Raw genomic sequence first — 72089 nt, 5'->3', positions numbered from 1 at the left:
GCCTGGTTTTCATAGCTGATTTTGACAAGGCTTTTGATAAAGTACGAATGGAGTTTATATATAAATGCCTAGAATAATTTAATTTTTTATTATATTATAATATGGGTTAAAATTATGTATAGTAACCCTAGGTGTAAAATAGTAAATAATTGCTACATCTCAGAAAGTTTTAAACTATCTAGAGGAGTAAAACAAGGTTGTCCATAATCGGCATATCTATTTATTATTGCCATCGAAATGTTAGCTGTTAAAATTAGATCAAACAATAATATTAAGGGATTAGAAATCCGTGGCTTAAAAACTAAGGTGTCTTTGTACACCGATGATTCATGTTTTCTTTTAAATCCACAATTAGAGTCTCTCCACGGCCTCTTAGAGGATCTAGATACCTTTGCTATCCTCTCTGGATTAAAACCAAATTATGAGATATGTACCATAGTACGTATTGGATCACAAAAAAAATGCACATTTTACATTACCATGTAGTTTACCAATTAAATGGTCTGACGGGGATGTGGACATACTCGGTATACAAATCCCGAAAGAAAGAAATGATCTCACTCCTCCAATAAATGTTTTAGAATGTTAGCAAAAATAGATAAGATCTTGTTACCATGGAAAGGAGAATACCTGTCTATTTGTGGAGAAATCACCCTGATTAACTCTTTAGTCATATCACAGTTTACCTATTTGCTTATGGTTTTGCCTACACCTGGTGACCTGCTTTTAAATTATATGAACAAAAAATATTCAATTTTATTTGGAACGGCAAGCCAGACAAAATTAAAAGGGCCTATTTATATAACGAATATGAATTCAGAGGGCAGAAATGATTAAATATTAAAGCATTAGACCACTCACTAAAGGCATGAGTCATACAAAAGTTATACTTAAATCCAAACTGGTTCTCTAGTAAATTGATAAGAATGTCTCATCCTATGTTCAAGAAGGGCTGTTTCCCTTTATTCAGATTACACCTGCTCTGTCACGCCCTGGACTTAGTTATCTTTGTTTTTTTTATTATTTTAGCTAGGCCAGGGTGTGACATGGGGGATGTACAGTGGGGCAAAAAAGTATTTAGTCAGCCACCAATTGTGCAAGTTCTCCCACTTAAAAAGATGAGAGAGGCCTGTAATTTTCATCATAGGTACACTTCAACTATGACAGACAAAATGAGAAAAGAAATCCAGATAATCACATTGTCAGGATTTTTTATGAATTTATTTGCAAATTATGGTGGAAAATAAGTATTTGGTCAATAACAAAAGTTTATCTCAATACTTTGTTATATACCCTTTTGTTGGCAATGACAGAGATCAAATGTTTTTTGTAAGTCTTCACAAGGTTTTCACACACTGTTGCTGGTATTTTGGCCCATTCCTCCATGCAGATCTCCTCTAGAGCAGTGATGTTTTGGGGCTGTTGCTGGGCAACACGGACTTTCAACTCCCTCCAAAGATTTTCTATGGGGTTGAGATCTGGAGACTGGCTAGGCCACTCCAGGACCTTGAAATGCTTCTTATCATTTGTCATGCTGAAAGACCCAGCCACGTTTCATCTTCAATCTTCAACTCAAAATCTCATGATACATGGCCCATTCATTCTTCCTTTACACGGATCAGTCGTCCTGGTCCCTTTGCAGAAAAACAGCCCAAAGCATGATGTTTCCACCCCATGCTCACAGTAGGTATGGTGTTCTTTGGATGCAACTCAGCATTCTTTGTCCTCCAAATACGACGAGTTGAGTTTTTTACCAAAGGTTCTATTTTGGTTTCATCTGACATTCTCCCAATCTTCTTCTGGATCATCCAAATGCTCTCTAGCAAACTTCAGACGGGCCTGGACATGTACTGGCTTAAGCAGGGGGACACATCTGGCACTGCAGGATTTGAGTCCCTGGCGGCGTAGTGTGTTACTGATGGTAGGCTTTGTTACTTTGGTCCCGCTCTCTGCAGGTCATTCACTAGGTCCCCCCGTGTGGTTCTGGGATTTTTGCTCACCGTTCTTGTGATCATTTTGACCCCACGGGGTGAGATCTTGCGTGGAGCCCCAGATTGAGGGAGATTATCAGTGGTCTTGTATGTCTTCCATTTCCTAATAATTGCTCCCACAGTTGATTTCTTCAAACCAAGCTGCTTACCTATTGCAGATTCAGTCTTCCCAGACTAGTGCAGGTCTACAATTTTGTTTCTGGTGTCCTTTGACAGCTCTTTGGTCTTGGCCATAGTGGAGTTTGGAGTGTGACCGTTTGAGGTTGTGGACAGGTGTCTTTTATACTGATAACAAGTTCAAACAGGTGAAATTAATACAGGTAATGAGTGGAGGACAGAGGAGCCTCTTAAAGAAGAAGTTACAGGTCTGTGAGAGACAGAAATCTTGCTTGTTTGTAGGTGACCAAATACTTATTTTCCACCATAATTTGCAAATAAATTCATTAAAAATGCTACAATGTGATTTTCTGGATTTTTTTTTCTCATTTTGTCTGTCATAGTTGAAGTGTACGTATGATGAAAATTACAGGCCTCTCTCATCTTTTTAAGTGGGAGAACTTGCGAAATTGCTGGCTGACTAAATACTTTTTTGCCCAACTCTATGTGTTTTGTATTGTCTAGGGGTTTTGTATGTTCATGGGGCAGTGTCTAGTCTAGGTGTATGTATGTCTATGGTTGCCTAGATTGGTTCTCAATTAGAGACAGCTGTCTATCGTTGTCTCTGATTGGGAACCATATTTAGGCAGCCATATTCATTAGGTAGTTCGTGGGTGATTGTCTATGTGTAGTGTTTGTGTCAGCACTATTTGTTTATAGCGTCACGTTCGTTCGTTTGTTGTTTTGTTAGTTTGTCAAGTGTTCTTCGTTTCGTTTCATTAAAAGAAGAATCCATTGTTATCACGCTGCGCCTTCTCTTCAATGTTACGACGATCGTGACATGCTCACTTTCGGTTGTTTGAAAAAGAAATAATCTCCAAAATATCATAATTTTTTTAACAAGCCTTAGAAAGTTGGTTGCAATTTCAGGTTAATCCACCTGAAAAGACAGAACAAATAATACAACAAATATTGTGGTTAAACTCAAATATACTAATTGATAAAAAAAACAGTATTTTTCTATGAAATGTTGAAGAAATGTATAATTTTACTGAATGATATCATAAATTTCACTTGTGGAGTTATGTCACACATACAGCTAACACAGACGTATGGAAATGTCTGCTCTACCCAAAATTACAACCAATTAATTGCAGCATTATCACAAAAATGGAAGAGGCAAGTAGAAGGGGGGAAAAAGTAAGGAACTTGTATGTCGGCCCTGTATTAAAGAACATAAATGGTTAAAGAAAAGTGTGATAAATAAAAACATATACCAATTTAATTTAAGGACCAAAAAACTGACAGCTGTGCCATATAAATTGCAAAATAGTTGGGAAGAGATTTTCGATGTACCCATTCCATGAATATGTTTCCTATTAATTTTGAACTCATTTCATGTATGTTTTCATGGAAAACAAGGGCATTTCTAAGTGACACCAAACTTTTGAACGGTAGTGTATTTATTAAGACATTTATCTATTTTAGCAGTCCCACTGAGACCAAGGACTCTTTTGTAACTCACAATTACACAAAAATCCCAATCACGGCAGCATAGATAATACTCCAAGAAAATACAAAAAAACTATCATGAAGAACAACCACATTCCTCAGTAAAGAGGTCCCCAACCAACAGTCTGAGTTGCTGATGATGTTGCCATAGTCTAGGACTTGAAGAAATCTAGGAGGCTAGGTGAGGAGAGGAAACATGGCAACAAATGCACTGAAATGACACATTCCTTCTCCACTAGCATGTCATCAGGCAAATTACATTTCCCTGGATGGGTTCAGAAAGTGAGGGGTCAGAGGTCAACGTCAGGAGACCAGGCTGCTCCCAAGGGAGGTAGTGGCAGCCTTTTCCCTCTCCTACGGGAGAGAGCGAGACCGAGAGAAAGAGGCAGGGGTGATGTATGATTTCAGAAAGCATAGCAGTCGTCATCTGAGCTCTCAGCAATAGGATCTATATCTATCTTCATCTGAGTTCACATCTACATCAGAGTCATCAAAAATATACCCTTCTCCCAGAATCAGCTTGTGATAGTTATTCGTGGTGTTGACTTGGTCTTGTGTCAGTTCACTCAATCTTCCCTTCAGGTGGCAGAGAAGTCCATTCCTTCCTCCCTCTGACAACTCCACTGCATTGCCTAAAAGTCACATGTAAAGCAATATATTATTTACAAATCCATTACACAAAATAGTGTGTACGGTATTTGTAAAGCAAGACAAAAAGTTAAATCCAAAAATAGTAAAAACCTCAACTTCCTCTGATCTTGCAGCTGTAGGGACAGTGCCTCCAGAGTTCTCGCTGCTCTTTGTGGGCTCCCCAAGTGCCTCTTCATCTCCTGCACCAGGATCCTCTCTTACTCCTGCAGTCTGTTCACCAACATGTCTGTTGAAAATCGCCTTCTTTTGGCAAGATGGCTGTTGCCTGTGAGATGTAAACTCACAGAGGTATATAACAGAACAACAGCAATGATTGCAGCGATGGTGAAGGCTAATCTTCAATCACAATAGATACCTTGTGTAATCATATACTTACTGTTGCCAAGTCTCTCCCATGGCCACACAAAGTTGTCAATATTGAGCACCTCATCCACCGTGGGGAGCCTAAACTCTGCCTGATGCTCATAAAGTTGAACAATGGCAGCTGTAAAGGCTGCTTTGACCTCAACAATTTCTCATAATCAATAACTCTTGTTATTGTCAGAATAAAAAGGGGTGATTAGACAGATATACAGTATTACAGGACTATACGTTATAGAGGTACTCATTTATAAAGCACTTGTTGTCATGTAGTTATAACATTATACAAGGCATGCAGAGTTGTGGCTCACGAGATGCTCTGTTGATGGTCAAGAAATTCTGAGTTTAATTAAATGTTTGCATTATATCAATTAAAAACATAGGTGATGACCACATAAACATGTAGTGATTTTACTCGTTTTACTGCTTGATTAATAATGTGTTTGAGGTCATATTGTTGTTGGGGCTTACCTGTCAAACGGTAGAGGTAGTGTTTCCTCTGTTTCACACTGAGGTAAAGACCCTCAATCTTCTTCTGGAGATTCCCCGTCTGCCCTGTCTGACTATCCTGAAGTGTGGCTGTCAAACATAGGGCAAGTTACAAACATGACTCCACTGACATCAATGAAATTATGAAGTTGAGAGACAGAGAAACATTCACTTTTCCACCTGTTGGATTCTGGCTTGAAATATACATATTCCTGTCATCATATTAGAACGTATTGATTACTTTACACGTATAAGAAATGTACATGTTAAGGGTCAATGAAGGGTGAGTAGGAACTTTGGGTATGGAAAAGTACTGAGTGAGACAAGGGGAAGTGCCAAAAGTTGATATTCTGGTCAAACATGTTATTGCTCAACATTTCTAAGGAAGGAGGCAAAGGGTAGCTGTTTGGTTTCAGTTCCTGGTAAGGCAGGCCAGTTGCTGAGGAACTAAGACAATGAGGAATGAGGAACTCAACTCCATATAAGGTCAGCAGTTGAAGAGAGAAGACACTGCTGGGAGGGGGGCCATAGAGGCCCACCCCGAAAACCATCTGACTACAGTCCTATCCCATACACACACACTTCCACACCCATGAGGGTCGTGACAATACCAGTGAGAGGAACCTATTGTGTTTCTGCCTAACAACAGAGAAGGAGTGTTTATCGTAGACATGCAAGGTGTCAACTCTGCCTAGTCAGAAAGTATAAATATATGCTTGTGGGGCAATTTAAACTTGGTTTGAGCTTTTTCTGGTTGTACGTTTCAGTTTTTGCTCTATTTGTTCAGAACCTAAAATACCTTCAGGCCACTGATGGACCTCATCAACTTCCTCTTATTCCAGTCCATTGCCAGTAGTGTGATAATGTCTGTCTGTACTGTTGGGAAAATGTCTTCAGTCAGTGTTATGAATTTTATGAATAATGACTAAATGATGTGTACATTTAACGTAGATCTATAACTAAAATAATTCTACCCTGTCTCTGTATAATGATAAATAATGTTTGTCCATAAGAAAGAGGGGATGTTAGCAGGCAAGGAACTGTGGCAGACAACTTATGACCACTGTGGAACTGATAACAGGGAAGGAAATCTCCCCACCCAGGGAGGGGAGAAACCTTGGGCTTGTAGTAGATTGTATAACAGGTGGCAGGCAATGTATAAGATGGAGAAGACTTCTGAACTATATTGTCATTGTCTTAGAGGAGGAGGGACAGTTATGATGAAATGAGAGGTATATAAACCAATGTACATGTAAGGATGGGGAGAGCTCTCGTAAATAAACATGCTGACTATGGTAGACTGGCCTCTGTCTGTTTCATTTTAATAAGAACCTTACAAATMCTTAGTAACAGAGAGTATTTTAATTGAAGTTCAGTTTATGAAAAACAAAATTCTCTTAACCGTCAGCTATTCTAATTATTTACTACTGTGTGCCTAACCAATCAACGTAAAGATTGCAATTACAGGAACATTACGTAACATCATCGTAGCATCATCAGTTAAGCCCAAAAAGTAAATGTCCTTCACTATCAGCTTCTCCCTTTAGCAGTAACATGTGTCCAAAAAAATGTCCTGCTATGGGGCAATTTATTTTCCATTCACAAATGTTTCTGTTTCTTTCCGGGGTGTGGTAGTTAGCCCCACGCCCAACCCCCAACAAGGAGGACCATGGACTGCTTTGTCTGCCTCCTACCCTTCAACCTGGCCGGCTTGGTTGCACCTGCCGGGAGTATTAACCCCCTCCGGCTTAGTGCTCAGAGTCATTGGAGTACGCAAGCCTCTCCAACGTGGCAAGGTGACAGTCCAGGAGAGGGGCAATTAGGTTTATCATATTAATTGAAGTGTGCTGGAGCTGAAATATAAAGGACAATTTAGTAGTTCAACATTTTTAAGGGAATTATGTTTCAATCCTAAACCTTCTTCAGCATTAGTTATGTTATTATAATACACTTACCAGCCTTGGACATGTACTTTGTCATGACAGCAGCTCTGGACATAAAACTGTTCACCTGTTCGACTTCCTCTCTGGTTGTGTTTATTTTGTATTTTATTTAACCTTTATTTAAATAGACAAGCGCATAACGGAAAGGAGAGGGTGTATTTTTAGAAGCTCTTCCAACTCTGGACACGCCTGCACAACTTTCTGCAAATATGGCTAGTATTTGCATGCAACACAGCAGCATAAAAAGCCCGCCGTTCCAGCAGAAGACAGCTCTTTCTGCAAGTACATTGCAGATGCATACAGTATATCTTGCCTCTGTCCATGTCCAGGGCCTTGAGGAGCACGTCGTGTCGGCAAACTGCTATCTCAAGGCCCTCCTCAACTTTGGCAGATTCATTTCCTGACGTCTTTTTGGCCGCTGTCCACTCTGACGTGAGACACACTCCTTTGCCTGGCGTCTACAACATGAAAATCACGGTGATGTTCAGAGATTAACTTAAAAGAAACAAGTTCTAAACTGGGTGACATTAAGCTATGTTATAGAAACTGTGAGAATGGATAAATGATTGGTCTTGTATGGACATGTTTGACGAACGATCACATCATCGACTTTCGCTCGGAAGACACCATCATAGAAGCCCTTCTGTGAAGGATGGTTTTGTTCTCTTTTTAACAAAAATATATGCCTTATAGAAATAGGACATGTAATCACAAAACATAGTGTGTTGCTAACCCAGCTATTATAGTGTTGCACAAACATAGCGGGAATGCAGTAAAGCTGTTGCTAATCTAGGGTGTCGACTGTGCTAACCACAAGGTTGAGACAAGATGGAAAATGACTGAATAACAAGAAAACAGGAACTGAGCAATGTAGCAACCGACAATTCAGCTCAATCTTCACAACAAACACTTCCGGATATCTGGATCCTGTGTGCTGTGAGGCTGGGACCAGCCTGGGCACCACCGATAGGCTAGCAAGTTTAAACCACGCTAAGCCTCTACTGTGACAGGCCAACTCTAAAGTTGGAACTACTTCTGTCACAGTATAAAAGAAGATGTCTGTACTATTTCAGTCAGTTCTCTGCTTTACCCTGCGTGGTGATACAGTGAACCCGTATATACGAAAATTGCATTTACCATTTATCGCTTGTGTTAAATAAAAATACTTAAAGTATATTCGGTGACTCTGAATCACATTTTATCCTGATACCAGATTTGATTGACGCAACCCTTTACATGGTGACCCCGACGTGATCTGGTTGCAGGACTTCGCTGGAAAACTGTCCGGCAGATTGACCATTGCTGTCGTCGGACGGTGTGTCTCACAAACTAGACCGGTCAACTAAAAAGGTAAGCAGACACCTATTGTGAATAACTAAAGTTGTGCACATTGGCATTTTCCACATTTATTTTGTGAGGCACCTGTTTGATGTAAGTGACCAAATTATATGATTGATAAAATTTTAAATACACTGCTCAAAAAAATAAAGGGAACACTAAAATAACACATCCTAGATCTGAATGAATGAAATATTCTTATTAAATACTTTTTTCTTTACATAGTTGAATGTGCTGACAACAAAATCACACAAAAATGATCAATGTAAATCAAATTTATTAACCCATGGAGGTCTGGATTTGGAGTCACACTCAAAATTAAAGTGGAAAACCACACTACACGCTGATCCAACTTTGATATAATGTCCTTAAAACAAGTCAAAATGAGGCTCAGTAGTGTGTGTGGCCTCCACGTGCCTGTATGACCTCCCTACAATGCCTGGGCATGCTCCTGATGAGGTGGCGGATGGACAGTCTGTGGTGCAACGTGGCGTTGGTGGATGGAGCGAGACATGATGTCCCAGATGTGCTCAATTGGATTCAGGTCTGGGGAACGGGCGGGCCAGTCCATAGCATCAATGCCTTCCTCTTGCAGGAACTGCTGAACACTCCAGCCACATGAGGTTAGGGCTTGTCTGCATTAGGAGGAACCCAGGGCAACCGCACCAGCATAATGGTCTCAACATAGGGGTCTGAAGATCTCATTTGGTAACCTAATGGCAAGTCAGAAGGAGGGATGTGCGGGAGGGCTGTGGGGTGTGCGGCCCCCAAAGAAATGCCACCCACACCATGACTTGACCCAGGTCCGCCAAACCGGTCCATGCTGGAGGATGTTGGCAGCAGCAGACACGCTTCTCCCACGGCGTTCCAGACTCATGTCACGTCTGTCACATGTGCTCATGTGTCATGTGACTTGCTTTCATCTGTGAAGAGCACAGGGCGCAAGTGCGAATTTGGCCAATCCTTGGTGTTCTCGTGGCTAAATGCCAAACGTCCTGACACGGTGTTGGGGCTGTTAGCACAACGCCATGTGGACGTCGGGCCCTCATACCACTCATGGAGTCTGTTTGACTGTTTGAGCGGCACACATGACTTTGGTGGCCTGCTGGAGGTCATTTGCAGGGCCTCTGGCAGTGCCTGCCACCTGCTCCTCCTTGCACAAGGCGGAGTCAGGTCCCTCTTGCTGGGTTGTTGCACTCTCCGGCCTCCTGAATGTTCCGCTGATGTACTGGCTTGTCTCTGGTAGCGCCTCCATGCCTGGACACTACGCTGACAGACACAGCAACAACCTTATGCACCGCTTCGCCATTGGACATCCTGGATGAGCCTGCACTACCTGAGTCACTTGTGTGGGTTCGTAGACTCCGTCTCATGCTAACCACTAGAGTGAAAGCCGCCAGCATTCAAAAGTGACCAAACATCAGCCAGGAGCATAGGAACTGAGAAGTGGTCCTGTGGTCACCACCTGCAGAATCACTCCTTTATTGGGGGTGTCTTGCTAATTGCTATAATTTCCAACCTTTTGTCTATTCATTTGCACAACAGCATGTGAAATTTATTGTCAATCAGTGTTGCTTCCTAAGTGGACAGTTGGATTTCACAGAAGTGTGATTGACTTGGAGTACATGTGTTGTTTAAGTGTTCCCTTTATTTTTTTGAGGCATGTATATGTTTAATATAGTAAGGAACACTTCTTTGAAGTGGTAGTATGACTTATGCTTCTATCATAACTTTCCATTGTGGTCTGATCAGCCTCATTGGAAAGCCATTTGGATGGAGAATCTAAGGTCATTGGTAATACTGAGTTTAAGGTAATTTAATACAACAAGGTGGTGAAATTAATATTATAGTGTATTATATTTTCTTAGATGAATAATTTGAGAAAATTAGTTAGGATACATTTAAAAAAAAGGTAGACTCATGTTAAGTATATAGGACATATTTTAAACCAACAGGGCAGAGAAAAAGATGAAGGTAGGAACATAGTGATTTTATAAGCATTAAATTTAATTATGAAAAGAAAAATGTTCCAGTTCTTAGGGATGGTAAATTACTGTAGATAATGGATCTCATGCAATATATATTAAATTATTGATGAGACTGATTTAAGATTAACCCAGGTTATTGTTAGATAAAATACAGTGGACTCCCGAAGGAGAGATTTCATTAGTACAGAAAACATATGCTATATTTAGCAGTATTTTGGCTTTATCAATTCATGTGGACATTTGTATTTAAATAGTAGAAAGATGACAAGGATATATGACATCTGTGGTGATTCAGGATTATTGATAGGTTAAATAAGGTTATCTCGATCCTATGTAAGGACTTTAGAAATTGCCACCATAGACATGTTTTTGTTTAATTCCATCAGTTCAGATAAAGCCAAACAGTGAGACACTTAGTTAATGTTTGGAAACAACACATAGCTGTTACTGACTGATAAGACAGACAAGCTACAGTCAGATAGGGGAAAGGGCAGACAGAGGGGCCCTCCCGCACTGCTGAGACCTTGAAGGTTTGAGAGCAGAGAGGAGAAAGTTTAGCACAACAGGCTGAAATAGTAGCATTGACTAGGGCCTGTGAAATAAAAAAGTAGACCATACAAAGCAGCACAGATAATTCTTAAAATCTGTTGAGGATAGAGGGCGCTATTTACACTTTGGGGGAAAATCGTGCCCAATTTAAACGGCCTCGTACTCTATTCTTGCTTGTACAATTTGCATATTATTATTACTATTGGATAGAAAACACTCTCAAGTTTCTAAAACCGTTTGAATTATATCTGTGAGTAAAACAGAACTCATTTTGCAGCAAACTTCCTGTCAGAAAGTGAAAAATCTCAAATCGAGGCTCTGTTCCAGGGCCTCCCTATCATTTTGCTTGAGATTTATGACTATACATGCACTTCATACGCCTTCCACTAGATGTCAATAGGCTGTGAGAGGTGAAATGGGGTCTCAATCTCTTTCTATGGTCAAAAGAGASAGCTTGGAATGACATGACCCCAGAATTCCTTTGTTCAGGAAGCGCATAAAGGTCACCAGTATTGGCTTCTGAAAAGCAATCGTTGTAGACGTCTTATATCTCCGGCTTTGATTTTATTTGATAAATGTTAAGATATCATCGTAAAGTATTTTTTTTCAATATAGTTTTATTAGATTATTGAAATTTTTTCGGGAGTTTAGACGTGTTGCGTTCTTTGCGTTTGGTGAAGAAGGAGAGCTTAGCGCCACTTGGCTAGTTTTGCTTGCTCATTTGAGAGGGAAAAATGCCATTATAAAACCAAACAACGATTGTTCCCGACAAAGGACCCCTTGTACAACATTCTGATGGAAGATCATCAAAAGTAGGACCCATTTTATGATGCTATTTCATATATCTGTCGAACATGTGTACTATTAGTTAGCTCCCAGATTTTGGGCACGCTCTCACTATAACGTAAGCTGGATGTCGTAATGAAGTTATTTTTAGAATTCTAACACGGCGATTGCATTAAGAACTAGTGTATCTATCATTTCCTATACAACATGTATTTTTTAGTCATGTTTATGAATAGTTATTTGTTCAGAATAGGTGAGTTTTAGAAAAATATCCGCACATTCTGGGAAAAAGATGCTTCGTTAGCACAATGTATAACCACTGATTTACAATTGGCTCATTCATCTCCCCTGTAACTATTCCCCAGGTCGTTGCTGCAAATGAGAACATGTTCTCAGTCAACTTACCTGGTAAAATAACGGTAAAATAAATAAAAATAAAAATTTCAGCTCTAAATATGCACATTTTCGAACAAAACATAAGTGTATGTATAACCTGATGTTATAGGACTGTCATCTGATGAAGCTTATCAAGGTTAGTCAAAAATTATATATCTTTTGCTGGTTTGTTACGATCGCTAACTTTTGCTGCTGGTAAATGGCTTGTGTTTCTGGCTATTGTGGTAAGCTAATATAATGCTATATTGTGTTTTCGCTGTAAAACACTTAAGAAATCTGAAATATTGGCTGGATTCACAAGATGCTTGTCTTTCATTTGCTGTACACCATGCATTTTTCAGAAATGTTTTATGATGAGTATTTAGGTATTCCACGTTGGTCTCTATAATTACTCTGGCTGCTTTGGTGCTATTTGTGACGGTAGCTGTGATGGTAGTTGCAATGTAAAACTGATTTATAGCTCAAATATGCACATTTTTCGAACAAAACATCGATTTATTGTGTAACATGTTATAGGACTGTCATCTGATGAAGTTGTTTCTTGGATAGTTTGGTTGGGTCTTGGTTAGTTTGGTTGGTTTTCTGCATGCTACCTGTGCTGTGAAAGACATGTCTGTGCTTTTTTGTATTTGGTGGTGAGCTAACATAAATATACGTGGTGTTTTCGCTGTAAAACATTTTAAAAATCGGACATGTTGACTGGATTCACAAGATGTTTATCTTTCATTTGCTGTATTGGACTTGTTAACTTTTACTTGGTACTCATCCCGGATCCGGGAGCACCCCCCACCCACCCTCCACTGACTAGCAATAAGCTAGATAGCGTCCACAAGTAAATTGTAGCATCTAAATATCATTAAATCACAAGTCAAGACACCAATGATGAAAGATACACTTCTTGTGAACTAGCCACCATCTTTGATTTTTAAAATGTTTTACAGGGAAGACACAATATGTAAATCTATTAGCTAACCACGTTAGCAAAAAACACCATTTTTTTTTACTCCACTATTTTTCCAACTCCATCACTAGCTTATCACCAATCGAACCAAATAACGAAATAAATACCACTAACAAGAAAAACCTCAATCAGATGACAGCCTATTAACATTTATTGTATAACTCTGCAAAGTTTGTTAGAAAAATGTGCATATTCAGTATAAATCATTAAGTTTGCCATTGCAGCCACCTCACAAATCTCCCCAAAGCGACTAGAATTACTACAGAGAGCAACGTGTAATACCAACTCATTCTACTCATCATAAACATTTCATAAAAAATAGACCAAAGCTATAATGAAGACACACAGATCTTGTGAATTCAGACAATATTTCAGATTTTGCATAGCGTTTTACACGCGAAAACACAATAAATCGTTATATTAGCATACACCATGTGCAAACGTTACCCCAGCATGAATTCAAGGCACCAGGGAGGATAACGTTTTCATCACACAAACAATATATAATTCTTTCACTAACCTTCTCAGAAATTCTTCCGATGACACCCTGTAACATCATACTTACAACATACATATAGAGTTTGTTCGAAATGTGCATATTTAAGCCACAAAAAACACGTGGTTATACAATGAAGAAATAGTAGCAAAACTGGGCTTGAAAATGTCGGCCCATCTTGAGAGTGATCTAGTCAATCTATAACTAATCATAAACTTACTAAAATACAGGGTTGACGATGAATCGAAAGATAAAATAGTTCTTAAATGCAATCGTGAATCTACATTCTAAAAATGATCTTAATCTGTGCCAATACCGGGTCCGCCAAAGCGAAGCTACACAAAAACAAGATGGCGATATATGCGTTTAACATTTTTCAACAGAACAGCGATTTATCATCATAAATAGTTCTTACTTTGAGCTGTTCTTCCATCAGATTCTTGGGCAATGTATCCTTTCTCGCGTCTTATCGTCTTTTGGTCGAAAGATGTCCTCTTGTCCCGTCGAAATAGCCACTAACGTTCGGTATGTACAGGAAAAGTGCCCAGCTCATGGAAGGACGTCAAAATAAATTGCCTCAAAATCGCACTAAACGGATATAAATTGCTTAAACGGTTTAAATTAACTAACCTTATGATGTTTTTAACACCTATAACGAGTAAAAACATGACCGGCGATATATTACTGGCTAAACCAAGGCTTGGAAAGAGGCCAGTCCGACGTTCATTGTGCGTCAGGCGCAGGGTCCGAAAGAAAGGTCCTTCCGGTCTGTGGTGTTTTATACAGGCCCTGATTGCGCAATCGACTCCATTCAAATTGTCACCACTTACTGACATCTAGAGGAAGGCGTAGGCAGTGTTTGTATCCTCATAGCATTCACAGGGACATTAAAACTGACCTGGGACCAGAGGCCAAGATTTCTGAAATCTCACTCCCTGTCAGGAAAAGTGCTGTAGAATGAGTTCTGTTCCATTCAGAGACATAATTCCAACGGTTATAGAAACTAGAGAGTGTTTTCTATCCAATAATAACAATAATATGCATATTGTACGAGCAAGAATTGATTACGAGGCAGTTTAATTTGGAGAGGCAAAAAAGAAGAAGCGCTAACAGCACCCCCTATTGACAAAAGGTTTTAATGTGTGAAAGTTAAATATTTCAAAAAAATATGTTTTGAATTTCGCGCTCTGCCTTTTCAGTGGAATGTGGGAGGAGTTCTGCTAGCGGAACCCCGGGGCTAGACAGGTTAAAGTAGATAAGACCCTTGACAGAGAATTGTTAGATTTGCGCCAGTATTGATACAAGGGCGGAGCCATGTATCAAAAGGGGGATGGAATGGGGCACTTTGTGGTGTGGCCTATTAGTTAAAAATATATATTTTTTAATTCTATATATATAGCGTTCCCAACTTACTTGGCGGACACGAGTATGGTAACTGAAATATTAGGTCAATATATTATCRCTAGAGTTGGTTTACTAGGATAATAATGGAGGACATTCTAGCTAATCAGATAGAACAAATAGAATGACAGAGTTAGGGACCAGAACAGGTAGGCAAAGAAGAAGATATAATCAGATAGAATAAATGAGAAATTGTTTGTTAACCAAACCTGTATGTCCAAGATTTTATGCACTACAGGTGAATTACAGGAGAAGGTGATTCATGCAATCCAGTCCATGAGGAGAATAGGTGGAATGCAGCCCCGTTGGGAGGGGCCATACCAAGTATTCCTGGTGACAGCCTTTGCGGTGAGAATAGCTGAAAGAGCTACCTGGGGGCATATCACACATTGTAGGAGGGTAAGACACACTGACACTGCCGAACCATCACAGAGTTAAGGAGAAGAACCGTAGCTAATAGGGCTCGGGGGTTAACTCTCTAATGAAACTTTCCCTGACCCCGTCCTCTGTGTACGTTCATAGAAGTGGAAGTATGGTCTGGCCTCTGACTGCTGATATGTTCTCTGGGAGAGGGTGGGGCTTTACAGGAGTGCTGATCGTTCTGAGCTGTCTGATTGTGGGAGCCATATTCCTGATACACCATGGGCCCCCCGAGAAGGCTAAAGATGGTAACCTGACCCATAGTTTAGACGAGGAGGATTTTGTATTAACCAAGCATGAAGGATCACTTAATCTGGATAAGCAGGGAAGAAATTGAGATATTTGTGGAACCAGGAGAATTGAGCCAAAATGTTTGGTTTTAACACCTGTGTATAGGAGGGTGCCAGTGTACCTGTGTAATGGGGGAGGGTGTCCGTATTGGGATTACATGATAACCAACACTGGAGTTGGTTATCCATATAGTGTAGGGGATACTTCAAAAGTAGATAGAATGTCTATCTTATGGGGTGGGTCTGGGAATACGCAAGAACCATGTAAAGGTGATGAAATCCTACTAACTGTCAAGTCTATTAAGCTCTCTGATGCAGGTACCTATACCCGGGGATAGGAAAGAAACGTGGCGGATACGATGGGGATGATTACCATAACAGTGCTGCCAAAACCATCACCAGCCAGACAGAGACAGATCCAGTCGAACTACACCACCACTCCAGGTCCAACTCCAAATCCACCAACTAAAATATTGAACCCAGTACAGAAGTTCCTCCCCAGAAGGCCCCGTGGGGTGTTAAGGCATATGGGGGAAACTACAGCTGTATCACTGGTACAGGTAGGGGTATACACTATGGGCGGCTCCCTGAAGCTGATTGCATCAGTAATGTAACCATTAATGCTACCTGGCCAGTTGAAGGGCTGAACCAAACTAGAGGCGTTGCTGACGTATGGRGGATATGTGGACCAAACAGGCGCTTAACACCTATTCTGAAAGGCGAATGGCAGGGTACGTGCACCTTAGCCAGTCTAATAATACCGCTAACCATTATTGAAGTTACAGCTAACCAGCTTCTAGGATCCACCCAGGGGGGACATACGTGACCAACCCAGTAGGAGACAGAAACGTGATGCTCCTTGGTCCGAGGGGACAGATAACATCCACACCAACCTGTTGGGGGTCCCAATAGGGGTCCCTCACGAATTCCAGGCACTAAACTGGAATGATGGCCTGTGGTACTTATTGCCCATTATTGGCCCAGCCATTGTTGATGCTAAACAAACTGGCTGGATCACTTATATCTATTACAATCAGCAACGGTTTGTTAATTACACCCACACTGCACTCACAGGTATGGCTGAACAATTGGAGGCTACCTCTAGAACTGCCAGGCAGAATAGGCTAGCTTTGGACATGCTCCTTGCCAGTCAGGGTGGGGTCTGTAAAATGGTTGGGGAACAATGCTGTACTTTCATCCCTAATAACARCAGCCCTGCTGGAAGCATTTCAAAAGCTCTAAGTGGTCTAGATAACTATCTGTGGAAATGAAGGGCTTGGCTGGAGTGGAGGAGGGGGGACTGTTCTCCTGGCTGGGTGGCTGGTCTGGTTACTGGGTTTCTGACCCTCGTTGTTGTATTCCTTATGCTGATGTGCTGTGCTGCTTGCATCATACCCTGTTTGAAGAAATCTATTACAGATGTGGCGCGGGCTTCAGGTATGATGCCATTGCTTGATGCTCCGGAAGGAGATGCTGACACTGAGTCTAACTTCCGGAGAAAAATGGGGTTGACTGAGGATGACCCCTGGTTTGCTGTGGGTGAGGTTGTGGAATGACAGAAGTTAACAAACAGCAGCGTGATGAAACTAACATACATGTTGTCCTCCCTTATATGAAGGTTTAAAGTTCCTGGGTGGCAAGGAGCCCACCTGGTACAGGATAGGTGTAGCAGGGAGGACCAGATGGTTTATAATGTTTTACTCTGTGTTTTCTAATATCAATAAAGTTTTGTAAAATTAATAATGTTGTTTTTGGTGAGTGACACCCTAGCGGGTGTCAAAAGGGGGAATCATAGAAACACCAATAAACTAGAGCTGTGTTCTGAATAGTCTTTAAGGGTTTAAAGTTCCCGGGTTTAACTACAACCTGGTATGTGTGTCTCGATCATTGAACGTGATGGTATCTTTTTCTTAGTATTTACACCCGCAAGGGGTGTAAAAAGGGGGATTGTGAAGGATGGTTATGTTCTCTTTTTAACAAAAATATATGCCTTATAGAAATAGGACATGTTAATCACAAAACATAGTGTGTTGCTAACCCAGCTATTATAGTGTTGCACAAACATAGCGGGAATGCAGTAAAGCTGTTGCTAATCTAGGGTGTCGACTGTGCTAACCACAAGGTTAAGACAAGATGGAGAATGACTGAATAACAAGAAAACAGGAACTGAGTAATGTAGCAACCGACAACTCAGCTCAATCTTCACAACAAACACTTCCGGATATCTGGATCCTGTGTGCTGTGAGGCTGGGACCAGCCTGGGCATCACCAATAGGCTAGCAAGTTTAAACCACGCTAAGCCTCTACTGTGACAGYCCAACTCTAAAGTTGGAACTGCCTCTGTCACAGTATAAAAGAAGATGTCTGTACTATTTCAGTCAGTTCTCTGCTTTACACTGCGTGGTGATACAGTGAACCCGTATATACGAAAATTGCATTTACCATTCTGAGCTTATGTTAAATAAAAATACTTAAAGTATATTCGGTGACTCTGAATCACATTTTATCCTGATACCAGATTTGATTGACGCAACCCTTTACACTTCTCAACACTAAATAGAGAGTCAGACCGCAAGATTACATCACAAATTGATACATCAAACTAATCCGCCAAGATGTGTTAACTTCTCTAGGGTATGTGGGATGGTAGCGTCCCACCTCATCAACAGCCAGTGAAACTGCAGGGCGCCAAATTCAAAACAACAGAAATCCCATAAATATACAAGTATTTTACACCATTTTAAAGCTACACTTGTTGTAAATCCAGCCAAAGTGTCCGATTTCAAAAAGGTTTTACGACGAAAGCACACCAAACGATTATGTTAGGTATGAGTCAAGTCACAGAAAAAGACAGCCATTTTTCCAGCTAAAGAGAGCAGTAACAAAAAGCAGTAACAAAAAGCAGAAAGAGATCAAATTAATCACTAACCTTTGATGATCTTCATCAGAAGACACTCATAGGACTTCATGTTACACAATACATGTATTTTTTGTTCGGTAAAGTTCATGTTTATATCCAAAAATCTGAGTTTAGGCAAGATGCTACTGTCTCACTTGGCAAAAAGCCTGAGAAATTGTAGAGCGCCATATTCAAATTAATTACTATGAAAATTACTATAAAATCAAACGTTCATTAAATCACACACGAAAGATACCAAATTATAGCTACACTGGTTGTGAATCCAGCCAACATGTCAGAATTTAAATAGGCTTTTCGGCGAAAGCATACGATGCTATTATCTGAGAATAGCACAATAGTAAACAAAGAGAGGAGCATATTTTAACCCTGCAGGCGCGACACAAAATGCAGAAATAAAAATATAATTCATGCCTTACCTTTGATGAGCTTCTGTTGTTGGCACTCCAATATGTCCCATAAACATCACAAATGGTCCTTTTGTTCGATTAATTCAGTCGATATATGTATCCAAAATGTCCATTTATTTGGCGCGTTTGATCCAGAAAAACACAGGTTCCAACTTGCTCAAACGAGATATCTCAAAGGTTACCTGTAAACTTTGCCAAAAAAGGTATTTTGTTTTAGGTATTTTATGTATTTTTTTTACGTTAATAATCGATAAAATTGAAGACGGGATGATCTGTGTTCAATACAGGATTAAAACGAAATGTAGCATGCCTTCTGTTTGATTGAAGCGCATGTCCAGGACACCTGGAGTGACTCGACTTCAAGATGGCCGTATTTATTTATACACAAAGGAATAACCTCAACCTATTTCTAAGGACTGTTGACATCCAGTGGAAGCCGTAGGAATTGCAAGCAATTCGCTCAGAAATCTGGTTTCCCAATGAAAACTCATTGAAAAGACAGTGACCTAAAAATAAAAAAAATCTGAATGGTTTGTCCTCTGGGTTTCGCCTGCTAAATAAGTTCTGTTATACTCACAGACATGATTCAAACAGTTTTAGAAACTTCAGAGTGTTTTCTATCCAAATCTACTAATGATATGAATATCTTATCTCCTGGGTATGAGAAGCTGGCAGTTGAATTTGGGTATGCTTTTCATCCAAACGTGAAAATGCTGCCCCTTACCCTAGAGAAGTTAAGTAGCCTAGAGTGGTGGGTTGCTGGCTCAAATCCCAGTCATCTGATCGTGTTGCTCCAACCTCTCTGTGTATGTGTCTGTGTGTGTCTCAGAGGGATTTGGAAAAAGCAAAAAAAACAAATCACTGTCCCACAAATTTTCTTAATGGAAAATGAACTTTTAGTTGACAATTAATCTTCTGAAATTTACACCAACTGAAATATATCATGTGGCGGATGAATCAGAATTAGTTGGGTAACATAGATAATTAAGATGTCTTATCTGCATAATATGCTTATGTGATATATTTGTTATTTTATTTTTATTTTTATTTTACCTTTATTTTACTAGGCAAGTCAGTTAAGAACAAATTCTTATTTTCAATGACGGCCTAGGAACAGTGGGTTAACTGCCTGTTCAGGGGCAGAACGACAGATCTGTACCTTGTCAGCTCGGGGATTCGATCTTGCAACCTTTCGGTTACTAGTCCAACGCGAATATATCCCTTTGGACTCTGGTGTTGGCAGTTGCACTTCTTCCCTCAGCTGGGGCTCAGTTACTTGGGGCCCAGAGAGGGGAGAGGCTTGTCTTTCACATGTCCTTGGTGCTATGCAGAATATCAGAAAGGGAATAGGACCGGATGTAACATGGTTTTCATATGTGAATGTGTCTTTACCTATTCTTAAACCATGTGAAGGGATGGCGTGATTAATGGGGAACCAATTACTTGTCTCCACAATGTCTGTGCGCAAGTCACTACCTCCTTTTCTATTGGGGGTGGTGTATGGCAGTGTCTGGAACCATTGTATGTCCTCTCTGATGTTGCACTTATCCTGGGATAGTATGACCTAGAGGCTCACTCCCCTCAGTGAGCTTGTCCAGGAGAGGGGTCAAGAAGGGGTTTTACTTGAGATGGGAGAATCTAGAGTTGACAATTGATGTATGCCATTGGATGAGTTGGTGTTTTTGTGCTATGAAGTACCAGGAACGAGATTAGAAACTCGTCTTAGGGACCAAACTGAACGATAATTTATAATGAATGCTATCTGGCTATGGGATACTCCTCTCTCAAGTAAAACTCTTCCTTTGTGAACTGTTCCTAATATCTGTGGTTTGTCATGTTGACTAGGGGGGTGGATCGTTGCTATAAAAGATCTCAGTAGCCATTGTGTTGACACTCTCAACGGTTCATTAGAAATGGCGAATTGTTGAAAGTCAGTGCTATTGCAAACCTCTTATTATTAAAGATGTAGTTTAAGTATAACTCTGACTGGTGTGTGAAGTTTGTCTCTTTCCTCATTAGGTAATACAGAAATTAACCACCACAATCACCACAAACATATACTTCATTACAAAAAGAAGAACAGCATGCACTTTAAGAAGGTAAATTATACCCTGAACAAAACATCCAACACATAAGGTAGTACAAGCCTTGAGGCTTTATGGAAGCGTTATTGCTTGCGATTTCCATCCCATCCAGGCAGGACATTGGATGAGATCGCTTCCATAAGACTTGTCTATTTCAAGCCGTGCCGTAAGTCCTCTCAAGGAATGCCTTCTGGAATGTGTCACCACATATCTTTCCACTCTAATAACATGCTAAACATACAGAGGTATAAGTAGGTGGAATTTTTATATTAGGGACAAATATTAACCGCTATTTCATTAAAATTATCATGTGATTAGTACAGTATATACACACTTACCCTGCCAAAGTGCTTTGTTCTTCCATCAAGCATTCACACAAAGGCTTGAGGGCAGCTTCCTGGGGCCAACACCTTCATGTCTTCAAATGACCTGAAGAGGTCCACTGTGAAGATGGTCTGGTGTGTCACGGTGGCTGGCCAGTAGCCACTCTTTACAAGTTCGTCCAGCCCCACTGTCCAATGTCTAAGACACCCGGAGCAGTTCAGAGTAGGTAGGGACAGGTTGTAGCAGCCTGAGTCAGTAGTAATTATTAGGAAGTAATTAATTACATGATTTAAAAACATGTAAATAGAAGTAAAGTCCTTAAAAAKCACATATTTACTTTTTATTCAATCAGGATGTCCTGCTTGCCACTTGTCACTGTCAGAGCGCAACCACACAGCTGTGGCACAACCATGGACAAAAGAAACTAGAAACCAAAATGTGACGCAAAAGAATCACAAATAAATTGTTAAATATATTGGACTGTAAATACTGATGCATTAAAAATTGTGGGGAACTTAAGTATGACTTAGTATAACTGTGTCTAATGGGTGAAGAGATGAGAATCCACTCTGACAGATATTTCATAGAATTATGATATACTGTACAAGGCATGCAGAGTTGTGGCTCACAAGATAATCTGTTGTTTATGGTCACATAATTTCTCAGTTTAATGAAATGTTTTGCATTAGATCAATGAATAACATGTCATGCCTACATTTGATCATAAACATGGTCTGATGTGTATGACAAATGCATTTTCTTTCACAAATCAGTTTTACTGCTTGATTAATAATGTGTTTTAGGTCATATTGTTGTTGGGGCTTACCTGTCAAACGGTAGAGGTAGTGTTTCCTCTGTTTCACACTGAGGTAAAGACCCTCAATCTTCTTCTGGAGATTCCCCGTCTGCCCTGTCTGACTATCCTAAAGTGTGGCTGTCAAACATAGGGCAAGTTACAAACATGACTCCACTGACATCAATGCAATTATGAAGTTGAGAGACAGAGAAACATTCACTTTTCCACCTGTTGGATTCTGGCTTGAAATATACATATTCCTGTCATCATATTAGAACGTATTGATTACTTTACACATATAAGAAATGTATATGTTAACCCCTCTGGGGCCGGCCAATAGCCAGGGAAAATACAGCACGCCATATTCAAATAACATGATATAAAAATCAAACTTTCATTAAATCACACATGTAAGATACCAAATTAAAGCTACACTCGTTGTGAATCCAGCCAACATGTCAGATTTCAAAAAGGCTTTTCGGCAAAAGCATAAGATGCTATGATCTGATGACAGCACAACAGTAAACAAACAGAGTAGCATATTTCAACACTGCAAGCACGACACAAAACGCAGAAATAAAATATAAATCATGCCTTACCTTTGACAAAATTATTTTGTTGGCACTCCAATATGTCCCATAAACATCACAAATGGTCCTTTTGTTCGAATTAATTCCGTCGATATATATCCAAAATGTCAATTTATTTGGACCGTTTCATCCAGAAAAACACAGCTTCCAACTATCGCCACTATCGCCACAAAATATATCAAAAGTTACATGTAAACTTCACCAAAACATTTCAAACTAATTTTGTAATACAACGTTAGGTATTTTTAAACGTTAATAATCGATCAATTTGAAGACGGGATGATCTGTGTCCAATACAAAAGAAAACAAACTGACGCAACTTTTTTCGTAACGTGGCTCTCTCAAAGAATTTCCTTCATGTGACCCTCATTTACGATAGCCCTACTTCTTCAGTACACAAAGGAATAACCTCAACCAAATTCCAAGGACTGGTGACATCCAGTGGAAGCGGTAGGAACTGCAAGCAAGTCCATTAGAAATCTGGTGTCTCTAAAAAACTTAATTGAAAAGACAGTGACATCAAAAAAATACAAATTCTGTATGGTTTGTCCTCAGGGTTTTGCCTGCTACATAAGTTCTGTTATTCTCACAGATATGATTCAAACAGTTTTAGAAACTTCAGAGTGTTTTCTATCCAAATCTACTAATAATATACATATCTTATATTCTGGGGATGAGTAGCAGGCAGTTGAATTTCTGCATGCTATTTTTCCGAAAGTGAAAATGCTGGCCCCTGCCCACAAGAAGTTTTAAGGGTCAATGAAGGGTGAATAGGAACTTTGGTTATGGAAAAGTACTGAGTAAGACAAGGGGAAGTGCCAAAAGTTGATATTCTGGTCAAACATGTTATTGCTCAACATTTATAAGGAAGGAGGCAAAGGGTAGCTGTTTGGTTTCAGTTCCTGGTAAGGCAGGCCAGTTGCTGAGGACCAAAGACAATGAGGAATGAGGAACTCAACTCCATATAAGGTCAGCAGTTGAAGAGAGAAGACACTGCTGGGAGGGGGGCCATAGAGGCCCACCCAGAAAACCACCTGACTACAGTCCTATCCCATACACACACACTTCCACACCCATGAGGGTCGTGACAATACCAGTGAGAGGAACCTATTGTGTTTCTGCCTAACAACAGAGAAGGAGTGTTTATCTTAGACATGCAAGGTGTCATCTCCGCCTAGTCAGAAAGTATAAATATATGCTTGTGGGTAGAATAAACTTGGTTTGAGCTTTTTCTGGTTGTACGTTTCAGTTTTTGCTCTATTTGTTCAGAACCTAAAATACCTTCAGGCCACTGCTGGACCTCATCAACTTCCTCCTATTCCAGTCCATTGCCAGTAGTGTGATAATGTCTGTCCGTACTGTTGGGAAAACGTCTTCAGTCAGCTATTCTAATCATTTACTACTGTGTGCCTAACCAATCAACGTAAAGATTGCAATTACAGGAACATTATGTAACATCATCGTAGCATAATCTATTAAGTTCAAAAAGTTAATGTCCTTCACTGTCAGCTTCTCCCTTTAGCAGTAACATGTGTCCAAATTGTTTTCCTGCTATGGGGCAATTTATTTTCCATTCATCAATGTTTCTGCCGTCCTGTACCTTTGCCCCACCTATCTGCATTACTGACCTCTGCCTACCCTTGACCTGTGCTTTGCCTGCCCCTGTTCGATTAATAAACATTGTTATTTTGACACTGTCTGCACCTGGGTCTCATATTAAACGTGATAGTACGAACTGGTCCAGACCGACCCAGCAGACTCGGACCAGCTTTGCAAAGCGATCTCCTCCTATGTAGCTACCAATGGTAGACATGAGGAGTTGCTTTGTGGCCCTATGGAATGGGTCCAGAACTTGGCTGAAAGCCATGTCCAGGCATTGAACTCGTTGCTGGAGCAATTCCGTGGGTTGTCTGGGAGACAGCCTACCACAACAGTAATCTCACAGCCCCTCAGTAGCCCAGCTGTTAGCGCGCTGCCTCACCGGTCCTCCCAGTTTCCCGGAAACCCCGCTTACCTCCCCCGGAATGTTTCAATGGAGTGCCAAGCACCTGTCGGGCGTTTCAGTGTGCCCTCATCATCGAGCTTCAGCACTCCTCCTTCCCCTCGGACCGCTCTAAGATAGCGTACCTCATCATGATGATGTCTGGGAGGGCTCTCACCTGGGCTATGGCTGCATGGGAACAACAGCCGGTCATATGCTTCAGTTTCAGTCTGGAGGAGTTTGTGGTGGAGGTCAAGAAGGTTTTCGATGCCTCATTGTCCGGGAGAGAGGCTGCCCGGAAGCTACTACAGTTTCGGCAGGAATCCTGCAGTGTTGCAGATTATGCAGTGGATTTCCGCACGTTGGCAGCAGAGAGTGCCTGGAACACGGAAGCGCTGTTGGACATGTTCCTGCACAGAGTATCGGAGGAAGTGAAGGACGAGCTTGCAGCCCGGGAACTACTGACGAATTTCGATTCCCTCATCGCCTTGACCTTCAAGATCGATGTGCGACTATGGGAACAAAGGAGGGTGAGGAGATTCGATTGCACTCGCCCGTCCAAGGATTCCACCTCGTCTCCGAGGCATCCCGGAGGTCCGACAGTCCCGTTGCCGAGAGAACCTGAGGCTACCCGAGTTCCCCCGAGAGTCACCGAAGACTGCCGATCCACCTCAACTAGGCAGAGGTGGGTTGTCCCCAGCTGAATGGCTATACAGGCTCCAAACCAAAAGTTGCCTGTATTGCGGGTCTCGTGGTCATTTTGTGTCTACCTGTCCACTAAAACCAGGCTCAGCGGCAGGAGCGAGAACTCTGATGAGACATATGAGGAACTTTTCTTCTTCCCTTACTCGCACCCCTTTTCATGCCATTTTGTTGTGGGGGAACCCTTCGAGATCGCTCCGGGTCCTCATTGACTCTGGGGCCGATGAGAGCTTTTTGGACTCTACCCTGGCTTCTGAGCTGTGCATCCCCACTCACTCCATTCCCATGGACGTTGGAGCGCTGGATGGGCAATCTATAGGCTGGGTCACCCACAACACCACTCCCATCAACCTACGTGTGTCCAGAAATCACAGCGAGGCTATCCAGTTCCTGCTCATTAAGTCTCCTCAGATTCCCGTGGTATTGGGATTCTTCTGGCTCCAGCGGCACAATCCTCTCATTAACTGGATTACTGGTGCCATCATGGGCTGGAGCCCGTTCTGCCACGCCCATTGCCTGTAGTCAGCACAACCTGCCCTGGGACATCTTCCTGGGGGCTTGGAAGTTGCCCCGGACCACTCCGCCATCCCCACGGAGTACCAGGACCTCTGGGAGGTGTTCAACAAGGCCTGGGCCACTTCGCTTTCGCCGCACCACTTCGCTTTCGCCGCACCGACCTTATGACTGTGGGATTGACCTTCTCCCGAGCATGACTCTCCCGAGGACGACTACTCTCTGTCGGGACCAGAGACCAAGACGATGGAGACCTACATTGGGGACTCCCTAGCTGCAGGATTCATCCGTCCTTCATCTTCACCCACTGGCGCAGGGTTCTTCTTTGTGGAGGAGGACAAGAACCTGCGCCCGTGCATCGACTACCGGGGTCTCAACGACATAACGGTGAAGACCCGCTACCCACTTCTCGGGGTTCGAGCCGCTCCAGGGGGCCACCGTGTTTTCCAAGCTGGATCTACGGAATGCCTTCCACCTGGTGAGGATACGGGAGGGGAATGAGTGGAAGACCGCCTTCAACACGGCCAGCGGTCACTACGAGTATCTGGTCATACCATTTGGTCTCACCAATGCCCCTGCTGTGTTCCAGGCTCTGTCCAATGATGTTCTCTGCGACATGTTGAACCGTTCATCTTTGTCTACATCGATGACATCCTGATCTTCTCCCGCTCCACCCAAGAACATGTACTCCACGTACGACAGTATAAGCAGAGAAGCGCGAGTTCCATCGCTCCACCATCCTTTTTCTGGGTTACATCATCGCTGCAGGGTGTGTACAAATGGATCCCGGGAAGATGAGAGAGGTGGTAGATTGGCCCTAGCCTACTTCCGGGGTGCAGCTGCAACATTTCCTGGGGTTCGACAATTTCTATCCCTGCTTTATCCTGGGTTACAGCACCCTGGCTTCCTCCCTGTCAGCACTCACCTCGCTCAAGGTTCCGTTCACGTGGTCTCCAGCTGCTGACCGGGCATTCCGGGACATCAAACATCGCTTCACCACAGCTCCCATCTTGGTTCATCCTGACCCATCCCGTCAGTTCGTGGTGGAGGCTGATGCTTCGGATGTCGGAGTGGAGGCTGTTCTGCCCTGGACCTCAAGCTACATCCCTGCGCCTTCTTCTCCCATTGCCTCAACGCCACGGACAGGAACTACGATGTGGGGAATCGTGTGATTCTCGCGGTGAAGATGGTGTTGGAGTAGTGGAGGCACTGGATAAAGGGGGCGAAAGATCCATTCATCGTGTGGACCGACCACAACAACCTGGAGTATCTCCGCACCGCCAAGAGCCTCAACTCCAGGCAAGCCAGACGGGCCCTGCTGTTCACACGGTTCAACTTCTCCCTCTCGTACCGGTTGGGATCCAAGAATGTCAAGCCGGATGCACTGTCCCGCCGCCATAGCCCCAAGACTACGACCCCGGAACCCGAGACCATCCTTCCCATTTCGTGCCTGGCGACGGCACTCAGCTAGGGAATAGGGAAGCAGGTCTGTGAGGTGCAGCGTTCCCAGCCGAACCCCAGGGGGGCCCTGATAACCGGATATTCGTTCCTGACGCCGTCCTCTCTGCGGTCCTGGAGTGGGCCCACTCCTCCAAGCTTGCTTGCCACCCGGGCTCCCGTCAGACCATGGCCTTTGTGTGACAGCGCTTTTGGTGGCCTACCATGGTCCCTGACGTGTTCATCGCTGCTGGTCTCCTCCAACCTCTGGCTGTCCCTCATCGTCCCTGGTCTCACATCTCCTTTGACTTTGTCACGGGTCCCCCCCATCTGATGGCAACACCGCCATCCTGACCATGGTGGATCAGTTTTCCAAAGCCGCTCATATCATTCCTCTCCCCAAACTACCCTCTGCCAAAGAGTCGGCCCAGTTCATGGTGCAGTACATCTTCTGGATCCATGGACTACCAGTAGACATGGTCTATGACCGGGGTCTTCAGTTCTCATCCCAGTTCTGGAAGTCATTCTGCACGTTCATTGGGTCATCGGTCAGACTGTCCTTTGGGTTCCAATCCCACCACCTGGAGCCAGCAGCTTGTGTGGGTCAAATACGCCCGCAACACCCTTCCTTGCTCTGCCACGGGCCTATCTCCTATTCAGTGTTCCCTGGGGTATCAGCACCGCTCTTCCCTGAGCAGAAAGAAGAAGTCGGCATACCTTCTGCCCAGGTGTTTGTCCGCCGCTGTTGTCGAACCTGGAAGAGAGCCCGGTCGGCCCTCCTCAAGACCACCTCCAGGTATCGATGACAAGCGGATCGCCACCGGACCCCGTCTCCCCGGTACGTCTCGGGCAGAAGGTATAGCTGTCCCGCAAACTCTCCCTCCGGTTTATCGGCCCCTTTCCCATCTCCAAAATGTCAAAGTGGAAGATTATTTAAATGTCTTAATATTTTTCTTTATGGAAAATTAAGCACATATACAGTGCATTCGGAATGTATTCAGACCCCTTCCTTTTTTCCACATATTTTTTATGTTCAAGCATTATTCTAAAATTGATTAATATTTATTTTTCATCAATCTACACACAATATCTCATAATGACAAAGTATTCAGACCCTTTGCTATGAGACTAGAAATTGAGCTCAGGTGCATCCTGTTTCCAATGATCATCCTTGAGATGTTTCTAAAACTTGATTGAGGAAAGGTACCTAGTCAGTTGTACGACAACGCATTCAATTAAATGTGTCTTCCACATTTATCCAACCCCTCTGAAGCAGAGAGGTGCGGAGGGCTGCCTTAAATCAACATCCACGGCACCTGGAGAACAGTGAAGTGCCTTGCTTAGGGACAGATTTGTACCTTGTCAGCTCAGGGATTTGATCCAGCAACCTTCCGTTTGCTAGCCCAACAATCTAACCTCTAGGCTACCTGCCTCCGTGGATTGGATTCCACCTGTGGTAAATTCAATTGATTGGACATGATTTGGAAAGGTCCACAGTTGACAGTGCATGTCAGAGCATCAAAGGAATTGTCTGTAGAGCTCCGAGACCGGATTGTGTTGAGGCACAGATCTGGGGACGTGTACCAAAAAAATACTGCAGCATTGAAGGTTCCCGAGAATACAGTAGCCGCCTTCAATCTTAAATGGAATAAGTTAGGAACCACCAAGACTCTTCCTAGAGCTGACCCGCAGGCCAAACTGAGCAATCGGGGGAGAAGGGCCTTGGTCAGTGAGGTGACCCAAGAACCCCATGGTCACCCTGACAGATCTCCAGAGTTCATCTGTGGAGATGGGAGAACCTTCCAGAAGGACAACCATCAATGCAGCACTCTACCAATCAGGCCTTTATGGTAGAGTGGCCAGACAGAAGCCACTCCTCAGTAAAAGGCACATGACTGCCCACTTGGAGTTTGCCAAAAAGCACCTAAATGACTCTCAGAACATGAGAAACAAGATTCTCTGGTCTGATGACACCAAGATTGAACTCTTTGGCCTGAATGTCAAGCGTCATGTCAGGAGGAAACATGACACCATCCCTACGGTGAAGCATGGTGGCAGCATCATTCTGTGGGGGTGTTTTTCAGCAGCAGGGACCGGGGAGACTAGTCAGGATCGAGGGAATAATGAACGGTGCAAAGTACAGAGAGATCCTTGATGAAAACCTGCTCCAAATCGCTCAGGACCTCAGACTGGGGCGAAGGTTCACCTTCCAACAGGACAACAACCCTAAGCACTCAGCCAAGACAACGCAGGTGTGGCTTAAGGTATTTAAAAAAAAAATCAGCGCCAATCTCCGATAACGTAATAACAAAGATCAGCCACCAGATGGTGACAAAAGTATTTATTGGGATCTATTCTTGAAGATAGTGGTTTCCTTTTATAAATTGATCATGTACAGACACTTTACCAGGTGTTTAAACACAATATTACATACAGTATGTTAGCCTTTGTCAGCTAACATTTTATAAGAATTTTTTTTTTTTTTTGGGGGGGGTGTGGATCAGCTTAATATTGCGGAAAGAATGTTGCTTCCAATGTAATTGTCTGCATCATTTCCTATCCCCCATATTTTTTGGGGTAAATATATATATCCATACACGCATGCATACATATACACATATATACATACACATACCTATATAGACATACATACTTTTTTAAAGAATATACCTTTATTATTATTCCCCGCGACCCTACCACCGATCCCCCAATTGGAGTAAACTAATAAACACTTCTGCTTTTACCTTCAATTTCTACATCTTATACCCATCTTACAGACACAGTCCACTTTACAATAGTTCTCTCTTATTTGTTCTTAGTCCTTCCTCTATTTCTGTTGTCCATCCAATTTTATTTCCACTTGTAACTGTGCTATTTCACAAAAGCTCCGCACCTATTACACATTTCACAGATCCCGTATGCCCTACATTGTTTATCTTGTTATTAGTCCCACCCTTCAGTTCCACTCAACCCCTCCATCTATCTTCCAACATCATCCATTTCGGATTTTTATTTGCCATATATTTTTCAACTGTGCTGTGATGCTTCACAAAGACTTGAACCTTCCTATTCTCATAGCTTCTACAGATTGTAAATTAAAAATAAACATTTTTGCTAAAATAATTATTATATATTGATTGATTGACTATGGCTTTTCAAATCCCCCAGTATTGCTATCTGTAGCGTTAGTTTTAGGCAAATGTTGCAATTCTTCAGCCATTCCTGGACCTGTGACCAAAAACGAGCTACTTATGGACAATACCAAAATAAATGATCTAATGACTCTGCCTCCTCACAACAGAATCTGCAGAGCTGGGAAGATTGTATACCCAATATATATAACATTCTATTAGTTGCAAGAATTTTGTACAGTAATTTAAATTGAAAAATTCGAAGTTTTGAATCCGGCGTTGTTTTGCGTATCAATTCATAAACCATGTGCCATGGAATGGTACATCGAAATCTCTTTCGAAACTATCGAAACTATTTTGCAATTTATATGGCACAGCTGTCAGTTTTTTTGGTCCTTAAAACCTGTTAAGGCTGCAAGCCCGACACCGGGACACCTATGACAACATCCAGCTCAAAGTGCAGGGCGCGAAATTCAAAATCTATTTTTTTAAATATTTTTTTTAAATTTTTATAAAGTCCAATACACCATTTGAAAGATAAAGATCTTGTGAATCAGCCAACATGTCCGATTTTTTAAATGTATTACAGCAAGAACACCACCTATATTTTATGTTAGCTCACCACTCAATACAAAAGGAGAACAGACATTTTTCATAGCACCGGTAGCATGCTCCAAAGCCAACCTAACTAACCTAGAACTAACTAAAGAACCTAGAAAAAACTACCTCAGATGACAGTCCTATAACATGTTACACAATAAATCTATGTTTTGTTCGAAAAATGTGCATATTGAGCATAAATCAGATTTACATTCATGCTACCATCAAAGCTACAGTCAGAATAAGCACGGGAGTAGGCAGAGTAAATACAGACACCAACCTCAACTACCTATACACCTAATAAAACATTTCAGAAAAAATATATGGTGGATAGCAAATGAAAGACAAAGATCTTGTGAATACAGACAATATTTCAGATTCTTTAAATGTTTTACAGCGAAAACACCACATATTATTTATGTTAGTTCACCACCAAATACAAAAAGAGAGAACAGACATTTTTTTCATAGCAACCGGTAGCATGCAGCTAGCATGCAGCTACATGCAAAGCCAACCTAACTAACCTAGAACTAACCTAAATAACCTAGAAAAAACTACCTCAGATGACAGTCCTATAACATGTTACACAATAAATCTTGTTTGTTCAAAAAAATGTGCATATTTCAGCTATAAATCAGTTTTACATTACTGCTACCATCATAGCTACCATTATAGCTACAGTCAGAAATAGCACGGGAGTAGCCAGAGAAAATACAGACACCAACGTCAACTCCTAATTACTCATCAGTAAAAACATTTCAGAAAAATATATGGTGGATAGCGAATGAAAGACAAAGATCTTGTGAATACAGACAATATTTCCGATTCTTTAAGTGTTTCACAGCGAAAACACAATATATCGTCATATTAGCTTACTACAATAGCAACAGCATTGACTCAAGGCAAACGGTAGCATAGCATAGCATAGCATAGCATAGCACAGTTCGACAGATATATATGAAATAGCATCCCAAATTGGGTCCTTATCTTTGTTGATCTTCATTCAGAATGTTGTACAATGGGTCTTTTGTTCAGAACCAGGTTTSTTTCGATCCAAAACGAACTATTTCCCTCTGGAATTYYCAAGCACACTTGCCTTCCTGTGCTAAKCTCTCCATCTTGAAAAAAATTCGTCCTACGCATCACGTATAAAATCCCGAATAAATTTAAATAATATAATTAAACTATATTTAAAAAACATACTTTAGGATGATATTGTGACATGTATCKAAAAAAATCGAAGCCAGATGTCATATTCATCGAGAACGACCGTTTTCCAGGTGGAGAGTCCTGMTCCYAGTTCGTGMRTCAGGAAAAAWAWWTTATTGCGGTCGTGTCATTCAAAGAAGGTGTATGCATTCTCTGAACGAGATATTCAACTGCTTTRTGTTCTCACTTCCGCATGAGACCCAGAGGAAGYTGCWRGASGTGTTTCTACAGTCCTAAGTGACATGACCTTTTATAGACAAGGTTTTGAAGAGCGACTTAGCCTTTGCAAATCTCACTTCCGGATAGGAAATGAGCTATAAAAAGGGTTCTGTTTCACCTAGAGACATAATTCAAACGTTTTTAGAAACTAGAAAGTGTTTTCTATCCAATATTAATAATAATATTCATATTGTACGAGCAAGAATTGAGAACGAGGCCGTTTGAAATGGCCACCTCTTTCCAGGGTACTCAAGGCTCCGCTTACAGCCATAAAAGGTTAAATGAAATTGGTATATGTTTTTATTTATCACACTTTTCTTTAACCATTTATGTTCTTTAATARAGGGCCGACATACAAGTTCCTTACTTTTTTCCCCTTCTACTTGCCTCATCCATTTTTGTGGTAATGCTGCAATTAATTGGTTGTAATTTTGGGTAGAGCAGACATTTCCATATGTCTGTGAAAAGAATTTGGTGCATTTTTCCCCATTTTCCATCCAGTTCGCTTTATTTTTATAATATATTACACTGGATCTTTCTTGAATAAGTTCCTTCATTTCTTTTTTTTTTTCCTCTAACTTATTCTGTGCCTCTATGGTACCGTTTTTTTTGCTATCTAACTGTACTGTTAGTCCTTCAATTTCCTTTGTTAATATGGACTCTTTTGATCTAAATTGCTTTTGTTTTATAGATGAGTACTGAATTGCATGGCCTCTAAAGGCACACTTAAAAGTGTCCCATACAATAAGGGGATCTGCTATAAAATCTTCTGTCCGAGTTCTAAACAATTGATCATCTAGTAGACTTTGATTAAATTTCCAATATCCTCGCCCATGTGGAAATTCTGTAAGAGAAATATATATGCCAATTATGTGATGATCCGACCGCATTCTATCCCCTATCAACACTTTTTTAACTTTTGGTGCTAGAGAGAATGGTATAAGAAAGTAGTCAAGACGACTAGCTTGATTCAGCCTCCGCCATGTATATCTCACTAAATCAGGGTATTTAAGTCTCCATATATCCACTAATTCCAATATATCCATGACATTCATGATTTCCTTAAGTGCCTGAGGGTGATAGTTTGTAGTGTGATTTCCTTTCCGGTCTATAGAGGTATTTAAGACCGTATTAAAATCTCCCACTATAATAATAGAGTCTAGTGTTGCTTGTAGAGTTGATAAATTCTTATATATATTTTCAAAGAAGCTTGGATCATCATTATTCGGACCGTATAGGTTAACAAGCCATATCTGTTTATTGTCCAATAACATATTTAAAATAATCCATCTACCTTGAGGATCTGTTTGGACAATTTGCACATTTGGATCAAAATTATTGTTAATTAAYACCATCACCCCTTTTGAATTTCTTTGCCCATGGGAGAAATATATTTTMCCCCCCCAGTTCTTTTTCCACAAAACTTKATCTAAAACTGTTGAATGGGTTTCKMGTAAACAATAGATATTATAATCCTTCTCTTTTAGCCAGGTAAATACTGATCGTCTTTTCTTATTATCTGCTAAGCCATTACAATTGTAACTGGCTATACTTATTTCACCACTTACCATAATGAGACACACGTTTCATTCTTTTAATCAGAATATATTTTTGTAAACGTACTATTAAAAAGTAACATAATGATTGAGTGTCTATATAGTTGTACCATGATATTTGCATTTCTTTGCAAGTAAACCTCCAATTGGTCCCTACTATTCCACCCGCTAAAAGGCCTCATCTCGAGATGGCTTGTCATCCCAATGCCCGGCAGACCACCCTCGACCCCCTGTATCCCATAGCCCTGAGCCGACTGGGATCCATTCTTTGAAAAGATCATACAGTGCCATTTACCGAATTGAAGTAAATCAATTGCCATATGCATTTCCATTGCCCTCACCTCGATTTGTATTATATATAGCTGTGGATCATCCTCTATTGACCCTAACATCTTTTACTTCTTCCTTCGCAACAGTTACACACATACACCCACACACACTCAGCCCTTACCCCCACACAACCATAAGCTCACTTTCTCAACAATTGCACCATCCCAGAGCCCAACTCAAGATGGGTCATGATTTACAAATGCTATTGCAGTTGCAGCTGCAGCTGCATGAGAAGGCCTGCAAGACCGCGCAAAAAATTAGCAAAAATTGAGAGATTTATTTACCATTGTCACATCCCAGATAATGGTGGTCAAATGTACACGTTATTCCTGAAACACCCACAATACGGCCACCCGTCATGACCATGTCCCCACGCATCTCCATGCAGTCCGACTTTGATTTTGTGCCGCCAGGGCCACAATAATATACCCCCTCTCTGAATGTCCGAGTGTGACCCCCTCCCCATGGGTTACTGCAGCTAGTGTTGCCAGCACTGCCACTGCCTGGGTCGGGGCACCCCACCGGAATCCCCACCGGCTAGGTACAAGGTCGTCAAGGTTCTCATTAGCAGCTTTGAGAATTTCCTTGTATATTATGCTCTCCCTTTAGGGGGCTTTGGCTTTGCAGGACCAACCCTGCCAAGCAGGCTCAGAATCTTGAGGGGGCAGTGATGCTCTTGGTCTCTGACCTCATTTTAGCTGCATACAGACCGCTTACAGCGAGCACATAAAACAGTTAGGGACTTCTCCTTAGTATCTGGGTCATTCAGGTGGGTGTCTAGGGTATAGGGTCATGGACCGTACCATTAAAATAGGATAATAAATAATTAGATATAATTTATTTATTTTTTAAATTAAAAAATGTAGTTCTCCATGATAGGACAATAAATAAATAAGACGTATAATTAATTATAAAAGTATATCCATCATCTGAACAACATTGAAAGCCCTCTCATACCCGGCTCACAGCAATACATTGGCTCTGGGATATGCAACCATTTCATTACTCACTCACTCAACTTTCCAAACATAACAAATAAAATAAAGAATAAACACAAACCATACCATCCACACATACTGTGCCTTCTGTTTACTTAGTTTTTATCTTCACTATGTAAAAATAGTGCTTGTGTGTTCAATTAGTTATATGTGAAGATTTATAGAAAAGCTATATTTTTTGTTATATTGTTACAATCAGTAACCGGGCTTGAATTGTGTTTATTGTCCTCGTCTATGAGAACTTTGTACATTTTAAAATAACCATGGAGTAGTCTTTGTGTCTCTGAACAACTGGTTATCAATATATAGTTTATCAACGACGAGAGCTACTCGTTTCGCTTTTAATCTATTTTCTTTGAAAATTGGATACAGAACTTTGCGCCGTTCTGCAATTTCCTTCGGAAACTGATCATTCATGCCAATTTTGGTCCCAGCAAGTCTTTTACCCAGGCTTTTAACCATTATTTTATCTTTAAATGAAGCAAATTTGGCAACAATTGGGCGTTCGTACCTCTGCCCTCTCTGTCCGAAGCGGTGAACACGTTCAAGTTGGATTTTGTCGATAACTTCGCGTGGAATCTGAAGTGCTGTAAGGAGTAACTCTCTAACTATAGATTCAGGAACTTCTCCTTCTTTTTCTTGGATACCTGTACCAAATTCTCTCTCATGGATCTAGTTTGTATGTCCAGTAAGGCTTCCTTCAGAACGGTGTTCTCCTTTTTAATTCCATTCATTTCGGTTTCAATCTTAATGACTGTCCCTTTTAGCTTGTGTGTTTCCTTCTCTAATGTCGCAGCTTTTTCATCACTCATCTCTAGGCTTGCCTTCAACTCTTTTATATCCTTACTAAGTAATTCAAGTATACCCAGTTTGTCATTTATTGATTTTAACAGATCGGTTTCGACCTTTACCATTCCCGGTGGTGAGAATATTAAATCATCAGTGTCTGTAGAAGAGTCACGTTTACGTTTTGTAATCGGTTCCCCTGTCTTACTCTTCGTCATGTTTGGTTGTTGCCTGTTTTCGTAATATTTGTCGATAAATGTCTCTAGTTTTAGGATTTGTTTTGTGTTATTGTCCAGATTGAAGGTTATCACTCACCAGATTATGTAGTGCTAATATTTTAGTCTAATTTAGCAGATAATTCGAATATTATGTTTTATCTTGAGGTGCTCTACATAAATCCCTTCAGCCCGCCATTACCCTTACGTTACCTTTACGTCATTACGTCACCCCCCTACTTTAGTTCTTTGTTCTTGTCGGTCTCATTTTATAAGATTGCTATTTGCTAGGTAAGTTAGTCTAGCCGGTTATCTAAACCTTGTAGTAATCATGGACAAATTACTGACTGAGCACACAAGGCAAGAGCCCTGACCTCTATGGGGCACACATTGATCATGGCAAAATGAGAAGAATCGCATTAGATTAGTTTTAAAACTGCGACATGTTCACTTTGCCCCGTATCAAAATATGTAGTATAGCAGAAAATGTGCTTTAAAACAGAAACATTTTCTCAACGCCCCATGGCAAAATGTGTAGAATTGTAGGACATAAACTTTAATGCTGCACATTTCTCTCTGCCGCCAAGAGGGGGCCACTAAAATGTTTTGCCCACGAAATGTGGGCAACCAAATCTTGCTTAACCACACGACGTGCTGAAAGTAAACGTTCCAGAAAGACACTTTAGCACCGTGATGTAACTTTGTGGTGTAAAACACAGGCGATGTGAACATGGGATGTGGCCTCAAATGAAAAGCTGTCTTTTAAATAACCCACTCTGTTAATATATAAAAATTATTTGTATTTAACCTGGCGATTCAGTTAGGAACGATTTCTTATTTGCAATGAAGCCCTACTGGGGAGCAGTGGATTAACTGCCTTGTTCAGAACAACAGATTTTTACCTTGTCAGCTCAGGGATTCGATCCAGAAACCTTTCGGTTACTGGCCCAACACTCTAACCACTAGACCACCTGCCGCCCCCCATAAATCTTTTGCATTGGCCGGGAATCAAACCTGGGCCTCCCGCGTGGCAGATATGAGTTGTCAGCAGTTGAAACAATAAGAAAGCTCTCTCCCTGCCACTGTTTCAGTAAAAGTTGAGGGATAGGGCTTGACAAAAGTAACCACTCAAATTCATGGACACAACTTTGGATGCAAGCAGGGCCATATCTAGCTTGGGGGCCTTAAGCAACCCTTTCACAGAAGTGTAGTGCAGTCTTGTATTTAGTATCTTTAGGAATAAAAAAACTGGTTCTCTAATTGTTTAAACGTTATATTGATTACACCGAACTTATCACAATTCCTCACTCTTTCTTTCATCACCAACACATGCCATGTTGAAATGTCTCAATTGACCAAAATGTATGTTTACATTATTTTTTACAACCTCTAATAAAACTTTCTCCTTAAAACGTATATACTGTACGGTGAGAGCAAGAGGGCATAAACAGCTGTAAAAAATACAGTAGTCTCTCCTCTTCAAATATATGGGTAAAGTAAAACAAGGAGGCTGGTCTTTGAAATGTGAAAGTGAAACCACTGTGGCTATTGGCTGTGTCAGGTCAAGATCAGCTTCTGAGAAAAGTACATAAGAAGCTGCCCAGTGTCTCAAAGTTCACTGTGTTATAGGTGTTTTAGTCCTTATTTTCACCTTCTCAGAGCGCTGACTGAACACAGAGAAGAGGGAGGGCAGAGGAAAAGGTTAGTTCAAATCTTGTTCACTGTGTAGGCTATTCTACATAGTACAACTCATTTTTTAGGCTTTGATTTATGTTGAAAACTAATGGATGAAACTGGATTGTTTTCAATGGGGTATTTGTGAGTAGGGTGATATATGCATGAGTGGGACACTTTCGGTAGATGATTATGTACACAATTAAAATCAGTCTACCCCTACTCAAGTGATGTTTATTTCATTAATTAAGGTCTTATCTCAAATAAAATTTTATTAGTCACATGCACCGAATACAACAGGTATTTTACCTTACAGGGAAATGCTTACTTACGAGACCCTAACCAACAATGCAGTTTCAAAAAAGGGGCATTTGGGCATTTTTATGATGAAACAAGTTGATCATGTATTATGTACAATCCCTAAAATAACATCAGACCCATACTTTTGCAAAAGCGTGGCTTTAAGTTGTAGTGGGACTCTTAATTAAGTCGATGAAGTGGGACACTGTTTTCTCATTAGAAATACATCAATGTCCCACTTCACCTGGCACTTGTAACTTTGTCGACGATTGTAGATAACACACTCTGTTTTTACCATTTTGTGACAATGACCTTGTACTAAACCATCTCCAAGCTATTGGGAAATGTATTTGGGGACATTCCAAGGTCTGGGTGAAAATCTAGTCAGCACAGCTTTTACTTGACCCTGAAACACCTCTATTATTCCCCAAATGCCCCTTTCATAACTTCAGCCTCCTTTCTTTTCTCAGTTTCTTACACTGAACAAAATTATGAACACAACATGTAAAGTGTTGGTCCCATGTTTCATGAGCTGAAATACAATATTCCCGAAATTTTCCACATGCACAAAAAGCTTATTTCTCACCAAATTTTGTCCAAAAATTTGTTTACATCCCTGTGAGCATTTCTACTTTGCCGAGATAATCCATCCACCAGATAAGTGTGGCATATCAAGAACCTGATTTAACAGCATGATCATTACACAGGTGCACCTTTTGCTGGGGACAATAAAAGGCCACTCTAAAATGTGCAGTTTTGTCACAGAACACAATGCCACAGATGTCTCAAGTTTTGAGGGAGTGTGCAATTGGCATGCTGACTGCAGGAATGTCCACCAGAGCTGTTGCCAGAGAATTTCATGTTAATTTCTGTACCATAAGCCGCCTCCAACATTGCAGTTCATCCAACCGGCCTCACAACCGCAGACCACATGTATGGAGTCGTGTGGGCGAGCGGTTTGCTGATGTCAACGTTGTGAACAGAGTGCCCAATGGTGGCGGTGGGGTTATGGTATTGGCAGGCATAAACTACGGACAACAAGCACACTCAATGGTAATTTTAATGCAGAGAGATACCGTGACAAGATCCTGAAGCCCATTTTTGCCCCATTCATCCGCTGCCATCACCTCATGTTTCAGTATGATAATGCATGGCCCCATGTCACAAGAATCTGTACACAATTCCTGGAAGCTGAAAATGTCCCAGTTCTTCCATGGCCTGCGTACTCTCTATTCCCAGTCATGTGAAATCCATAGATTAGGGCCTAATGAATTTATTTCAATTGACTGATTTCCTGAACTGTAACATTTTTGAAATTGTTGTATGTTGCATTTATATTTTTGTTCGGTGTTCATGTCAGTGAGTAGGCTACAGTTACATGCACACAATAATGCGATTATTGTGGATAGTGTGAAAGGTTGCGTCAATCAAATATGGTATCAGGATAAAATGTGATTCAAAGTCATCGAATATACTTTAAGTATTTTTATTTAACATAAGCTCAGAATGGTAAATGCAATTTTCGTATATACGGGTTCACTGTATCACCACGCAGGGTAAAGCAGGGAACTGACTGAAATAGTACAGACATCTTCTTTTATACTGTGACAGTGGTATTTCCAACTTTAGAGTTGGCCTGTCACACTAGAGGCTTAGCGTGGTTTAAACTTGCTAGCCTATCGGTGGTGCCCAGACACAGCACTCGGGATTCAAATGTCCGGAATGGTGTTTGTGAAGATTGAGCTGATTTGTTGGTTTCTACACATTCCTCAGTTCCTGTTTTCTTGTTATTCAGCATTTTTCCATCTTGTCTCAACCTTGTGGTTTGCACAGTCGACACCCTAGATTAACAACAGCTTTTCTGCAGTCACGCTATGTTTTGTGATTAACATGTCCTTTTTCTATAAGGCATATATTTATGTTAAAAAGAGAACAAAACCATCCTTCACAATCCCCCTTTTTACACCCCTCGCGGGTGTAAATACTAAGAAAAAGGTACCATCACATTCAATGATCGAGACACACATACCAGGTGTTAGTTAAACCCGGGAACTTTAAACCCTTAAAGACCATTCAGAACACAGCTCTTTTTTATTGGTTTATTGGTTATTTTATTTTATGATTCCACTTTTTGACACCCGCAAGGGTGTCACTCACCAAAAACAACATTATTGATATTAGAAAACACACAGAGTATATTTGTAGAAAACATTAAAACCATCTGGTCCTCCCTGCTACACCTATCTTGTACCAGGATCTTTAAACCTTCACATAAGGGAGGACAAGTTCTTACATGTATGTTAGTTACATTAAGCTACTGATTATCAACTTTTTCATTCCACAACCTCACCCACAGCGAACCAAGGATCATCCTCAGTCAGCCCCATTTTTCTCCGGAAGTTAGACTCAGTGTCAGCGTCTCCTTCCGGAGCCTCAAGCAATGGCATCATACCTGAAGCCCGCGCCACATCTGTAATAGATTTCTTCAAACAGGGTATGATGCAAGCGGCACAGCACATCAGCATAAGGAATACAACAATGAGGGTCAGAAATCCAGTAACCATCAATGCAGCGTACTTACCGAACCAGCCACCCAGCCAGGAGAACAGTCCCCCTCCTCCACTCCAGCCAAGCCCTTCATTTCCACAGATAGTTTATCTAGACCACTTAGAGCTTTTGAAATGCTTCCATCAGGGCTGGTGTTATTAGGGATGAAAATACAGCATTGTTCCCCAAACATTTTACAGACCCCTCCCTGACTGGCAAGGAGCATGTCCAAAGCTAGCCTTTTCTGTCTGGCAGTTCTAGAGGTAGCCTCCAATTGTTCAGCCATACCTGTGAGTGCAGTGTGGGTGTAATTAACAAAACGTTGCTGATTGTAATAGATATAATTGATCCAGGCAGTTTGTTTAGCATCAACAATGGCTGGGCCAATAATGGGCAATAAGTACCACAGGCCATCATTCCGGTTTAGTGCCTGGAATTCGTGCCTAGAGCAAAAGGGTGTGTTGCCAGAACAGGTCTAGCATGCCCACAGATAACACAGTCTTTTCTGTTGAGTGTTTTAGCTGTATACCTCATGTAGGCTAACCACATATTTTCCCTCCCCTCATAACCAGTTTCAGTGCCTAATTGGTCACTGTCTGTGATATCCTTAACATTTATTACCTGCACCGGGTTCAATATTTTAGTTGCTGGATTTAGAGTTGGACCTGGAGTGGTGGAGTAGTTCGACTGTCCCTGTTCAGTGGGAGCTGGTGGCGGTTTTGGCAGCACGGTTATGGTTAACATTCCCATCGTATCCGCCCCGTTTCTTTCCAATCCCAGGGTATAGGTACCTGCATCAGAGAGCTTAATAGACTTGGTGGTTAATAGGATTTCATCACCTTTACAAACATCAGACTGCCCCTCACTCCTTCCCCAGATAATGGAAAACCTGTCTACTTTTGTCGGGTCCCCTATGCTGTACGGGTAACCCCTCCTCCATTCCCAATAAGGACCCGTATTTGTAATCATGTAATCCCAATAAGCACACCCATGCCCATTACACAGGTACACTGGCACCCTCCTATACACAGGTGTTAAAACCAAACACTTTGGCTCAATTCTCCTGATTCCACAAATATCTCAATTTCTTCCCTGCTTATCCAGATTTAGTGATCCTTCATGCTTGGTTAATACAAAATCCTCATCGTCTAAACTATGGGTCAGGTTACCCTCTTTAGCCTTCTCTGGGGGCCCATGGTGTATCAGGAATATGGCTCCCACAATCAGACAGCTCAGAACAACCAGTTCTGTAAAGCCCCACCCTCTCCCAGAGAACACATCATRAGCCAGAGGCCAAGCCACACTTTCACTTCTATGAACGCTCACAGCGGGGAAAGGTCGGGTATAAGGGAATCTTCAGTAGAGAGTTGGCCCCCAGTACCCTGTTGGTTCTGGTTCTGCTCCTACCCCTGTGATTGTTCGACAGTGTCAGTGTGTCTTACCCTCCTACAATGTGTGATATGCCCCCAGGTAGCTCTTTCAGCTATTCTCACCGCAAAGGCTGTCACCAGGAATACTTGGTATGGCCCCTCCCAACGGGGCTGCATTCCACCTATTCTCCTCATGGACTGGATTGCCTGAATCACCTTCTCCTGTAATTCACCTGTAGTGCATAAAATATTGGACATACAGGTTTGGTTAACAAACAATTTCTCATTTATTCTATCTGATTATATCTTCTTCTTTGCCTACTTGTTCTGGTCCCTAACTCTGTCATTCTATTTGTTCTATCTGATTAGCTAGAATGTCCTCTATTATTATCCTAGTAAACCAATTCTAGGGATATTCAACTAATAGGCCACACTACAAATAGGCCACACCTTTTGATACATGGCTCCGCCCTTGTATCAATACTGGCGCAAATCTAACAATTCTCTTTCAAGTTTCTTATCTACTTTAAGAGTTCTCTGTGCTGCTTTGTATGGTCACCTTTTTTATTTCACAGGCCCTAGTCAATGCTACTATTTCAGCCTGTTGTGCTAAACTTTCTCCTCTCTGCTCTCAAACCTTCAAGGTCTCAGCAGTGTGGGGAGGGCCCCTCTGTCTGCCCTTTCCCCGATCTGTCTGTACCTCTGTCTCATAACAGTCAGTAACAACTATGTGTTGTTTCCAAACATTAACTAAGTGTCTCACTGTTTGGCTTTATCTGAACTGATGGAATTTAAAAAAAAAACATGTCTATGGTGGCAATTTCTAAAGTCCTTACATAGGTTAAATAAGGTTATCTCGATCCTATCAATATTGCATAGTATGGGATCCATTATCTACAGTAATTACCATCCCTAAGAACTGCAACATTTTTCTTTTCATAATAAATTTAATGTTTATAAAATTACTATGTTCCTACCTTCATCTTTTTTCCTGCCCTGTTGGTTTAAAATATGTCCTAAATACTTAACATGAGTCTACCTTTTCTAAAAACGTATCCTAACTAATTTTCTCACCGTATTCATCTAAGAAAATATAATACACTATAATATCAATTTCACCACCTTGTTGTATTAAATTACCTTAAACTCAGTATTACCAATGACCTTAGATTCTCCATCCAAATGGCTTTCCAATGTGGCTGATCAGACCACAATGGAAAGTTATGATAGAAGTCATAAGTCATACCACCACTTCAAAMAAGTGTTCCTTACTACATTAAACAAAATAAAGAACCCAAACCYGTCAGGGAACCAATCCATTTGAGTACCGTTATGGTGTATTCTACTTTATGACACAGTTTTACGTTAGTACTCAAGATATCACAACGTTAGTTAGCAACAACCAAACCTTTAAGTCTATCGCAAGCTTTCCAACTTTCTCTACTCCAACTTTTTAAAACACCATGTACCTCGCTAAATTTTATAACGTATGTCAGTCAATCCATAAGAATAATAACATTTCAGATGGGCACAACTCTATCGTATCTCTCCGTTATTAACTGTCTTCTATGATTTAGTAATTTAAATAGACTCCAGTCCTCTATACCATTATTTCAGCAGACATTAGGCAAACAACGTATCACATCGAAATCGCCTCGCTATTATTTAGAATGGATTAGTCTTTCAATTTAACCTAAACAAGCTATTAAAACGTTCAGTTTATATCCTAAACAAACACTAACTAACCGTATCTCTCCTGGCAAAAACACTATCAGTATTGAATAACAACCAGAATTAATTTAGTCTATCGGTGCCAAGGCTGAGATATTTGGAGGCGCAAATAACCCTATTATTATAATTCTCTGATGAGACAATTCCCAGAAAATAGCCCTATTTTAAAGGTCCAAGCGTTTCCCCAGCAAGGATTCTACTTATTCTCTCTCTCTCGTTCTCCTCTGTATGTCCCCTTACCTTGTAACCTTTTTTTCCCGGGATTCAGACAGCCGGTATTTAACCCTCGACCTGCTGTTTCAAATGACTATCTGCGCCTTTCTTTTGACTGTCTCTATACACTTCTCTCAACTTTCTCTACCTCTATTCCCTTTCTCAATAAGTTTGCTAAATCCTGTCCTAGTTCGGTTAAATCTTTCCTAACTTTCCCTAGAGTAGCAATACTTATTCGATTCCTGTTGTCCACTCTCTCTCTCCCTCTCTTATTCTGGCTTCAGACAACCACACCTAGCGGGGGTCTAGCCCCTCTACTTCTCTGTCTACTTCCCTATATTATCTCCTCATGCCTTATGCATTTGCCTTATCACTAATTCTAATTTTTCTACATCTAGCTTCTCTCAAATTCATACTTCTTTCTCCATTTTGGTAATTAGATTTACCTCTCATCCCCGGTTAATTCCGGGACCTCCTTTGAGGATTTACTACCCATGTTTGATAAATCCTTGCCGTTCCTAGTCACTATGGCATTTACCACTATCTATGTGTATATATTTCTATGGTGTGTATCTGGTCTCTATGATCTATGTGTGTGCCATAAAGAGGAACAGAGCTTCTTACTGTTATCTGATTACTATAACTATGTTCTATGGTATATCAATATCCTACCGGGTTCCCCGTCTACTGGGAGTCCGTCAGGCGCACTACTACTGCCTTCCTCTATCCACTCTCTGTATAGTTTTTCTCCTTTCTTRTTCCATTCCTTTCCCTCTTTACCGCCATTTATCTCTAAAGGTGGATTTCAATGTCTTCAACACTTTTTCAACATTTTGGTGCTCCTTGATAGGGTTTTTATTTGTCTCCTGGGGTAAGTTTAAATAGGAATATAGTTTTGATTTTTCAAATTGGGCTCAACTAATTTTTATGTCTCTGAAACAGTAATTATTTAACTGGACACGGGAGAATAGGGTAATCCACCCGTCAATCACGGCCACACCCAGTGGGGAATGTACAAATTGTATCATGTCCCCCGTATCTAATATGTACCTTACTTTAATACTCATCAATCAAGTTAAAAAGTCAATTTCCCACAATACCCAATGCTAGATTCAATGTTGTGGAAAAATATACGGATTTGGTAATTATTGTCAAATGTTGAATATACAGGTTTGGTAATTTTAGCAAATGTTCTAATAGATTAGTACAGTTCAAATCAGGATATGCGTTTACATAGGAATATACGTTCACAGAGGTTTTAGGGCTTAAATGGGCTCACTTAACTTTCTATTAATCTAACAATGTACATGGACTCACTTAACTTTCTATAATTCTAACAATATAATTCTAACAATATAAACACACACTCCTTTAACTGTGTCACTCACTAGTTAGATCAGATTGAATTTTCAACTAAAAGGGAAAAACAAGGTTATTTTCGCCAAATATACCTTTCAATTAATCACAGTCACACCCAATGGGGAATGTATAAATTGTATACATTCAGGGCCAATCTTAACGTACTTTACTGTATCACTTTTCTCGTATTTCATGCACACCTCCTCAATATTCAATGATATAACTCTGTTACGGACATGTCATCCGTCGGTCCGCGACCTTTAAAAATCATTCTCACCGATACCAGCTCCAACTGAAATATCTAATGTACTGCAGTCACTTGGCAGTTTCAGTTAATACAACGCAGACATCTCATCTGAAGGTCCCTGACCTCATTCAAACTGATACCAGCTCCTACTGAAATATCAAGTGTAATTCTTTCATGCGATTTGAGCGTCTCTAAATCTTCATTCACACCAGTAAGCTTCAACTTACACCATACAAACTCGGCATCTCACCTTAACACACTTCATTCACTGTTGTATTAATACCCACCCTCACTCATGCTTTTGGACATATAGCCCATTGGGCATCTCACCCTTATTCATACACGCTTGGCATCTCACCCAGTACATCACATTTGTTCGTTATATCATAGAATACCTGGCCAGTCAAAATTGCATTCACCACTATGTATTCCTTATGATTTTTTACCAATATAAACTAATAACTTTTGGTAACTTATATCAAACAGGTATCTCACAAAACTAAATTTGGATAATGCCAATGTGCAGAACTTTAGTTTTTCACAATAGGTATCTGCTTACCTTTTTTTTTTTTGGTTGACCGGTCTTTTTTGTGAGAAACACCGTTCGACAACAGTAATGGTCAATTTGCTGGCACGCCAATGTCCAGCGAAGTCCTTTCAACCAGATCACGTCGTCGGTGTCACCATGTGAAAGGCTGCGTCAATCAAATCTAGTATCAGGATAAAATGTGATTCAAAGTCACCGAATATACTTTAAGTATTTTTATTTAACATAAGCTCAGAATGGTAAATGCAATTTTCGTATATACAGGTTCACTGTATCACCACGCAGGGTAAAGCAGGGAACTGACTGAAATAGTACAGACATCTTCTTTTATACTGTGACAGTGGTATTTCCAACTTTACTGTGACAGGCCAACTCTAGAGGCTTAGCGTGGTTTAAACTTGCTAGCCTATCGGTGGTGCCCAGACACAGCACTCAGGATTCAAATGTCCGGAATGGTGTTTGTGAAGATTGAGCTAATTTGTTGGTTTCTACACATTCCTCAGTTCCTGTTTTCTTGTTATTCAGCATTTTTCCTACACATTCCTCAGTTCCTGTCTTCTTGTTATTCAGCATTTTTCCATCTTGTCTCAACCTTGTGGTTTGCACAGTCGACACCCTAGATTAACAACAGCTTTTCTGCAGTCACACTATGTTTTGTGATTAACATGTCCTTTTTCTATAAGGCATATATTTATGTTAAAAAGAGAACAAAACCATCCTTCACAATAGTCAGATTAATATAGTAGTTCGGTTAAAACGTTTACATGCATTGCAAGAAGAACAATTTACATGGACACATCTGAAATCAGGCAAACTGATGGCACTCAGATAACAGCCGAAAATTACCAATCAAAATAAACGTTCTACCACCGAAAACATGTTATTTTTGGGAAGCATATTTGATTCTGAGTTCGGACATATAAAGTTTGCATGTGAAAACTACTTCAGTTGTTCCGAACTCTTCACTTGCACTAAAGAGGAGGAATGCTCGGCTGGTGCTAGCGCATGCGCAGATTAAACACCACTGGAACGCCGCATAAAGTGCTTACATTGGTGGTGCGCAGATGAGCAACACTGTACATGTCTGTAATTATTAATAACATCCGCAACCGCCTGACTATATGTGATAAAGTGACAATCTGAGGCCCGACCCTAACCCACTAAATAAACCCTTGTTCACCAGAATAATGTCACAAATGATAGACTAGATTGAAGCATTTATTCTATCGGTAAAGTTCTCTGTCATTGCTGCTACTTTCGCGGATCAGAGGCGTTTAGGGACCGGAACAAAATGCAATACATCTAAAAAAGTTATCAGTTTGACCGGTGGTATGGAAATAGAAACGGTTCTGATAATATTTCAGTTCGATTTGGAGGCTAATTTTATGTGGTTGAAATACTATCAGCTTGTATGATGCTGATAAAGATAGCACACCTCTACATGGTTAGAGTTAGGTGAAGGGTTAGTGAAAAGGGATAAGTTTAGGGGAAGGTGAAGAGTTAGCTAACAGGCTAAGTAGTTGCAAAGTAGCTAAAAAGTAGTAAGTAGGCTAGTTGAAAAGTTGCATATTAGCTAAAATGCTCAAGTTGTTCGGGATGAAATTCGAACTTGCAATCTTTGGGTTGCAAGACAACTTTTGTTTTTACCTTAAGTAAAACCATCTGTCTTATGTAACCAGACCAAACATAACATATCACACTAATATCAGAGTCCCGGATATACATTGACTATGTTAGTCTAGTCTATACCTAACTCTATTTCAAATTCTTAATATATTGGAGCCTATATTTTTCAAATCTGTAACATATACATTGCATTTGGAAAGTATCCAGACCCCTTGACCTTTTCCACATTTTGTTAAGTTACAGGCTTATTCTAAAATTGATTAAATAAATGTTTTCTTCATCAATCTACACACACACAAAATGACAAAGCGAAAACACATTTCTAAAAACCTGTTTTTGCTTTGTTATTATGGGGTATTGTGTGTAACCCGCCCGCCTAGAAATAAATTGTACAAGAATGATACATTTATGGATTTTTAAGGTAGCCTATTGTTTTGTCCTTATCCGCCCGCCACGCACCCTCGCTTCATCCACACAATATTTAATGACCCTAAACTCATCTACGGGTTATGAGGCAACCCGCGCATCACTAGTTTACATGTCCTACAAATTCGAAAGATTACTCAGAAAACCAGGTGTTTTAAGCTTACTTGATTAAGATAAACAGAGTAAGGTGTTTACGCATACATGACTATTGCATAATCTGCCTACTGCAATAATCAGTTTAGCCTAATATAGAATTATTACGGTGCAAATACATTTCCCCATTGTCCTTCCTTTCTTTCCCTCCCCTTTTTATTTCCCTTTAATTCCTTCCACTCATCCTATGCGGTTTATGTGCTCGGCCTATTTAGCATTTAGACTCGATTTTGAGATATTATGAACAACTACAACAACATATTCCAATGTACTTTACAATATCTAATGAAGGAAATTACATTTTAAATGATTATTATAAAGGTTCATTTTGTGTATAGTTAAAAAATGTACCTAGTCCCACTACTCAAACTCCATTTGCGGGAAGTGGGACAGTAATATAAATCTAATTTTCATAAAATATAAAAGCTGTTTACATGACTGGTTATTATGTTTCAAATCACTATCAAGCACTATTAATTTTAACACCAAAAGCTAGATTGTTCAATGATAATAATTGACAGAATGACAAACTTATCATTCTAGCGCAAGGTATCATAGTATGGCAGGTTTTAAATGAACACATTACATTTTAAATTATATGGTGTAAGACTGGTGTAAGGCTGTTTTTCCCCAACAGATTCTGAATAATGGGGGCCTCGGTGTCTATAAGGAACCAAACCCCTTACACTTGGCACTACGAACTTGTCGGAGACGTAAGTATCTGAGTCACTGTAAAATCATGATAGTTAAAAACGTAGTGTAATGCTGTGACACTACTGTTGCTAACGGGAAACTTTCTTACAGACAACAAAATCAATAGAATTTAAATATGGCAAGGTAATTGATAACGGCAATAATGTAATTTTGAGTGTAATTTTGAGTGTAAGGTGCTCTGTGAAATACCTGATCATGATATTTATAAACCTAGATTATTGGCTCTTCCCAATGCTGACATGCCACAAAGGAAGGAAAACATCATGAAGAGCTGAACTAATAATGACAGTGTTGATAGAGTTGAATTCTGTTGATGTTGTTAAWATGAATYAAGTCYMCCCATTGTGTATGATAATGCCATTTTGRTGAGTATAGACTACCTTTAAGTATTGTGGACTACCTGAAAGTGGCTGTTGGCAGTAAAAGCCAGAACGCTTATCAATATTGTCCCTGTGTCAAAATGAAAACCAGTGTAATATCAGACCTGGACCTTTTATTTTGAGATCAATCTCGAAAATTGTTGAGCATTAAGTTGGATCGCTGAAGAATAATCTTTACACATAAAATGTATATCTGGTATTGCTTTCTGTTTTCCAGGGAGGTGGCAGTGGCACGTTGCATGGCATGGGTAGTGTACAAAGACAACTCAACTCTAGATGGGTCCATTGCTACCTAAAGTTAAGATATGACAATCACAGTAGCAACTCCTTCTCATATGAATTCAACAGTCACAAGCAGAACGGGAGTCAAACATTCACTATTATAGAAACCAGTGACCGTTCACTTATTCAACTACTGTGCGACGCAGAGTCTAATAGTCCAACATGTCCAAACTATGGTAAGTCCATCACATTCTTACAAATCTGCTGAGCTACATTATCTTGTTCAAAATGTTCCATTTGGAAATAAACCACATATCCTCAATACATCATATATTAGCAACTAGTATTTGCAACTGAGCCAATTAATGTAAAGACTATTCCTTACAGTATACACATAATATAGTATTGGTTCAGCAAATAGCAGTATTGGCTCAGGGCTGCTATATATCTTATTGATCAGTATTTTGTTTGAACAACATTGGCTGTTGGCTACTACGTCTCAAATGCCACCTTATTTGTACACATTGTCTCTGGCCAAACGCTGTGCACTACATAGGGAATATGGTGTCATTGTATTCATCCATCAGGGAAGCAAGAGGAAGACCGTATCCGTCAGCAGCAGGAGGAGATGGAGCGGCGAAGACAGGAGGAGCAACGAAGACGACAGCAGCAGGAGGAGATGGAGCGGCGAAGACAGGAGGAACAACGAAGACGACAGCAGGAGGAGATGGAGCGGCGAAGACAGGAGGAGCAACGAAGACTACAGGAGGAGAAACGAAGCGACAGCAGGAGGAGGAGATGGAGCGGCGAAGACAGGAGGAGCAACGAAGACGACAGCAGCAGGAGGAGATGGAGCGGCGAAGACAGGAGGAACAACGAAGAGACACGCAGGAGGAGGAATGGAGCGGCGAAGACAGGAGGAGCAACGAAGACGACAGCAGGAGGAGATGGAGCGGCGAAGACAGGAGGAGCAACGAAGACTACAGGAGGAGCAACGAAGACGACAGCAGGAGGAGGAGATGGAGCGGCGAAGACAGGAGGAGCAACGAAGACGACAGCAGGAGGAGAGGAGACGCCAGGAGCAACTGGAGAGGGAGAGGACGATCCAGCATGAAATCGAAAGGGAGAGTGAACTTTCGGGTAAGAAGGTGTCAAAGGGACGAGAAAAGCTGAGACAGAAGCTGAGTCTAAAAGGACAACAGCGCCATCACCAGCGTACACAAGTACTACACCAGATGATAGCAGATGACGCAGCAGCATTCAGAAGGGATGAGGTATGAGATATTAAGGGTTGTAGAATGGGTTTTATTTCGCATTAATGATTTTGTGTTTCACATAAATGTTGCGTTACCTTAATGGTAAACATATTATATATTTCTGAAAATACAGTTTCTTCATATTTACATACAATTGCCAATTTACATGGAACCATCACTAATAGAAAAAGTGTTTATAGTATGACACATACATCTTTTAGTGCATCTGTACTAAAATATTAATTTTCTTTGCACTTTTTTTGTGTTGGGACCATTTCATTCTAGCCAGGGGACTTGAAAAATAAGTTTGAAGAACTTCTGAATAAATACGAGATCACTGAAGACAAAAGCATGCAAGAGGACAAACTTGAAAACCGAATGAAAAATCTTCAGAATGAACTAACCCTTCAATACTTTGGAGAGCCTCAACRGTCCATCTGGTGTCAGTTGACCATAGATCGTGCTATCAGCCAAGGAGAGKAATCGCTCACTGAGCAGTTTAGCATCCTCACGGCTGTGACAGAGCTAACGTTGACCAACGACTCGGACACAGACAGTAAAGAGGACCAACTACCTGACTGGGACCAGAAGTATGACTTTCTCATCCGTCTTCTTGAACAGCTGTACAGCACAAATCCCACAGTGMCTCAAKAACTTGTTRTGAGCATTCTTGACGTGTTCACAGAGGTGTCAGAGAAAAACAAGGGGCTCCTTAGTCAAATTCTCTTCAACATGATCTGGACACCTTCAGAAATTCTGCTCTTCTTGCAAGGTGTTTCAGGCATAAACCAAGAGTTAGCAACCTCGATCCTTCATACTGTGCGGACAAACAAGCTGGATCTTCTCTCTACTCTCTCTGCCCTGAAAGATAAAGACCCTGTCAACTCTCTAAAAAGGTATTCTGAGGCAGAAGGYGACAAGGATYCRGACACCATTGTGAATGAAATGCAAAATGAAAAGTACCCAGAGAWAATATTGTRCATAATGAAYGAAATTCTAGGATATATGACAGAGGAGCTTCCAAAACATGCAAAGGAGGACTTGGATCAGGTAAAGATAGAGGAAGCAAAGCAGATGATCAAGTCACTGGATTTTAKTWACCCTGACCTTGCTGTTCTCAAGGAGGTCCTAATAAGGATGTCTATTGCTGTGCAAGACTGCTCAACCATTMACACTCAAAACGGTAAGAAAATAGAAGGCTACRTTCCCCGACTCACTCAGTTGGCATCACTGCTCATGCTCCTTCTACCAAASTTAACAGGGAAAAAAGGTATCCTTCTGGAAATRGGCACAGGTGAAGGAAAATCWTGCATCTTGGCTATGTTTGCCACCATCCAGGCRGTCCGTGGCACTAAGGTTGACGTTGTGACCAGTTCTCCAGTCCTTGCTCGCCGAGACCAAGAGGAGTGGAAGAAACTGTATGACATGTTTGGTGTCACATCCTCTGTTGTGCCACCACCACAGATACAGGGAAGCTCCCCTGAAAGCAGGGATAGTAGGCTACAGGAAGCTTACAGGAAACAATTAGTTTACGGAACCGTTGGKAGCTTTGCAGCAGACGCATTGAGGCAGGAATTCGAGAAGGAGACCACACGTGGGGAGAGGAGGTTCGACATGGTGATTGTGGATGAAGTGGACTACATGACTTTGGACAATGGAGTTCAGGTGACGTTTCTATCCCACGAGGCAAGTGGCCTGAGGCACCTCGGACAGGTCCTTGCTAGCATATGGGCCATGGTATCTATGTGTCAGCCAATTGAGATGGAAGATACTGGAGAGATTGAGTGGGCAACTGGAATCCAGCATTTTCACAAGGCTGCAAAGTTAGCTGTTATCGGTCCAGCGACATCTAAAGAATTCTCTGAATTTCACATTTTGGAAGCCGGAGTGGAGTTGGGTATCTATTCAGATGAAGATTTTGACATGTTCATGCAAGCTCTAGAGAACACAGAGAAAAACGATACAACGGAGAACAGGATAACTGTCGATACATTCATGGCCAAAGTTGGAATTACTCAACAGTGTGATCTGCTCACCATCATGGAGAAAGCACTGGAGAATGATGTGGCCATTGACTGTTACTCTGTGACAAACAATAAAGCCGTGCTGGTTGAGGAGAAAAAGTTGCACAACAACCCTGATATCCTGGAAATCAAAATGCTTCTCCTCGAGAATGGACGAGCCAGCGAGATCATACCTGAAYACAAACTCATTAAGGCAACWGTCTCTGAGCTGAAGTCTAAAATCAAATATTCTGGCAACTCTCAGTCAAACTCAGAGTTTCTTGTGATCCCCTCTTTCCTTGAGAAATACCTTGAGAATCGGTTACCAGTCTTTGTGGAAAACGCCCTGAAAGCCATCATGATGACACAAGGCAGAGAGTACATGATTGATCAGARGTTGGAAGCTGTCGAAGACAAGCAACTCTACCATGCTATCATCCCAGTGGACTTCCAGGCCAGTGGAGTGTTGGAGAAGAACAAACGCTGGGGGGACGGCCTMCAGCAGTTTCTGGAGATGAAACACCAGCTGGCAACCACTCCTTTGTCCAATGTGACAAATTACCTATCAAACTTCCATTACTTTCAAAAGTACCTCAATMGGAATGGGATATTTGGTGTGTCTGGGACATTAGGGGGCAATGCCGARAKAGATTTCCTTGCAAGGCATTATGAAACAGACAGCTACACAATACCAGCTCACCGCCATAAGAAAGTTGTTGAGCTTCCAGCAATTCAGGTCAGTGGGCAAGCCCAGTGGATGGAGATCCTCTGTAAGACAGCAATGAGAGTGGCAGAAAGTGGTCAGGTTGTCTTGGTCGTATGTGAAGATGTCAAGACCGCAAACGAGCTTCTGAAGAAAATCGAGAGCGAGAATCCACATCCCCCCATCACATTATACACAATCAGTGAGAAACACAACATTGAGAGTACCAAATTCAGAGGGGGACATGTCATCATAGCCACAAATCTAGGAGGTCGTGGAACAGATATCAAGGTTGATCAGGATGTCAACATACGTGGTGGCCTCTTCGTCCTCCTGACACATTACCCTGGCAYTCGCAGAGTGGAGAAACAGGTGTTCGGAAGAACTGGTCGGAAGGGAAACCCGGGCATGGTCCAGATGATCCTCTGTGGGGATAACCTTGCCCCAGCATACCAGGGCCAGCCTGTGGAGGTCATGAGACAACTGAGAGAGGAGTACGAAGTCCAACGCATCAAAGATATGGAGACAGTTGAGCTTCTAGAAATAAAAATAAAAGAGGACCTGTTTGGCACGTTTTGTGAATTTCTTGACAAGTTTGTCTGCAACTTCACAAAACAGGAGAGACTTGACCTGTCTGGAATGGGGCCGAATGATGTCCCGGAATGTTTTAAAGATAAAGGCCCTAAGTTTGATTACCAGCCTGCAGTCAATGCTTTGAAAGAAACATGGGCATTGTGGCTTACCCTTCACGAAGAGCACATCCGTCAGCACGAAGATATCAGTGTTCTTAAAGCAGACCTTCTTGAGCATATCACAAATAGGGGCAACATGCTGCTGAATGGAAAAAGTCAAAACTTCTATGACCACATTAAGCAGGCTACCGGCAGAACAGACTTGCACCTCCGCAACAAAAGTAAGTGTGACTATGAAGCAAAGTCCTACTGGAAAGATGTTGAGGAATGTGACCCATTTTACAGTGCCGTGGCAATGTACAACCAAGCTTTCATCACCATCAACATGGGCAAAGATGGCTACAAAACAGAGGCACGGYAATTACTGGAAAGGGCAAAGACATCTGTGAATGTTTACTTGTCAGAAACCACAAATACCATGGTTTCTTTTCAGATTGCCACAAGAGGCAACTTTGAACCACATCATGAAGGAGAACGCAACTTTCTAAAGCAAATAGATTCCAGGATGAGCATTCACAAAGCTTGGATACWTAACATTGACCTTGCAGTAAATAAACTTAAAGAGCTTGAGGGTGAAGGRACYGCKYTAACAGAYGTATCCTCAGTGTACAGCCTCTCAGAAAATCAAGACTACATCACAGGAAATGAACRCACGGCCTTGTATGACAATGGCCTGAGCATTGTGTTTGAGGTGAAAAAGAAGCCAGAGTTCTGCTTTGACGCTTTGATCTGTTTCTTCATCGGTATGTGTCAGGTCATCCTTGGAGTTCTGGTTTGTGCCCTGTCGTTTGGCGCTGCAACCCAGATTGGCTTCAGTTTCATCTCTGAAGGAGTCTCTGACATGATTGAAGGGATATCTGGCATGATATTGGGCACATTCGATTGGGCTCAATGGGCCATCTCCAAAAGCATCAGCATTGGGATGTCTCTGCTCTCCGCGGGGTTCAGCTCCATTAATAAAGTTGCCYRCACAGCATATAAAGTCCTCAATGGTACTAAGAAACTCTCATCTGCTGCAAAGGAAATCATTGGCACAGGAAAATATGTTTTCAAGTCCGCACAGGGAGCAGCAAAATCTATCTCCAAAGAAACAATTAAGACTGCAACAAAGAAACTGGCATCCCCTACAAACATGCAGATGTCTCTAAAACACYCAACCAAGTACGCATTTCAGGAGGTAGGGAAGCAGGGTGTAATCAKWGGKATTAACTACGRCATRGATGCTGGAATTGYGGCCATCTTTAAAACAATTTTAGAAAAAGCTTTCAAAGACATGGTCAATTCAACAGTCAAAAAGAATGCCGAACTAGATCTTAGTRTCACTGAGTACATTAGCTCTGCAGTACCTAAAGGAGCTTTGCAGAACCGCAGCAACTATAAGATTGACTCAAAGCTTGAACAACAAATGAAAGATTTAGTTCAAGATATGACAAAAGAACTTATTCCTGGCCTCATGACTGATGCCACCACATCCCGAGTCAGTAATGTTATCAGCAGACTCTCTGAGGTGTGCAATAATGCAACTGACCTTGTGGGAAAAAGTGGGACAGGTTGTATTGCAAAAGGAGTCAAAATAAGTGTAGAAATAGCTAAACACACCACAACCTTGGTCCAAATGATTCGGTCCATTCCTACAGAACATGTCATCAATGACATATTTGTTATCAAATTAATAAAAGAAATTGAAAAGCAACAAAAAAATCTGGACCAGTATGACCAAGATGGCAGACATGACTTACCAGATGTGATTCGCCTGAAGGATGAGTTCCTAAGCTCCATTTCTGAAAGTGTCTCCGAAGCGTTCATAGATGCTTGTGCTGGTCATATGTCCTCTTTTGTGACGGGACTATTCAAGAAGAAGCTCAATAGAGTCACTGGAAAGGTGGCTGACAATGTACTTGGCAGACACAAAACTGAGGGCTTTTTCCAGGACCGGCAGCATAAACATGATATGAAGTCAGTCAGTCAGAAGACTGGGAAAGCTCTGTCAGAGACTGAAACAAAAGAACTTCTGGACTATGCAGAGAAGATTGGTGATGTTAATCGACCAGCCTCGGCCCTGGACATTTATGTCCTCACAAACAGTGACCTCCTTCATGGTAAAGGCATCCAGTTCAAAGTGGTGGATCAAGATGGGACAACACTCTCAGAGGAGTCCTACCCGGGAACAAACAGCTCAGCCGGCCAAATCACTCTACGGCTGACCAAAGAGCCTGAGAAAACACACAGGTATTTGTCCTAAACTGTTTGCTAGACCTTCATCAACAATAGTACACATTTCCCCAAATTAGGATCTCTCCAWTTAGAACTACATTAATGAGAACCAATGGTGCTCTTTATTTCTGCTCTTTCAGTGAGAAAGGAATCCTCTCTAAAGCAAAAGACAGAATCCAAGGAGTGGAAAGTCCATACAGTGGTCACTTTGACATCATCCAAGATGGCAAAGTAATCCCTGTGRSCTCAGAGAACAAGAACTGCCTGTACCATGCCCTAGCACAGGCAACATCTAACAGGTCAGAGGATGAGATCAAGAGTCAAGCTGTGAATCTACGAAACAATGTTAAAGACCAGGTACTGTATGCCTACTCATGTCTACGCATAGTTTAAATAATTCTTCAACTAAGTCACTTTCTGAAATATGTATTTTTCATCAAATCCGACAAAGGAATTAAGATGATTGATAGATAAACTGTCCCTAAATAAAATTAATATATAAGACTGCACCTTTAACCTTGGTTGTGGAGTAATTGGAGTTATTGATACCTGTTATGTCTTCCCATAGATTAAAGGGAACCTTCAGGATTATAGTGAAATGGTTAAAACCCAGATGGCCTATGATGCACTTGAGAGAAATCATGGAAAATATGCTATAGTTGGAGGGGTCAGGAAGAGCACACCGAGGACTGATTGGAAACATTTCAATAAAATCAGTCCCTTGAAGAAAATGAACTCTAATTATTATTATTCTAGTTTCTCAAATTTAACTGAGCGTGACATAGCCATTTCGTACAGACTTGGATTTGCTGATACTTACAAAAGGTAATTTAGCATATTTGTTTAATTTTTATATGGGTATTGTTCAAATCTACCAATGTAATTATAATGACCCTGCATTGTTTTTACTCTTGAATACATTATTAAGACCAGAAATGTATATAATAATTCATAAAGCATTGACATACAAATTGTATAAATAGATGTGTTTACTTGAATTGTACTTCCATAGTACAACCTCTTCTCTTCTATCCCCTCAGCGTCTTAAAAAACAGACATTCAACTTTGCAATTTATAAAAGGAGCTGTGGATGCAGACCATATCCCACCAAAGAATTCCCTGACGCTGGCCAGAGACCAAAAACCTCAAATGGAAAATCTTCAACAGAAGAATCCAAATCTTTATAAAATTATAAACAGCATTGACTCAGACCAAAATGGAAAAGAGCTGCTCACAATGCCGGTTCTCAAACAGCATCACAGGAGAGCTCTAACCACTGGAAACAGTAATGAATCTAAAAGCTGCAGGTGAATTCTCTATTATTATAGGTGCAATCCATAGCTTCCCTTCCGCCTGTGATACACAACCGAGGCTGAAATAAAAACACAGAAACTAAACTACTTTGATTTAATTCAAGCAGGGTTCCTGCCTTGTCCTCTTCTTCTTAGTTTTCAATTGTAAAAAAATACCTTTAACTTTGCTACAATGTGAAAGGTTCCATTCTTGTGCTCTATTAGGAATCGAATACTTACTATCTATGCTGCTTCCCCATTCAGAATGTTTTCAATCTCTTAACACTGTGCTTGCCCTTCCAACTCATAGGAAGCTGCTGGCGGATACACTTGCAAGCGGAGATGTGGAGAAATCACATGATGAAAGTACTCTTTCATCATGGCTCATCCTATTGCTTCCGACCAGCTCAGAGACGATGCAAATCTGCCGAATACAACAGGTGTAGACCTTACAGTGAAATACTTACTTAAAAGCCCCTTAACCAACAATGCAGTTAAGAAAAATTGAAGTAAAACAATTTAAATAACAAATTATTAAAGAGCAGCAGTAAAATAACTGTAGCGAGGCTATATACAGGGGGTACCGATACAGAGTCAATGTGCGGGGGCACGGGTTAGCCGAGGTAATATGTACATGTAGGTAGAGGTAAAGTGACTATGCATAGATTATAAACAGAGAGTAGCAGCAGCGTAAAAGAGGGGACGGAGGGATAATGCAAATAGTCAAGGTAGCCATTTGATTGGATGTTCAGGAGTCTTATAGCTTGGGGGAAGCTGTTAAGAAGCATGTGACTATTGTCCTTTCTGTCCTTATATAGGACATTTATGACTCGATTTTTCTCATTCTTACAGAAAGTTTTAATATTAATTTGTTTATGCTTTTTTCCCCCCTAGGAAAGCCCAAAAATCATAACCAGAATACAATTGATATGTCTCCCGAAGGGACAATGTCCTACTACGAATTTGGCTTCAATTGGATGCTTCATCTTTACCGTAAAAATGAGATCATCACCCAGAAGCATCACGAGAGCCTGAAGTCCTGGTTGGACAATAAAGGGTACCTGGAGGACACCCAAATGAATGATAAAATCATTGCAGCCATCCACAAACAAAACCTGTCTTCTCTCACTCAATGTCAACAAAACAAAGGAGATGATCGTGGACTTCAGGAAACAGCAGAGGGAGCACCCCCACATCCACATTGGCCGAACAGTAGTGGAGAACGTGGAAAGTCTGGGGTTAAGATGAACCGTCCCTCCAAAACTAGCGGACCAATGGTGACTCTTCCCTCTAAACCCTGCCCTTCACGGGAAAATAATGCCAAAACTCACGTATCGAAAAGACTGAGAGAAAGCAAAGATACGAGTAGCGTAACCAAAAGGTAGTACATGCAGGCAAAATGTAGTTTTTTTCCCAATAGGATTGGTTGCTGGAAATGTTTAACCAAAAACGATTTTTGCATTAGTTTTCTTTTTTTTAAATCATTTGTCATAGTGTTTTGCTCTCGCTGAAAAATTATTTGCTTTGAAGTTTTTAGGTTTTGCTTTTGATGTCTTATTTTTGTTTACAATTCTGTACATTTTGATTTTAATTGTTTGGTTTTTGATTTCAACATCCATTATTTCACCCATCCTCGAAAATATAATGTTCACATTCTCAACTTTATTTTTCATGTTAACGATTTATTTTATTTTGAATTCAATACATATGGTGTGAAATTGATCCCATACAGATGCACCTCCCCGACTTCACACGCCGACTTTTGGCTACAGTCGCCTGCGTTAGCCTAAAGGCGTCTTCGCATGTTTCCCAGACTTAACAGTTTGGATGAGTTTGTGCATATTGTAGCAACCCGTACAGACAGCTGTGTGTTATGTGTTATGCTGTTAGTTGGTTGTGTTGTACTTACCAGTACCCAGTGTTCGCTGGGTCCGACATGCCAATCAACCTGCTATCTGCCAATCACGGGAATGTCTGGAGTGTTCTGATGCCAGGCATCCTGGTGGTTGGTGGAGTGGCGTGGGGGGGTTGGCAGGGGGATGGAGCATTACAAGTTAAGACCATGTTACCCATTGTTCTCTCTCTTACGTCTGGTCTTCACAAGAGAAAGGCCGCTTGAGGTAGACCGCTACAATGATGGATGTTGAAGCGGGCATGAGTGCTTCGTCTACTGTGCTTTGCGTGGATTCTGGTGGGCGGACCGAAGGGGCGACGTCGACGCTGCGGGACGAGGAATCTGGGGCTCAGGATGTAAACAAACATGGCGGCGCCCAGTTCCTGATTGCGTCCGTATCTGTCAAGACCCCGAAGTACTCCGGTAAGGCAGATTGGGAAACTTTTCATGCTCAGTTTGAATTGTTAGCTCATTTTGTAGGGTGGTCGAATGAAGATAGGGCACTGCAGTTGGCTTTGTGCCTCACGGATGATGCTCTGTCCTCTTTCATATTGATTAGCCCCAAGGACAGATGTGATTAGGGGGCATTAGTGGGAGCACTGAGGAGGCGCAATGGACAGTGTGTACAGCCAGGGCTACTGTGCTCCGAAACTGAGTAATAGATGCAGGCAGCCTGGAGAGCCTCTACGGGTGCTAGCTAATGACATTGAGAGCCTCCCTCGGCAGGCACATGCTCACATGCCCCCCTCCGTGCAGAGAAAGCTAGAACGGGACCAGTTTATACATGCGCTCTCTCCCACGAAGCAGTGCATACAGACCCAGCTGGCTGGAGAGTCATTGCAGATAGCTTTGGAGAGGGAGCTCGTGTGCAGTGGGGGTACAGGACGACAGACCCACTGTGCGGGCTGGGGTGCAGAGCAGCCCAGAGCCGGAAAAGCCTGCATGGGTGGCTGAAATGACTGAACTCATTCATGCTGTGTCGCTACAAACGGAACAAAACACACGCCCTGGTCCTAGGGTCTGCTGGGGGTGTGGCCAGCCAGGCCATCTGCTCTGGGATTGCCCCATGTCCCCCAGAGCCCAGGGAAACAGCTCGGAGTCTGCATAGACAGAGCATTGCGGACCCTTTTGGGGATTTTCGACTACATGTGCTATGTATCTTAGAGTAGTAAGCAGAATCCATGTGAATGTGCAAAGCTGATACGCAGAATCAATATAGGGTTAACCATTAGACATGTGTAAGCAGAATGTAATTAGAATCCATGTGAATGTGCAAAGCTGGAACACAGGCCTAACCATTCTGGGTCATGCCTGGTCTTGTGAAGGCCATTGTACATACACATTAGTTAATAATTTATAGGCACCATGAGACATGTATGTGCATTAGGGGCATAGGTTTGTATTACTTAAGCAACATTAGACATGCACCTGCATTAGGAGTGTGCATGTCTGTTTATTTTTGTGTCAATGCAATGGTTATGCCACGAATAGAATCTATGCCCTAATGTCTGTGCCAATAATAAAATGGAAACTAAGCTAAAACTAAACTAAAATGAGTGCAAGGCAAAAGGATAATGGTGGCCAAAACCAAAGGGGATGAATCATTAACATAAAGAGGAGATACTATGTGTGTGACATAAGGATGAAAACTGTATAAAAAGTGTATGCCGAGGCTGGGAAGACAGTTGGTCCATGGACCAGCTCGGCTTGTTACTTTGTAATAAAGTCTATTTGAATTCACAAGTTCCGGTATCTGCAAAATATTATTGGCCGAATATTTCTAAGACAACCCCTGGCTCTCTTTCCCAACCACCACCATCTCCAGGAGGAGCCCCCCGACACGAACGGGTGAGCAAGGCTCCACGTCCCCCAGAAGCAGACGAGGGCAAGCGGATGGAGCCTGTTGGTGTGGTGGGCCGGACCTGTGTTGGGGACTTTTGTCATGTCCCTGTGACTGTGGGGGGGGGGGGGGGGGGGCCCTGCTCTGCCCTGGTGGAGACTGGGTCCACAGTAACCCTGGTGAGGCCGGACATTGTGCCGGGTTGGTCTCAGTCTGAGCCCACAACTGTACAGATCCGCACAGTCACAGGTGAGCTGGCACCCATGAAAGGGAATAATATTTCACAAAATTGCCAGAGGCCTATGCGTTGTCTGACCTGGAGGCAGAGACTATCGTCGACGCCCTGATAGCGAAGACCCTCACTAATCCTCTCCATCCTCAAAGTGATGGCCTTGTGGAGCGCTTCAACAAAACACTTGTCCCCCATATCCCTGCCTTCATCCCCTGGGCCCCAGAGGTGTAGCCCCCTGCCACGGACTGAGCCCCCTGTTTCACATCTGGACACTCTGCGACCGTCATGGCCATGGAGGCAAAGGAGACCTCCAGGTCGCTTCAGAGACTTTGTTTGGAGCATTGCAAGGTCACGGTTGTTTTATACGGGTATCTTTCATTTATTTGGCTATGGCCAAACAGTAGCCTGTGTGGAGTTGGGTTAACCTCACTAGGGTACGTGGGACGGTAGCGTCCCACCTGGCCAACATCCAGTGAAATTGCAGAGCGCCAAATTCAAAACAGAAATACTCATTATAAAAATGCATTAAACATACAAGTGTTATACATCAGTTTAAAGTTTAACTTCTTGTTAATCCAACCACGGTGTCAGATTGTAAAAAGGCTTTACGGCGAAAGCATACCATGCGATTATCTGAGAACAGCGCCCAGCAGACAAATCATTACAAACAGTAACCGGCCAAGTAGAGGAGTTACACAAGTCCGAAATAATGATAAAATGAATCACTTCCCTTTGATGATCTTCATATGGTMGCACTCACAAGACTCCCATTTACTCAATAAATGTTTGTTTCGTTCAATAAAGTCCCTGTTTATATCCAAAAACATCAGTTTTTTTCACGCGTTTTGTTCAGTATTCCACAGGCTCATACGCAGTCACAACAGGCAGACGAAAAATCCAAATAGTATCCGTAAAGTTCGTAGAAACATGTCAAACGATGTTTTTAATCAATCCTCAGGTTGTTTTTAGCCTAAATAATCTATAATATTTCAACCTGGACAATAACGTTGTCAATATAAAAGATAAACAAGAAAGGCGCACTCTCGGTCTCGCGCATGAAAAATCTCTGGGACTTTCCACTATCCACTCATTCAGAGGTGTCTTACTCTCTCATTTTTCAGAATACAAGCCTGAAACAATTTCTAAAGACTGTTGACATCTAGTGGAAGCCATAGGAAGTGCAATTTGATTCCTAAGTCAATGGATACTGTAATGGCATTCAATAGAAAACTACAAACAAACACAAACTCCCACTTCCTGGGTGGATTTTTCTCAGGTTTTCGCCTACCAAATCAGTTCCGTTATACTCACATACATTATTTTAACAGTTTGGAAACTTTAGAGCGTTTTCTATCCAAATCTACCAATTATATGCATATCCTAGCTTCTGGGCCTGAGTAGCAGGCAGTTTACTTTGGGCACGCTTTTCATCCAAACTTCCGAATGCTGCCCCGTACCATAAACCATGAATTCGTAAACTGGACAATTGCGCCTTTACGATCTAGCCAGGTCCTTGCAATATACACTGCTCAAAAAAATAAAGGGAACACTTAAACAACACAATGTAATGTGCATGTGTCAGCATATGGTCTCACAAGGGGTCTGAGGATCTCATCTCGGTACCTAATGGCAGTCAGGCTACCTCTGGCGAGCACATGGAGGGCTGTGTGGCCCCACAAAGAAATGCCACCCCACACCATGACTGACCCACCGCCAAACCGGTCATGCCGGAGGATGTTGCAGGCAGCAGAAGAGCACAGGGCGCCAGTGGCGAATTTGCCAATCTTGGTGTTCTCTGGCAAATGCCAAACGTCCTGCACGGTGTTGGGCTGTAAGCACAACCCCCACCTGTGGACATCGGGCCCTCATACCACCCTCATGGAGTCTGTTTCTAACCGTTTGAGCAGACACATGCACATTTGTGGCCTGCTGGAGGTCATTTTGCAGGGCTCTGGCAGTGCTCCTCCTTGCACAAAGGCGGAGGTAGCGTTCCTGCTGCTGGCTTGTTGCCCTCCTACGGCCTCCTCCACGTCTCCTGATGTACTGGCCTGTCTCCTGGTAGCGCCTCCATGCTCTGGACACTAAGCTGACAGACACAGCAAACCTTCTTGCCACAGCTCGCATTGATGTGCCATCCTGGATGAGCTGCACTACCTGAGCCACTTGTGTGGGTTGTAGACTCCGTCTCATGCTACCACTAGAGTGAAAGCACCGCCAGCATTCAAAGCATACCACCCTGCATACCACTGCTGGCTTGCTTCTGAAGCTAAGCAGGGTTGGTCCTGGTCAGTCCCTGGATGGGAGACCAGGTGCTGCTGGAAGTGGTGTTGGAGAGCCAGTAGGAGGCACTCTTTCCTCTGGTCTAAACAAAGATCCCAATGCCCCAGGGCAGTGATTGGGGACACTGCTCTGTGTAGGGTGCCGTCTTTCGGATGGGACGTTAAACGGGTGTCCTGACTCTCTGAGGTCATTAAAGATCCCATGGCACTTATCGTAAGAGTAGGGGTGTTAACCCCGGTGTCCTGGCTAAATTCCCAATCTGGCCCTCAACCATCACGGTCACCTAATAATCCCCAGTTTACAATTGGCTCATTCATCCCCCTCCTCTCCCCTGTAACTATTCCCCAGGTCGTTGCTGCAAATGAGAACGTGTTCTCAGTCAACTTACCTGGTAAAATAACGGTAAAATAAAAATTAAAAATTAAAAAAAAGTGACCAAAACATCAGCCAGGAAGCATAGGAACTGAGAAGTGGTCTGTGGTCACCACCTGCAGAACCACTCCTTTATTGGAGGTGTCTTGCTAATTGCCTATAATTTCCACCTTTTGTCTATTCCATTTGCACAACAGCATGTGAAATTTATTGTCAATCAGTGTTGCTTCCTTAGTGGACAGTTTGATTTCACAGAAATGTGATTGACTTGGAGTAACATTGTGTTGTTTAAGTGTTCCCTTTATTTTTTTGAGCAGTGTATTATGAAGACATTTTGTGACCTGATTGGTCAACAGTACTGATTCTTCAAAAAAGTATTTTTTGAAGAAAAAGACGACTCATTTTCATGAAAATGTTTTAATTGAGAAATACTGCACCAAACATCTTAGTTAGATGTAAAAAAGAGTGACAAATGGCAAAAACGTCAAAACTAATGACAGATTTCTTGAGTTATCTTAGATCAATTCTGACTATTTTGAGGAAGTGTATACTGTCTACGGTGTCTCAAAATGGACAAACAGTACTATTGCAGTACTACTGCAGTTTTTTCTTATTTTTTAAGGTCTTTTAAGGGAGTATGCGAGCTCACTCGTTCGGCTAGGCCCCAGCCGAACTGAAGCATGCTGATGTCTTTACTGCTCCAACACACCCAATCGAACACACCCAATCGATGAATCCCAAACCAGCCCCTCGCCCCAACAAAACCCACTAGAAAGGCCCTCCATTGTCACGAGTTGATGACAAAACTCAGAGTGTAACAAGATCAAGATCAAATGAATACATCAACTCCGGGGCACTCATGACTTGAATGATACAATTCATGTGCCAGTTTGACATTTAAGTTATAAAACATGCATGAAATTCAAATGAGAAAATACCCTTGTCATTTTACAATATATAAACCTCAGTAACAGTTAAACATTTCATTTGGAAGGTATTTCAAATGTACGTGTCAAGGCTCGAAATCGAAATTGCTTAAACTCAAAACGAACTACCCCTTTTCTCTGAAGCGTTGTGGGACTCGTTGAAGTGGCTATCAGGGTCTCTAATTAGCTACTACACCCTCCATCATTTTCACTTCCTCAGCTACTGGATACTTGCGCATATGGCGGCAACGCATGTGAATGTACAAATGGAGGGCCGAGTCGAAGGAGGGGATTTGGGATTGAACCTATGACCGTTTACTTGGCCTGACTCGTTTTGTGACTGTCGGAAATATGGAGGATAGCCTAAAGTAATACAAACCGTGACGTGATCGATGAAAATGACTGGCCAATGCTGTTCGGCAGACTGAGATTTAGAAATATCCTACTTAAAACAAATGTTTTGTGTCACCATGTTTATATAGTTGTTTAATTGATGTGGGTTATGGGTAGGCTACATACCTGCAATCAGTATCCAGGGCCAATGTTATGGGCGGGCCTTAGGGGGTCTGGCCTGCCCTACCGTACCACCTGGCCCCTCCAAATAAAATACATGGTTGAATGAAACTGATTTATGTATGATATTTAGGCCATTTTTAAAGTTTAAATTACCTCCCAAAAAGGCTCAAGTAATTATGACTGACAGGGTTTTAGACCTATCACATGCATCATTAAGTCACGTGTCTTTTTACCACCATTTTGAATTAGTAGTGGGTGGAGCGTTGTTAAACACAACAGTCTGTCTCAGTGATAAGTTGGCCTGGCTAGCTTAAAAATGGATATTCGATACTGGTTTAAAAAGAATGCATCATCTTCTGCAACAAGTGCTGCTGAAACGCCACTCGTTGAAACCACTGCTATAGTTGCTGGCAATCATGGCAATGCGGCTAGCAAACAGAGTTTGGCTAGCCTAGTCTATGTCAACCGTGAAGCTAGTCCCCCTCCCAGTTCCACCACCAGCCTCCTTGCTGCCACCCAGCTCAGCAGCAGCTTCTAGCAATGCTAAAGCACACGAGCCAGAACCACCTACATCCAGAGGAGCACTCCCAGATGACCTTGGGGTTGAGAAGCCATGTCATCTGACATTAGATACATTTCCAGTAAGATTGAATTCAGGGAAGAAGCAGTCTTTTGCTAATACATGGTACTACAATGGAGATTGGCAAGAATATTCAGTACTCAAGGTGACATGGCCTTTTGTTTCCTCTGCCGAAAATTCCGCTCCAGTGCGTCTGCGTCATTAGATTCAACCTTTACCATTAAAGGGTTCTATGATAGGAGGCACGCATTAAAGACAGATAAAGGACTGAACAAACATGCCACCTTGAAATTGCATTTTTTTGCAGTTAATCAACTCCCTCTAAGAGGAGATCATGATGCGTTCTAAAGCATGACAGAGGAAGTCAGAGGGCTGTTCTAAAGCATGACAGAGGAAGTCAGTGGGCTGTTCTAAAGCATGACAGAGGAAGTCAGTGGGCTGGTTTCTAAAGCATGACAGAGGAAGTCAGGGGCTGTTCTAAAGGCATGACAAGAGGAAAGTCAGCGGGCCTGTTCTAAAGCATGACAGAGGAAGTCAGCGGGCTTTCTAAAAGCATGACAGAGGAAGTCAGCGGGCTGTTCAAAGCATGACAGAGGAAGTCAGCGGGCTGTTCTAAAGCATGAACAGAGGAAGTCAGTGGGCTGTTCTAAGCATGACAGAGGAAGTCAGTGGGCGTTCAAAGCATGACAGAGGAGTCGTAGTGGCTGTTCTATAGCATGACAGAGGAAGTCAGTGGGCTGTTCTATAGCATGACAGAGGAAGTCAGTGGCTGTTTAAAGCATAGTACAGCAGTGGGTGTTCTAAAGCATGACAGAGGAAGTCAGTGGGCTGTTTCTAACGCATGACAAGGGGAAGTCAGCTGGCTGTTCTAAAGCATGACAGAGGAAGTCAGCGGCTGTTCTAAAGCATGACAGAGGAAGGCAGCTGGCTGTTCTAAAGCATGTCAGAGGAAGTCAGAGGGCTGTTCTATAGCATGACAGAGGAAGTCAGCGGGCTGTTTCTAAAGCATGACAGAGGAAGTCAGCGGGCAGTTCTAAAGCATGACAGAGGAAGTCAGAGGGCTGTTCTATAAGCATGTCAGAGGAAGTAGCGGGCTGTCTAAGCATGTCAGAGGAAGTCAGAGGGCTGTTCTATAGCATGACAGAGAAGTCAGCGGGCTGTTCTAAAAGCATGACAGAGGAAGTCAGAGGGCTGTTCTAAAGCATGTCAGAGGAAGTCAGAGGGCTGTTCTAAAGCATGACAGAGGAAGTCAGCGGGCTGTTCTAAAGGCATGTCAGAGGAAGTAGAGGGCTGTTAAAGCATGTCAGAGGAAGTCAGAGGGCTGTTCTATAGCATGACAGAGGAAGTCAGCGGGCTGTCTAAAGCATGACAGAGGAAGTCAGCGGGCTGTTCTAAAGCATGACAGAGGAAGTCAGCGGCTGTTCTAAAGCATGACAGAGGAAGTCAGCGGGCAGTTCTAAAGCATGACAGAGGAAGCCAGCGGGCTGTTTCTAAAGCATGACAGAGGAAGTCAGCCGGCTGTTCTAAAGCATGACAGAGGAAGTCAGAGGGCTGTTCTATAGCATGACAGAGGAAGTCAGCAGGCTGTTCTAAAGCATGTCAGAGGAAGTCAGAGGGCTGTTCTATAGCATGAACAGAGGATCAGCGGGCTGTTCTAAAGCATGTCAGAGGAAGTCAGAGGGCTGTTCTATAGCATGACAGAGGAAGTCAGCGGGCTGTTCTAAAGCATGACAGAGGAAGTCAGTGGCCTGTTCTAAAGCATGTCAGAGGAAGTCAGTGGGCTGTTCTAAGCATGACAGAGGAAGTCATAGCTGTTCGAAAGCATGACAGAGAAGTCAGTGGGCTGTTCTATAGCCAATGACAGAGGAAGTCAGTGGCCTGTTCTAAAGCATGACAGAGGAAGTCAATGGCTGTTTCTAAAGCATGACAGAGGAAGTCAGTGGGCTGTCTATAGCATGACAGAGGAAGTCAGTGGGCTGTTCTATAGCATGACAGAAGAAGTCAGTGGGCTGTTTAAAAGCATGACAGATGAAGTCAGTGGGCTTTCTAAAGCATGACAGAGGAAGTCAGCGGGCTGTTTAAAGCATGACGAGGAAGTCAGTGGCTGTTCTATAGCATGACAGAGGAAGTCAGTTGGCTGTTCTAAAGCATGACAGAGGAAGTCAGTGGGCTGTTTAAAAGCATGACAGATGAAGTCAGTGGGCTGTTCTAAAGCATGACAGAGGAAGTCAGCGGCTGTTCTAAAGCATGACACAGAGGAAGTCAGTGGGCTGTTCTATAGCATGACAGAGGAAGTCAGTGCGAGCTCGTAAAGCAGCAGAGGAAGTCAGAGGGCTGTTCTATAGCATGACAGAGTCGAGCGGCTGTTCTAAAGCATGACAGAGGAAGTCAGTGGCCTGTTCAAAGCATGTCAGAGGAAGTCAGTGGGCTGTTCTAAAGCAATGACAGAGGAAGTCAGTGGGCTGTTCTAAAGCATGACAGCGGAAGTCAGTGGCATTCTATAGATGACAAGAGGAAGTCAGTGGGCTGTTCTAAAGCATGACAGAGGAAGTCAGTGGGCCTGTTCGAAAGCATGACAGAGGAAGTCAGTGGGCTGTCTACAGAGGTGTGCTATAGCATGACAGAGGAAGTCAGTGGGCTGTTTTAAGCATGACAGAGAAGTCAGTGGGCTTGTTTAAAAGCATGACAGAAAGTCAGTGGGCTGTTCTAAAGCATGACAGAGGAGTCAGTGGGCTGTTCTAAAGCATGACAGAGGAAGTCAGGGGCTGTTTATAGCATGACACTGGAATAGTGGGCTGTTCTATAGCATGACAGAGGAAGTCAGGCGGGCTGTTCTAAAGCATGACAGAGGAAGTCGCGGGCTGTTCTAAAGCATGACAGAGGAAGTCAGCGGCTGTTCTAAAGCAGAGACAGAGGAAGTCAGGGGCTGTTCTAAAGCATGACAGAGGAAGTCAGCGGGCTGTTCTAAAGCATGACAGAGGAAGTCAGCGGGCTGTTCTAATGCATGACAGAGGAAGTCAGTGGGCTGTCTAAAGCATGACAGAGGAAGTCAGCGGGCTGTTCTAAATAGCATGACAGAGGAAGTCAAGTGGGCTGTTCTAAAGCATGACAAGAGTGGACTATATAGCAGAGAATCAGCGGCTGTTCTATAGAATGACAGAGGAAGTCAGCGAGCTGTTCTAAGCATGACAGAGGAAGTCAGCGGGCTGTTCTATAGCATGACGAGGAAGTCAGTGGGCTGTTCTAAAGCATGACAGAAGGAAGTCAGTGGGCTGTTCTAAAGCATGACAGAGGAAGTCAGCGGGCTGTTCTAAAGCATGACAGAGAAGTCAGTGGGCTTGTCTATTGCATGACAGAGGAAGTCAGCGGGCTGTTCTAAGCATGACAGAGGAAGTCGCGGGCTGTTCTAAAGCATGACAGAGGAAGTCAGTGGGCTGTTTCTAAGCATGACAGAGGAAGTCAGGGGCTGTTCTAAAGCATCGAACGAGGAAGTCCAGTGGCTGTTCAAAGCATGACAGAGGAAGTCCGTGGCTGTTCTATGCATGACAGAGGAAGTCAGCGGGCTGTTCTAAAGCATGCAGAGGAAGTCAGGGGCTGTTCTATAGCATGACAGAGGAAGTCAGTGGCTTGTTCTTAAAGCATGACAGAGAATGTCAGTGGCTGTTCTAAAAGCATGACAGAGGAAGTCAGCGGGCTGTTCTAAAGCATGACAGAGGATAAGTTCAAGCGGCTGTTCTAAAGCATGACTAGAGGAAGTCAGCGGGCTGTTCTAAGAGACAGAGGAAGTCCGCGGGCTTTCTAAAGCATGACAGAGGAAGTCAGCGGCCTGTTCCTAAAGCATGACAGAGGAAAGTCAGCTGGGCTGTTCTAAAGCATGCAGGGAAGTCAGGGGCTGTTCTAGCATGACAGAGGAAGTCAGGGGCCTGTTCAAAGCATGAAGAGGAAGTCAGTGGGCTGTTCTAAAGCATGACAGAGGAATCAGCGGGCTGTTCACCATACAGAGGAATCAGTGGGCTTGTTCTAAAGCATGACAGATAGGAAGTCAGCGGGGCTGTTCTAAGCCAATGACAGAGGAAGTCAGCGGGCTGTTCTAAAGCATGACAAGAACAGTCAGTGGCAGCTGTTCTAAAGCATGAACAGAGGAAGTCAGTGGGCTGTTCTAAAGCATGACAGAGGAAGTCAGTGGGCTGTGGCAAATAACATGACAGAGGAAGTCAGCTGGGCTGTTCTATAGCATGGACAGAGAAGTCAGCGGGCTGTTCTAAAGCATACAGAGCGGAAGTCAGCGGCTGTTCTTAATAGCATGACAGAGGAAGTCAGCGGGCTGTTTCTAAAGCATGACAGAGGAATGTCAGCGGGCCTGTTTCTAAAGCATGACAGGAGTCGCGGCTCTAGGCATGCAGGGGTCAGCGGGCTGTTTTCTAAGCATAGACAGAGGGAAGTCAGCGGGCTGTTCTAAAGCATGACAGAGGAAGTCAGCTGGGCTGTTCTAAGCTGAAGGGTCAGGGTGCTAGCATGACGGAATGTCAGCGGGCTGTTCTAACAGCATGACGGAGTCAGGTCAAAGATGACAGAAGTCAGCGGGCTGTTCTAATAAGCCCATGACAGAGGAAAGTCCCAGCTCGCTGTTCTAAAGCATGACAGAGGAAGTCAGTCGGCTGTTCTGAAACGCATGACAGAGGAAGTCAGGCGGGCTGTTCTAAACGCATGGAACAGAGGAAGTCCAGCGGGCTGTGTTCTAGAAGCATAGTACAGAGGAAGTAGCGGGCTGTTCTATAGCATGTAGAGGCAAGTCAGCGGGCTGTTCTAAGCATGACAGAGGAAGTCAGTGGTGTTTAAAGCATGACAGACGGAAGTCAGGGGCTGTTAACTAGCATGGACGAAGGAAGTCAGTGGGATGTCTAAAAGATGACAGAGGAAGTCAGTGGGCTGTTTAAGCATGACAGAGGAAGTCAGGGGCTGTTCTACATGATGGACCAGAGGAAGTCATGCGGGGCTGTTCTAAAAGCCATGACAAAGGAAGTCAGTGGGCTTGTTCTAATAAGCATGACAGAGGAATAGCGCTGTCTATGATGCAGAGACACGGTTTTGAATAGCATGACAGAGGAAGTTCAGGCGGCTGTTCTAAAGCATGGACAGAGGAAGTCAGCGGAGCTGTTCTAAAGCATGACAGAGGAAGTCAGTCGGGGCTGTTCTATAGCATGACAGATGGAAGTCAGCGGGGCTGTTCTAAAGCATGACAGAGGAAGTCAGTGGGCTGTTCTAAAGCATGACACGACGAGAAGTCAGCGGTGTTCTAGAAGCATGAAACAGAA

The 72089-nt window shown here is 42.2% G+C and overlaps 1 protein-coding gene and 1 long non-coding RNA gene across 4 annotated transcripts; one reads left to right on the top strand and one right to left on the bottom strand.

Annotated features, from left to right (window-relative positions):
* Positions 1–3117: 3117 nt before the first annotated feature.
* Positions 3118–22498, bottom strand: LOC112074021 (uncharacterized). 3 transcript variants are annotated; one of them, XR_002894662.2, is made up of 6 exons: positions 22229–22498; positions 21740–21826; positions 21417–21649; positions 4627–5189; positions 4341–4515; positions 3118–4231 (listed from the first exon to the last, which is right to left on the bottom strand). It is a non-coding gene; the product is annotated as an uncharacterized lncRNA (long non-coding RNA). The 3 variants fall into 3 exon arrangements; XR_002894663.2 differs by having other exon boundaries at positions 3124–4231; positions 4341–4705; positions 5082–5189; positions 22229–22495; XR_002894661.2 differs by having other exon boundaries at positions 3119–4231; positions 4341–5189; positions 22229–22497.
* A 15594-nt stretch (positions 22499–38092) lies between these two features.
* On the top strand, positions 38093–58575 carry LOC112074020 (uncharacterized). Its single transcript, XM_024141246.2, has 8 exons — positions 38093–38166; positions 49296–49371; positions 49970–50210; positions 50562–50831; positions 50866–51248; positions 51516–56857; positions 56983–57199; positions 58445–58575. The coding sequence occupies exons 2-8, from the start codon at positions 49306–49308 to the stop codon at positions 58493–58495; spliced, it is 6570 nt and encodes a 2189-aa protein (XP_023997014.2). The 5' UTR covers positions 38093–38166; positions 49296–49305; the 3' UTR covers positions 58496–58575.
* Positions 58576–72089: the final 13514 nt, after the last annotated feature.

This window comes from Salvelinus sp. IW2-2015, unplaced genomic scaffold (assembly GCF_002910315.2).
Source record: "Salvelinus sp. IW2-2015 unplaced genomic scaffold, ASM291031v2 Un_scaffold2466, whole genome shotgun sequence".
Classification (NCBI taxonomy): Eukaryota; Metazoa; Chordata; class Actinopteri; order Salmoniformes; family Salmonidae; genus Salvelinus; species Salvelinus sp. IW2-2015.
Note: the sequence above shows the minus strand (reverse complement) of the source record. Positions and strands in the feature narration are given on the sequence as shown.